The sequence below is a fragment of the Rhea pennata genome, chromosome Z, assembly GCF_028389875.1.
Source record: "Rhea pennata isolate bPtePen1 chromosome Z, bPtePen1.pri, whole genome shotgun sequence".
In the NCBI taxonomy this organism is placed as follows: domain Eukaryota; kingdom Metazoa; phylum Chordata; class Aves; order Rheiformes; family Rheidae; genus Rhea; species Rhea pennata.
Window position 1 is genome coordinate 10,562,307 of NC_084702.1, and position 71,518 is coordinate 10,633,824.

At 42.7% G+C, this 71,518-nt stretch overlaps 2 protein-coding genes across 4 annotated transcripts; one reads left to right on the forward strand and one right to left on the reverse strand.

The window, feature by feature from the left end:
* Nucleotides 1-6,431: 6,431 nt before the first annotated feature.
* Nucleotides 6,432-15,677, reverse strand: FNTA (farnesyltransferase, CAAX box, alpha). 3 transcript variants are annotated; one of them, XM_062599544.1, is made up of 9 exons: nt 15,439-15,666; nt 15,178-15,293; nt 13,900-14,014; nt 12,982-13,086; nt 12,094-12,220; nt 11,533-11,681; nt 9,515-9,577; nt 8,761-8,932; nt 6,432-7,121 (listed from the first exon to the last, which is right to left on the reverse strand). In XM_062599544.1, exons 1-9 carry the CDS (start codon nt 15,558-15,560, stop codon nt 6,993-6,995), a joined length of 1,098 nt encoding a protein of 365 aa, XP_062455528.1. In that variant the 5' UTR covers nt 15,561-15,666; the 3' UTR covers nt 6,432-6,992. The 3 variants fall into 3 exon arrangements, with proteins under 3 accessions (XP_062455528.1, XP_062455529.1, XP_062455530.1); XM_062599545.1 differs by having other exon boundaries at nt 15,178-15,263; nt 15,439-15,663; XM_062599546.1 differs by lacking the exon at nt 9,515-9,577 and having other exon boundaries at nt 15,439-15,677.
* Nucleotides 15,678-19,097: 3,420 nt separating this feature from the next.
* On the forward strand, nt 19,098-31,627 carry FUT10 (fucosyltransferase 10). The gene is made up of 5 exons (XM_062599677.1): nt 19,098-19,193; nt 21,145-21,439; nt 24,170-24,455; nt 29,221-30,056; nt 31,376-31,627. The coding sequence occupies exons 2-5, from the start codon at nt 21,359-21,361 to the stop codon at nt 31,598-31,600; spliced, it is 1,428 nt and encodes a 475-aa protein (XP_062455661.1). The 5' UTR covers nt 19,098-19,193; nt 21,145-21,358; the 3' UTR covers nt 31,601-31,627.
* The last annotated feature ends 39,891 nt before the right edge of the window (nt 31,628-71,518 follow it).

Sequence of the window (71,518 nt, forward strand, 5' to 3'; positions counted from 1 at the left end):
CATTGTAGACTCTAGCCAAGCTCAGGGTCTTTGTGGGCTAGACCTCACCAAATGGCAATATGATAGGCCCTGCTACTGAACTGATTGCAAAACGCTGGACAGTGCTGCAAAGAACTGTGTCCTTGGGAATCCTTTAAACCTACACAGCTGGGTTGCAAGTTGGTACCTTGAAATAGCCACTTTGACTCATTTTACAGCAGAGGAACTGCGTCAATGCAAGACAAGTCAGCAGAGCTAGTGAGTACTGCAAGCTATAATGTACAGAGACATTCTTTGACCATGAAAAGGAAAGAAGTATATCTATCTGTGAGCCTCTTATCCTGTAGCAGACTATGTCCAAAAGGGGAGAAAAGGGGTCACACAACAACAATGCAAACACACAGCCTCCTTTTCCTTTTCTTCTCCACCTTCCAAAGCTTCTTTGTAGCAGTCCAAGCACTTATTCAGCTGATCTTGGGTGTGTTGGAGGGGTGATTGGACAACACACTGGGTGCATTAGGAACCACTGAAGTGCTTAGCTGTTGTAATAAAATATACCTATAGGTAACTACTCAAAAGGATGAGAAGTCCGGGCACAGACAGTTCCCTTCACAATGGCAAGATAACTGCTCATGAACAGTACTGGTATGGTAGCTTTAAACCTGTCATTTTCACATCTGGGCAGAGGTACCAGAATTAGCTTAATAGCCTCTGGAGGGGGTAGCAGTTAAGAAGTCCTAGCACACACATGTGAAGCAGCTGCAACTTACCAGACCTGGGTGCTCCAATTGGCTTAGTTAAAGTCACCTCTGGCAGCTAGTCTTTTACTTAAGACCTGTGCTGTAGTGACAGCCCAGAAAGCTGGACAAGGAAGAGATATTTGTCTTTGCCTTTCTTCACCAGAGTCTTCAGTACTGTTTCCCAAAGAACAACACAACTGGCTTTGGACCTTCAGTGGAGCACTTGATTTCCTCTCCCAAGCCCAAGGCATCCCTTGACTTTGAAGAAGCACTAGATTCACTTGTCCTTCAGCCAGTATTCACAGAAACAGCTAAAATGCCCAGTGCTCCATTGCAGAGAGATCAAAAAGGTTACCACAGGAAGGCTGATTTATAGGGTTTCACAGCTTTACAACTTTTGAAGGACCATCAAGATAGGACTTTGACTGGAGGCACATCAGAAGGTGCAAGCTGGGCATAAAACCCACCATCTGAGAAGACGGAGTTGTCTTAATGTCGCTCAGTTATTTTAGAACACCAGGACTCAACAGAGTCCAAATCTGATACAAGGTTTCCAGTTTTAGAGGCAGCAGAAAGTTCCTGTACATCATTTCAATTAATTAAAAATTATCCTCCTATTAACACTACCGCTTTTCAGTTAAGATGACCATACAGACCCTGCCAGAATGCTTGCATCTGAGTTGCCTGCGGGGCTACATACTGATTTATCAAGCAGCTGCACTTTAATTCTTAGCAGGTGTGAAATAAGTTGCGCTGCACAGAGAAAGAGCTGTCCCACTAACACCTCTTCTTGGCTGCACGCTAGCATGGATGATCTCAGGGTGAATTTCAGCCTGCCATCTAGCGGTTAACATCCTCTTTCAGCATAGCACAAGTAAAGCGATAGGTCGAAGATTTTTTTTCCCCAAGATAAAATGTTACATATCCCACATCCTACAGCTTCTCAGTGACCAGTCGTGGGTGAAGTATCACGGAGCAGAATCATAGAACAGTTAAAAATTGAAGGAACCTCTGGTCAAGCGGGGTCACCTAGAGCATGTTGCGGAGGATTGTGTCTAGATGGCTTTTGAGTCTCTCCAAGGATGGAGACCCCACAACCTCTCTTGGCCAGTGCTGTCACCCTCACAGTAAAGTTTTTCCTCATGTTCAGATGGAGTGTCTTTTGTTTCAGCCTGAGCCTGCTGCCTTTTGGACTGTCACTGCGAACCACTGAAAAAAGTCTAGAAATTCTTTTTTATGTCCTCCTTTCAAATACTAAAATGCATCACATTGATAAGATCCCCTCCTCCATCCTCTCATCTCCAGGCTGCACTCTCCCAGCTCTGTCAGCCTTTACTCATATGAGAGATGTTCCAGTCCCTTCATCATCTTAGGAGCTCTCTGCTGGACTTGCAACAGTCTGTCCATGTCTCGCTAGTACTGGAGAGTCCACAACTGGACACAGTACTCCAGATGCAGCTTCACCAGGGCTGAGTAGAGGGGCAGGATCACCTCCCTCGATCTGCTGGCAATGCTCTTCCCCATGCAACCAACGACACCATTGGCCTTCCTGGCCAAAGGCCCACAAGGGCACACGACTCGCTCAGCGTCAGCTTGTCGTCCACCAGCACCCCTCCCCACCATCCTTCTCCACACAGCAGCTTTCCAGCAGGTCACCCCCCAGCCTGTGCTGATGCCTGAGGTTATTCCTCCCTGGGCACAGGACTCTGCACTTCCACTGCTTGAACTTCCTGAAGGTCCTCTTCACCCAACTCTCCAGCCCGTCCAGGTCTCTCCGAATGGCAGCACAGCTTTCGGGGGTATCAGCCACTCTGCCCAGTGTGGCAGCATTAGCAAACTTGCTCAGGAGGCACTCTGTCCCTTCATCTTGCTTGCTGAGGCCTAAGTTGGACAAGACTGGACCCAGTGTTGCCCCTCAGGGGATATCACTAGCTACAAGCCTCCAACTAGACTCCACGCTGCTGATCACAACAGCCCTTGGAGCTCTGCTTTCAGCCAGGTGTCAAGTCATCTCACTCTCTGCTCATCTATCTTGCACTTCCTGAGCTTGCCTGGCAGGATGTTATGGGAGATGGTGTCAAAAGCCTTGCTGAAGTCAAGGCAGACAACATCCACTGCTCTCCGCTCACCTACCTAGCTACTCATCCCACCGTTGAAGTCTACCAGATTGGTTAGGCATAATTTCCGCTTTGTGAATCCATGCTGACTACTCCTGATCACTTTCTTGTCCTTCTTGTGCTTGGAAATGGCATCAAGGCTGGGCTGCTCCATCACCTTTCTGTGAATGGAGGTGAGACTAACTGGCCTGTAGTTCTCTGGGTCCTCCTTCTTGCCCTTTTTGAAGACTGGAGTGACATGTACTTTCTTCCAGTCCTCCAACACCTCTCCTGATTCCCATGATCTTTTAAAGATGATTGGGAATGGCCTAGGAATGACATCATTGAAATATGTAGTGAAGCACAGAGAGTCTTAGCCTCAAAGAGCTTACAAAGGACAGCTCACAGACATCCTAAGGCTAAATCTGGTAAAGCTCATATTAGCTCTTCGTGTAAAGTACTTAACAGTCTTGAAATATTGTCCTGAGTGTTCACATGCAGCTACTTTTATGCCTTTTTATATACTATAATATTTTTTCCCCCAAATTTGGGACCTATCCTAGGAGCAGAAGGCAAGATATTTTTTTCTGAGTAGGCACAAGGAAGTCCTGAACTTGTAGAAATGATCTTCTCACAACAGTGTCAAGAGCATCACTTCTGGTGCAGAGTTAGGCTCCTAAGTTTCAAAATTTCTTGTGTCTGAAGAGTGTATACTCTTAAACCAATTGATGCAATAGGTAAGATAATTAAAAGGGGGGAAAAAGATGAATAGAAAACATCATGGTGTCACTTTTAAACTGTGATTTCCGCCAGGGACAGATCATTCCTATTTGACCACTTGAATAGATAATGAATTATGGAAACATACAGATTTCATTGTCTACTTTAGAGATTTAATCTGCTGTTCATCAGCACAGGGTATTCTAAAATGGCAATGCTAATCATATGACAGAGTTACAGAGATCACTCCAGACTGTTAAATATTCTGGAAAGGACCTGTTAAAGAACAAAAATCATGTAGCTGCTACATTCAAAAGCCAGTTTTACTCCATTGTTGTAGAAGTATAGTACCACACTTTAAAGGGAGAGAAAATTATTTCAGCTTGAAATATTTAAAAGAGATTGTTATTTATTTACAAGAAAAAACTAAAATTTTGCAGCATATTGGACACCTGTGGGACAGAAGTAAAGTGATGTACTGCCAGACTAAAGTTTTGCAAAAATAAGCCAAACATTGTCTTACTCAAGTTTTCCAAAGAAATCCACCTTAAACAGAAGCTATACTAGTGAAACATGCTGCCAATCCAAAAACCACAGGGGTAATCAGCAATAAAACCAGAGTCTTAGAATGGAAACTGCAAAGCACAGACCTTAACCCACAATGCCAACAATCTGCGGGGGGCACTGATGTTCAGAAAAGGGCTAGGACCAGGCTGAAGAACATTTTTCATGGTATTGGTATTGCAGCCAGCATGCTGTATCTTGGATAAGTCTGAGACATGTGGCTCAGGGCTTTAATAAAGTTACTGTCTCTCCAGTCACACACACAAGGCAGGGAAAACCACAGCTGCGGTGTCTCCACTGCCTATTTTGAACTTGCACATAGGCAAGTTCACCAGCATTCATGAAACTCTTGGGTGAGCCTTCAAGGGATGACTATCACAGGTTGTTCATTTATTCCTTTATTCAAAAAAAAAAAAAAAAAAAAAAAAAAAAGCTTCAAGGAGTTTTGCATTCTTGTTGGGGCACATCTCTCTGTGAGCCTATTATCACCACTGCACTGTAGAAATTGCCTGCTAGCACTTGGACAGAAGTGCTTCCCATGTCCAGAGTGATTAAAAACCTTACTGCTTCCCTGCTGGAGGATACTGCTCCCACACCAAAGATCCAGCAGAAGAGCATGCTCACCATCTGTCTCAGCACAGTCAGACAACCACTGATAGAAGCATTTTGTGTTAAGTGGTTTTGCACTGAATAGACGAGGAAGGAGTTGCACACCGTTTTGTCAGCTGAGTTGCAGAGACAGTAAGGTGGGAGTCAGAAAGAGCTTTGATAGACACAACTAAACAAAGAAAAAGACATCAGCCTCTAACGAAAGCAGGCATAAAAAATTATTTCGCATGCTTTAATAATTCTCCATACTCTGTTCAGGGTTGCAATTACAAAGGATACTTGTACAATAATTTCCAATAATATCATTTTCCATTTATTCTTCAGCATTTTTATTACAGATTTTGTTGTAATAAAATTGTACACAGCAGTCACATCATCACACAGTCAGCAATGATGAGCCCTTATGAAAACTCAGTTGTATATTTCAGCTGGTCATAGGTTTGTAGTGTCAGTAGCAATGCCTACAGGTTAAGATCATCCACCACTTCCTACTGTAAGATTCTGCTCTTTTTCACTCATACATTCTTTTCCAGAATATTAAGCTTTTGCTTCCATGAGATTCTGCCCCAGACCCATTTTTAAAATTAAAAGCTTGGTAGCTACAGTTGCAAGCTAGTGGGGCAGCCTGCCATTTTCACAGTTTTGACAACCTGGTATTTCTGAGCACAGTCAACTGAACTGAGGCACAGGTTTTCAAATTTAATGTACTTTCAATTATGAACAATTTAACTGTATAGAAACATAATTTTTTTGTTCTCTACTGGAACATCAAATACGGTAAATAAAATACAATGGATGACAACTTCTCTCCAAAAGTTTGAAGTTCTTGTCCATTTTAAATTTTCATGGGTCACCTTAAAAATGCTTCACTAATGCTAAGAAAGTAGCAAAAACATTTTAAAAATTGCATGGCTTTTATATATTAGTTCCACTACTCAAGAGCTGTAAAAATTTTAAAGAATGCATTGAATAAACACACTTTAAGCTTTTAAAAATAATCTGCAGTATGGTTTAACTATGATAGCATCTTCTAATGGTTGTTATTAAATGGTTCATTTATGGTATAAATACTATTACTCATTTGTTTCCTCCATGTTCATTTGCAAGAAAATGTCTTATCAGATAAGCGCTCTATGCTAAGTATATGGTTTGTAGTAACTGTTTACTGAAAACAAGTCAGATGCAGCAGCCTTCTTGTATAGGTGAACACTAGCTGAGCAGTTCTGCACTGTAGGTACACTAACATTCAAATGGTAGATAAAAATACTTCTTGGCTGAATGTATGCATGGGAAAGAAACGAAAGCCTAAAGGAACAATGACAGAAACATCTATTGCAGAAAGTCCTCATCAAAAACTCTCCTTCCTAGTTCAGTGAAGTCAAGGTAACATAACCATTTAGATATCCGTTCTGATTGATGATATCAGTTCTGTCTGCTTACAAACATATATATATAAAAGGTGAAGAAACTCCCCTCCAATTTTCAGTTAGTTGAACAAGATTCCAAAAACTGAGCAGATCTTCCAAGGTCTTCAAAGCATTCTTCCTGACTGTACAAGGCTAACTTCTACATCTAGTATATTTAAAGCATCTGGGGTCAGGCTACTCCAATGCAAAAGAAAGACTTTCTTGCATCAATGTAATACCCCTAAAAACATCTATCATTCAAGAACTATATACCACGTATATCCAAAAAACACATCCATAAAAAATACACTAAAACATTTCAGACAAATATTTAAAGTCATTTATTTTTATTGCAAAATGACAGTTGGTGTTAGTTGCATACAATAGCATGTGCTGTCAGTGTTGCAGAGGTGTTCTCACACATGGCAACAACTGCAGCCCCTGCTTGTAGTCACCAGAACTAGGTTACTTTATATCCACTAAACCCAAACTACTACAGTCATCACTGCAGAAAATCTCACATGACAGTTTCAGGAAGGGAGGAGGGAGCCCCAGAGCAAATAAGCCAGAGTGTGAGAAACTGGTTTAGTGCCTTATAAATATTAAGTACAGCTTTATGTACTTATTATTAAGAAGTAAGTCCTTTATTTGGTACATTTCAATAATTATTAAGCCTTAACAAGCTTCTTCACTGCATCAACAGCCATCACCAATAGCAGCAGTGATCCAAGAGACTATGCAGCACTCTTCACTTCACTTCTTCACAATACCTCATAATCAGGGAAAACTACAGAGCATTTTAGACTGGCAGATGCCCTCCTGCTTGGTACTCCTTCAAAACAGCTTGAAAGCTTAACACTGTTTTCTTCCATGTTCAGTTACTGCTGCTTATCTGTTGGTGTGCTCTGTTCAGTGCCTGAGCTGTGCTTGTTCTTAAGGGACCTTCCAATATATCTCCAGTATTCCTTTCGGATGGTGTCTTTTTCTTTAGCCAGAATTTCACACAACTGAGAAAGAATTGAGAATTAGAAGTGTTATACCAAAATTAAGCAATCCTTAATTATCTTTATAAAATACATATATTATATAGATCAGCCAGTCTTAGAAATTCCTTTTGTAGCAATAAAATATTTTACTCACAAGTTTTGCAATAGTTTTCAATGACTAGTAACAAATAACTAGTATCAACTCCAACTGGTAGTCATCCATCAATCTGGCAGTGTACAAAAATCTCTTTCTAGTCCTATTTCAGCTGCAACCGCTTCCTCTAACTCTTTTCCACTACTATCCTTCTTTTTTCCCCCAGCCTATTAACCAATAGTATATTGGAGAATAGAACTTGGATAAAACAACATAGGATTTGCCTGTGGCTACTAGATCTGTCTGTGACTAGAACAGCTGTGCACATGCCAGGACATGATACGCACCCAGAGAAAGCACAGTCTGAGATGCCACTAATACCAGTAATCCACAAGTAGATGCAATTATGGGGCAGATGGTCCTGGAAGGCATGTTGGTCATCTCCTGACAAACTTGCCTATCTCCTAGTGAACCAGTAGACTGTGCATCACTTGATCCAAGACAACAGGTCAGATATACTGTTCTTGCATCTTTCAGCACTCAACTGAATTGACTGGAGCTACTTCCTTATGGTCTCTCTCTTAGCAGGCTGTCCAAAAAGGATTTTCAATGCTTAAGTCTAGCTCTCACAACCTGCAGGAGCTGGTGCCACAAAGCTACTTCTGTATCCTCTGAGTTTTATTTTAATGTGGGTGAGCAGTGGGGTACAGAAGTCAACCCTGCTCACTGGACATGATGTACATAATTCATAGTGTATGAACGCTGCCCACAAATGTTCTAGTCAATTTTCATTTATTAAGTAGATGACACTGTCTTACTTAACAAGAGCTTGATAGCAGCAGCTTCAAAGCCTGAATATATGAAAAGGCCAAACTTAGTGGAACAGTATAAGGCATATGAAGCCAGGAAGTATTATTTCACTTTTAGACTCTGGTCCTGAAGCACAGGAAGGGGCAAATGTTGAGAGATACAGCTGTTGGAACACAGAGGCTCTGAGCAAGAACTGTGATGCTAATCACACTCATTCTGGTCTGGCCCAAAGAAAGCGGAATGAAGAGTGCTCCTGGAAACACTACACTGCAAGCCCCAGCAAGGAGTTCCCTGAATAGGAACCATAAGGAGCAACATTTCAGAAGCCATTTATTCTCTGTAGGGAAAGCTGCCCAACATCCCTTACTGATGTCCCCAGATTTTATGCTGGCTTTTAAGCTAATTGTCAGCTTTCTTAGGCAGCTAAGAAGTACAAAGGGTGCTTGAAAGTCTATGTAAGTATGCATATTTTGAGGACAAGTTCCACTAATGAAAAAAGTGAGTTTGTGGTACAAAGTTAGCACGGGAAACTCTTCACTTTTTTTTGAAGATTTCCCTTTTTTATGCAATATTAGAAGCTTTCCTTTACTACCAAGTGAAGAAAAGTTAGAGTCTTTCAAGTTCAACACTTCATACAGCAGTGATTAACAAATAACCTGTTCCCTTTATGAAAATTAAACCCATTCTGTCTAGCGATAAAATAAGAAAGAAATAGACAGCATGTCTGAGGAGAAAAATCAAGCTCTCCAAACCTACCTCTAATGCCTTGTTTAGTGTTTCTTCCTTGTTATCACACTGGTTTTCGAGCATATCTTCATAGATGTCCACAAGAAATGCAATCAAATAGGGTGAACTGTGGCTAGGCTGTAAATCCAACAGTTGCTCCAATAGGTTGGGGTATTTTGAAAGACCCCTATCCTGAAGAATCCTAGAACAAAGGTAAACAGGCTTGAAACATAATGCTAGTAAATTTGGTGCTATGAATTAAATTGTGGTTACGACTGGTATGTTTGGAGATCAGTTTTATAATAAGGGACGCAAATACAAGTGAAGCAGAAAGTAGGCAGCATAAATATGATGCGCCACCAACAAAAGTAAGCAGCATAAATATAATGCACCAACAACACAGCTTTAAGTTATAGGAAGCTAGCATAGTTACCAGAAATTATATTGAAAACATACTCATTAATTCCTGCTCTATTCTCTTAAAGCCAGTAAAATTACAGGGTCAAGTTTCTCAAAGCATGAGAAGCACATATAATCCTCCCACTAGGACTACAGGGCTAGATACCAAGTAGAAAGTTACACAGAGATTAAGTTAATATATCATCCCCCTGTAGAGCTTTCTGCCTGCCACTTAAGTACACAAGCCTTTAATGAGAAAACTGAAAAGCTACTGAGAACAGCAACAAGCTCCTAGTTAGCAACGATACATAGGATGTGAGGAGTCAAACAGTTTAAGGCCCTTTCCACAGATGCTCTCTTTGCCCCACAGATAAGCATGCCTCACCCTTTTAAATAGTTCCAAGCGCTCTCATTATGTGGTACTACTGTGATCATCTCAAGGGTGTATCTGTGAGAAAAAGATAATAGGATATGAATGCAAACACAAACATTTCTGTTAGAAATTACCTGAATGTGCCTGTCTCTCTCCCAAGCATGTCTGTCTAGCCTATATTTCAGTCATTTTGCTGATCATCTCAGTGAGGTCTTAGATCAAGTGTCTTTCAATGTAACTGCACATCTCAAACAGGCAGGTGTTGTGACAACTGTTTAAAATCTCAAAGTGTTTCCATTTGTTGCATTTTGTACAATAATGAACAACCCTGAAAATTAAGTGTTAACTTCTTCCCCTACTAAGAAATAACATGATATATTCTCATGGCATGCCAAAGGAATAGCTTGCGTCTCAATGCTCAGCGAGTCTGAACTTGAATAAGGAGGGATTGGAAAGGGCTAGTGTAGTAGCAGCACAGTGTCAACTTATGTTAGTATTACTGCAAGACACCTATTTGCTGAACTTTTGTTATGAAGTCAAACAGCTGCACCTGAGCAAACACACAGTAGGGCAGAGCCTGAGCTTCAGACTCGCACATCCTTCTGCAGCAGTTCCGTTAAAGGGAAGCAGCAGCGAGGAACCACCTCCAAACATAAAGGAACAATAGTTGCCTGTCATATTTCATTTCACGAAGCTGCATTTCAGCTTCACAAAACAGCTTTCACCTTCCATTTCTCCCACAGCATCTCCAGGCACGCAGCTGACTTTCAGAGAATCAATACTGCTGATCAGTTCTGTAAATAGTTCTGCAACAGAAAGAGTCTGAACCTTTTTAACCCTTCTACAGTCAAGATAGTGGGACCAAGTGGAACCAGGAACAAGTGGACCAACCACAGTTCTATAATGTCATCTGGGAAATAGTAACATTGGGCAGTCTAGTTCTTAAAAATGCATTCAACTGAGATTATCTTTAACATAGCATCATCATGTACAAGCAGATCAAGGGGAGAAGGCAGACCTTACTTCTGGAGAGAAAATATTTGGAAACATCCCAGCGTAAGTCAAGTAAATGATTCAGATTAATTAATTCTCAAAAAAAAGTTATGATCTGGAGAAAAGCATGATTTGTATCAGTATGCAAAGACATCCATCAAAAGTGGACAGTGAAGGATCTTTTATTTATTCATTCTTTAAAGTGAACCTGTCCAAAGTCTCAGTCTTTCTTCTTAAGCACAACTCTCAAAAACCTGTACTACCTTGTTTTCGTTACTTCTTCACTTCAGACAAATACTGTTTTGTAACTGGCAGCCCTGATCAAGGCCCTGAGATATGAAAGCTAAACAAGATTTCCCTTAACACTATCTGCAATAATACAAATAGCTAGAAGCCCAGCTTGTCTTCAATTACAAACATACTGCTCTGGAATGTGTTTCTTTAAAACCAGTCAACATTTAGACCAGTCATTTTTGTTTCTGAAAGTCTGTTTCTTTTTCTAGTAGTAAGAGATGCCTAATAAAAGGTGACGCCTCTTCCTACAAGCCATGTCCAAATTTTTATTACATCATCGCAGCTACAGTACAAATAAAACAGCACTTTAGCGCAGTTTCAGCATAGTTACGTTAGGATAGGACTAAGAGCACCTCTCCTTCCGAACTTTCTAGATCAGTCTTCTGGGTAGGATATAAGATATTAATGGTAAGTACACCTAATGTGACACTAGCACCACGATTTTTAGCAGGATGATCCACTTTTAAATAGCGGACTGCAAAATGCCGGCAGTTTCGTGTCCAAAGCAAAGAGCATGGCAAAAAGCCAAATAAGATTAACTTATTCAAGGTAAGCACAGCTTGCAGACAGGTCAGCGGTACTGAACATATCTACATGTGCAGAGGCACTTGGTTTACCACCCATGAGAGTGTGCCTAAATGCTGCTTTAAAAACAGAAGAGAACAAGCCCAAGAGATTCAACATCTGTGAAAGCATCCCTTTGCCTGCATGTAATGCAGAATGCTTGTAACAGCATTACTTACTGGACTTCTCTGTCTAGGACTGCTGGATCATCATAACCAGTGGTGTTGAAAATTACGAAGTGTCTTTGGTTCCAAACAGAGTTGTTTCTAACATCCTCCCTCAGAAGCTGGTCTACATATTCTAGTTCATTATCCCATAGTTTGAACTCCTAAAAAAGGGAAGGCAGAAAGAAAGACAAAATCAAAAATATCTTTCTACATTCTACTTGATTCTAAGTTCTTTGCACTTTAGATACCTAATTTTTTAAAGAAATCAGCTCAAAGTACTAAGAAAAATAAAGAAGGTGCACCAGGAACATGCTACAAACAATGCTAACAAACAATGCTAACAGCAAATTATTAAACTCACACACATAAAAGCAAGTAGCCAACAGCAGACCTTCATGACTTGCTAGGAGGTAAGTTTATAGCTAACTCCTGCCATTCACTGAAATGCAATTAATTTTTCCCTTCAACTTTAAGGATCAAAATGCTGAGTGCAATTCAGGTTGCATTTAAGAAGCAAAACTCGACAACCCAAGGAGGATATTTAGTAAAAAAGTAGTTCCATGGATAAAATACCTGAATAACCCATTGTCTATGCTGCCAGGCATGGTAATTCTTGGCATCTTGGTTAAGAATGTCAGCTATAAACTCAAGCTCTTGAGATGGATCCTGCAGCCATTCTACCAATACACGTCTGTGATGCCTAATGACAAGCAGAGGAAGCTATTTTTAGAATAGTCCAAAAACCTTTATTGGAATGTATGGCCTGTCTTAAAACAGCACTTAACAACTATACTACTTATATATATATATATATGTGTGTATATGCATAAAAAAAGTACTAGTTGAATACTTCTAGTGAAATATCCCAAAACATTTCACTTGGCTCTGAGAAACATATGATGGAAACATATTGCAATAAATTCTTATGTGCCACATATACATTGGTAAATCATCTCCTTTTAGATAAATTACATTTACCTGAGCTGATAAGTCCCCACTTTGAAACTTGTGGACAAAATCCTCATCAGAATAAAATTTTGTAATACTAGTTAAGTTCTCTAGTAATCAGAACACTGCTGTTTTCCCCTATTCCCATTCATTTGGGACAAACAACAGGTAAGCAAACTCCAAGTGCCAATAAAAGAAAATACATTCACTTGTATTTGTTATTTTTTTGTTAATTCATCAGGCATTTTTGTTCTATCAGATTTTGATAGTTTGAAAATTAAAGTTAAAAGAAAACAAGACCTTTTTGTCACATCATATTCATATGTTTAAAACAAACTGCAGTAGAGGACTTTGGCCGTGATACTCATGCAACTCCATTTAACTCCTGTCACTGCCATTGTGCTAGAAGGAAGGATGCTAACTTTTATGATCATTGGTCACAACTTATTGAAGATAAGGAAAAAAAATTCTCTGTAGAAACATAAAGAACTGAAAATAAAAGGTACTTTTTACCAGACTTGATAGTTCTTTGGCTGATCTTCAATAATAGCTGTAATATACTTAAGTTCCTCATGGAGATCTTTTCCCAAAGACTGCAAGAGGACTCTCCGGAAATGCCTGTACAAGAGTCAAGCATTCAAACACTGCGACAGGGCTTTTGTAAAATTTGCAAAGGAGAATATAAAGAAACCTTTGTTCTTGGTTCTTCTAACAGCTACAGAGTCAAAAAGAATGTAAGAAAATTATACCACATATCCAATTCTGCTAAAGGCCATTCAATTATTGAACAGTTAGCAGCAACTGGAATACAAGCAGTAACATATTGTGTTGTGCAGTCGTAACTTTCACATCACTAGCTAGATCATCACAGAAGCTATGGCCATATGCTTAAAATAACACCAACTTTCTGGTTTTATGCAAGTTAGCCAAAAAACCCCCAACATACTCTAGGTACATGTTAGTATTCAAGCGTTAAAAAGCCCTACCCTGGGTATCAGAAACTCATTGCTCTTGTTGTTATCTACCTGAAATTAAACTGATGGTTATTTTAAAATACACTACTTAGGAACTATGCAACTATTTGCATAGTTCCTAAAACCCAGCAAATAGTAGCTATCATGCTTTTGAATGTCTTGAAGTTAGTGGAATGTGCATTCAACATTCTGGTAAGGCTACACTATCAGATAATGATTTATGATTTAATTTCAAAAAAATCTTTTTTGTGTGGCTAATCCTAACTTGTTTGCTAACACCCTCAAAATAACACATGGAAAATACCGAACGTAGACTTTGTTTAAAAGCCTGCTGGAAGCTTCCAATATCTTTGATGTAAATATAACTTCCTACCCTGAATATACTAACAGAAATACTACATACATAAGAGGTTGTCAATCAAGTGATTATAGATATAATTGCAACATTATCATTTACCATACTGTGTAGTTTGCAGCATTTAACTCAATGGCATCTGCAGTTAGCTTGAAAGCTCTTTCACTTCTTTCATCCCGTTGCAGAACGGCCCGGAAGTAATCATATACATCTTGAACTAAACAGATAACAGCATGTTACCTAAGCCTACAAGAAAGCAGCTCGATTAAGGGCTAAAGTTAATTACCCTTTGAAGTTACTTCATACTTTGCATACTTCAAGTATACTTCCTGCAGACTATAGCCACATATTGCTCTGACAGCACTGTTTATTGAAACCTCTAATAATATGGTTAGTGAACTGAAAAGCTGCAGAAATGCATTAAAATACACCTTCTGAATAATATCCAAAACAGTCAGAAAGGTAGCTTCCTGCTTAGTCATGGTATTTCCCCACATCCATTAGTTCCACAGATCTCTCTTCTACTCACGGGCACGCAACTGCATTACTATGTGAACCTGTTGTCCCAAATCTGGGTTCTGTTACCCAGTGTGGAAGCAACCAATAAACACAGAGTGTTGAGATACTTGTTTATCTCATTTCTGCACAGAGATGGGTGCTAGGTGGTAAATCCACAAAGCTAGCACATCTTCTTCCCTACTCGTTCTTTATTTATACATGCTTTTCAGAGAGTACTTTATACAATTTTTTCTGTTGGTTACAATTCCATTACATCAGGTATTCACTCTGCATTTGCACTTTAATATTGCTGTTAATTAGCATAGGAAGTGGAGAAGAGGCAGTAACATCATTATCATGTCATTTCCATCTCATTATTCATTTAGGGGTGTGTAGTTTAATATGTTAATCAGCCTTAATGAACCTAAAGTCACTTCTGGGTTATTCTGCTGTTTTTGCCTGGCCTACCTCTTACATTCTTCAAAGAGCTGTGGTTTCATCACGGTTATTCGGTCAGAGCTGGTTACCCTTTGCAGTACTGTTTTTCCCTCTCCCTTGTCCTTGAGTCTTGTTAACTCTTTGTAGGGTTTTTCTCACAGCATCGCTCCAACAATACTACCTCCTATATTCACTTTCAAAGCTTATGACTTTAAAATAAAAGTTTAGCTAATAAAATTTCAGGTAAAGATTCAACTCTATTATAGATTCTGGACAAAAAGGTCACTGACAACTGTCCTAATTCATACTAACTTAATTTGCTCAGTGTTGCTCTGCACTAGAAATATATACACTAAACACCAGACTCTTCCCTTAGCAATATTAAGTACATCTACAAATTTACTCTTCTTAAGTGTTCAGTGCACAATACGTTTGAAAGCTTACATTTTTCACTGTAGATGATCTGAACTACAGGATTTGGTCCATCGTTCTGAGGTACAGGCTCAATATCTGCCCACTCTTTCCTGTCCCTGCAAACACACGTTTTTCTTGTCAGCTCTCTTCAAAGAAAAACAAAACATAAAAAGCCGCCAAAAACAACAGGCACACAATCCTCCTGCAGCAAACGCAGTCACCGCTGCTATCACAGAGCCGCGTTAGCGTCTTACGAGAGGCCGACCGGGCGCTCCCCCACCCCGCGCTCACCTGTACGGTACGTAGCCGCCGCCGCCCTCCTCTCCTTCTCCTTCTTCTTCCTCCTCCTCCTCCCGCCCCAGCAACAGGGGCGGCCGCCGCGGCGCCGCGTCCCCCTCCAGCCCCGCCGCCATGTCGCAGCGCTCCCTCGTACTACCCCGGGTACTTCCGGGCCCGCGCGCAGTCCGACGTGACGTGACGTGACGTGAGACGTGACGTGACGTAACGCGACGCAAACCGACGTAACGCCGCCGCCAACCGCCTTCGTGCCTGTAACGGACAGGTGGCGGCGAGCGCGGCCGCGGCTGCTCACGGGCTGCGCCGGTACCTGTACAGCACGTAGCTGCTGCCGCCATCGTCGCCCTCCTCCTCCTCCTCCTCCTCTTCCAGCAGCTGCCCGAAGCCGCCCTCCGGCTCGTCGCCGCCGCCCCCGGACTCCGGCGCCCCCGCCGCCGCCTTCCCCGCCGCCGCCGCCATGGCTCCGCCGCGCCCTTCCCTTCCCCGGAGCTTCCGGGGGAGGGGGAACCATCGAGACGGCCGGTGGCGGCGGGGGTAGAGCGGCCGCGCGGGGCGGCGGAGCATGCGCAGTGCCCCGAGGCTGTTGGCCTGCTGGGCGCGCTTCGCCGCCGCGGGGCCAGGGGCAGCCGCGAAAGTGGTCGTGGTGGTGGTGGTGATTTTCCCAGAATCACAGAAGGGTTGAGGTCGGGAGGGACCTCTGGAGATCAGCTAGTGCCCCCAGCGCCGCTGCTCGAGCGGGTTGCCCCGGGGCCGTGCTTTTTCCCCGGGCACAGGGTACTTTCATGGGGAACCTGCGTTGTGTGTTGGCGTTGTGTGGTGATCGGCTGTCAGATCTCTGGGTGCCTGTGTAGTTGGGTAGCATTTATCAACTGTTTAAGTAACTTACGTACTGTGTTTGGTATTATTCTTGTTTCTCTGTAGTGTGACAAAAAAGCTGCACTAATGTCAACGAAAACCTGCAAAACAAGCGAAGGAAAGGGAGATATTTTTCATGTTGGTGGTAGCTGCTTCCCATGAGAATCTGACATAGCACTAGTGTCGGGGCTTGCAGGTGCAGGACCATGAGACCAACAGTGCCAGGAACACAAGGGAACACTGCCACAGAGGCTTTGAGAAAACACTGGTATGGCGGCTGAGGTGAAAGGCTATAAAGCTGCAAATGGGAGGGCCTTTGTATTACTGATGGTAAGGCACCGCAGGCACTATGCATCGCTGTCGGCTGTATTTCTTCACCTAAGAAGGCTCACCAAAGCAAAGCCAGAGTTGAACATGCTGACCAGGTAGTGGTCAGTGCCATTGCTCATGCTGGTATCATTTTTACCAGCTATGTAACATGAATTACAGACAGACCAGATCCTGCAGTAGGAGCTGATTTCCTCAGAGTGGCATAGCAGAACAAGAAACAACAGTAGGCCTCTCTGTAGGCAGCTGGTCTAAGAAAGGACAGTAGATGTGGTAGTCATCCTGCTGCCATCAGGGCCAGCTTCTCTGTTTTCAGTTTGCCATTGTGGATTGCTAGTGATGGACTGCTTCTAAGGCTTTGATGGGGGTAGTTTAGAAAAGTAAACACATTGCCAGGAGGCTTAAACTCATTACAAAGAAATTGTACCTTTAGAAAAATAACTGAGGAGTCTGCAAACTGAGGAAGCTTAAAAGCCGCAAGGTTAACTGAGTTTTAAATACCATTCTAGATTTTTAGCTCTGACTTAAGGAAGTACAAGTGAAGGTTGTGTTGAAGTGAGAGACCAGACCAAAATCTAATGGAATCAAGGCAAATTCTTCCATAAGCTGCAACAGGCCTCTGATCAGTCCCCAGCTGCTCAGATTAATTTACTGGGCTGTGATCTGCTCCCAGCATGCTAGCTTCAGTCCTATCAACCTGAAGGACTCTAAAAATAATAGCAAGGTCTGAAAAGCTTGAGTCTGCCTTACGAGATAGTACTTGAAGGTTCTTCTTACCTACCTCCTGGCTCAGAGTCAGCAGAGTGCACTCTTGTTACAGTTCTAATATTTGTCTCCACACTTTACAACAAATAATAAAACCCTGTCTGAAGCTTCCGCTTAAAAATGTGATTCCAGCAGCTAGGACTTTTGGGAAGAAAAAACCACAAATAGGGCAAGAGATGTGACAAAACCTCTGAAGAGAGAGTGGAGAGTAAATTCTAGTCCATGTCTGAGCAGGGCATTGGGAATTACTGATGTTTGCATTAGGAAGAGCCTAGTAGCTTGCAGAGAAATCAGAGCTCTGTGGTGCAGTATATGCAGCAAGAGAGGGCCGTGCTCTGGAGGGCTGACACTGGCATAGCTGTGGGGAAGGGTGGAGGAGGAAAGAGGTGGAGAAAGAGGGCAGGGTACCCAGCAAGGCCAGATGCAAAACCCAAAGGATCTTGCTGTTGTCCCTCGGGGAGTGCCTATACATTCGTGTCAGCCTTGGCATAGCCCTTGCTGCCTCCTCACCCTCTGTGCCCTGGCCAGAACTGCTGCTGCCCCCTCCGTCCTGCCTCCAGACAGCTACTCCTGTGTCTCTCCTTTCTCACTCGCCGTGGGCCCTCAGTCCTGGGTGTGCTTCTTCCTGATTGCAGGCATCTGCAGACAGTCCCAGCACTTTCCGAAAAGGGAGGGACACAGGAGCACTGTGAGAAGAGATGATGTGGGGAGCTAGCCGCCTTCTCAGGCCTAGCTCATCAGTGGGGCTTTCACCCATTTTGCCCAGCAGGAAGGCTGCAGGTAAGGCCCACCTCAGAATAAGGAGATGAGCTGCGTGTAGAACATTTGTATACTTGATTTCACTAATGCATCTCACTGTGGTGCTTCGGGTTTGCTCCACATCACCCCCAGGGTTCTTCCAGTCCCCTGCACCTCCCATGCTCTGCAGATCTGGGCCATCCCCTCTCTTTACTGCCCACTCCCAGGAGTCCCTCCACCCCTCCGAACTGAACATCCTTTTTCAGAGGGGAGAGGCAGAGCTGTTATATGCTTGGTTTCTCATTCTTGTCTGTTTTTTTCCTGCAACATTTGAAGCATAAAATAGGGTGCTTTCCAGTGTCTGTGTATGAATACAATTATGTATGGACATGTCTGCATCTATCAGATAGGTATGTATGTGTAAATAGGCATAGACATGTGAAGGCATTAGATAGAGCATTTAAGCCACCATAAGCAGCCTTTTAGAGCAAATGTCTTTTAGTACAAAGAACAAATGCTAAAAACTGCAGAGGGGTGGCTGATGTCTTGAAACACAGACCTGCCAGGCAGGACTGTTCCTGATTGTTCTACAGAGTTTCACCAGGATATCTCTGTACGATAAAGATCCAGGGGCTGTCTCAGGCATGGTCATTTTTGTGCTCAGGATGCCTCAGCTCTGAGCCCGAGGGATACGGGTTGCCTGCTCTGGGAAGCACAGTGGGCTTGCCAGGCGCTCAGAGACTTCCCAACTTCTGAGACACATTTCTTTTTATGACAAGGCTCCGGCTGGAAACAGTGAATCTTAAGTCCTCTTGAAGACAGCACCAGCTAAAACAGCGCTGTTGTGAAATAAAATAACCCCCCTCCCCAAGCCCGATTATGCTGCCTGGCCAGCGCCACCCCTGCGGGGGCCCCGTGCTCCGCTCGCCAAACGCCGCCTCTCCCTCTCCGCACACGGAGGAGATGCACAAAGTGGAAGTTAAAAAAAAAAAAAAAAAAAAAAAAAGCACACACACAGCACAAGGACAGTGGCGAAAGAAAGGCGGGAGCAGAATTTTTGCAGGGTAAGTAGGAAAACAGCCCGGCTCGGTGGAGTGTGTGTGTGCGTGTGTGCGTGCGCAACGCTGCAGGATACTTGCCCCAGGGGCAGCCCCCAGCCACAGGCCACGAAACGGGGTGAGCACGAGGGAGGGGAATGGAGGAAAGGAGAGCCCCGTTGGGCTGCCGGGTCCAGGGGCATGCAGTGAGGCAGGGCAGAAAGGAAAGGCAGCAGGGTTATCTGATAGGAAGTTTGGGAGGATTTTCAGGGAGCTGATTTATCCGTCTGCCCTCTTAAATCGCTGGGGCCTCTGCTCAGCCTGGCGGTGGCAGGAAAGCTTTGCAAGCTGAGCTGGGCCAGGACAGAGCTTTGCACAGCTTTACCTACAAGAACCCACTGCTGGGTAAAAGTGCTGAACTGCAAATAGAAGAATGAAGCCATTACCTCAGGGAATTCCTACAGCACGCCCATGCTGTGGGCAGTTTCCTCCTTTAGAAAAATGCCTAAAAATGGCAAGATTACTACATTTGTATCTGGGGCGTTTTCAACATCTTTCAGCTTTTTCCATCTTCTTTTTGCCATGTATAGTGTGGTATTGTAGATACTGCTCCTGTGCTTGCCTAGGTAAATTTTGACCAACATAGTTGTGAGCAGAATTCAGCCCCTTCTCCTCTCAGTACTCACATTTTGGCTGTAATGCAGGAAGCATGGAGCATACAGGGACTAAGAGAAGTTACCTGATTTCAAAGTTGCTAAACAGCCAGCAGTGGACCTTGGTGCCCAAACAAAACCTTCAAAAGCTGTTGTCCTGTGCAGAGCAGACCCCCCACAGCATGGTTTCTTGTCATCTTTTTTCTGAGGAGGCTCCTCTGGTGGTTGATGGGAAGGGTCAATGCCAAAATTGCAATGGAGGTAAAAATAGGATCAGCCTTTTTTCTCAAGCTGACAGCTGTACACGGGTAGTATGTGATTAGTAGCTTTGAGACCCAACTCTCTTTTTTCAATTTTTGGAACTTTTTGAATGGGATTGGGATAGTGGGTGGGTGAGCTGCTAGGCATAGGCATATGGAGAAAAAAACAATTGCACACACCCTTTTTTTTCTCATAGGAAAAAAAAACCAATCTGTGTGACAGAGGCACAGCTCCAAAAGAGATGTATAAAATTATCAATGTATTAAAAAAATATGGTTTTTATTTCTACTTTCTGAGCTTTTGGAGTACTCATATTTTCAAACTTTTCTCCTCTGCCTTGAGTGCTAAAGTCTAACCTTTCTCCCATCCTTTTTTCTAAGCTGAAACTGGAACTTGTCCCTATTCTTACTGTCAAGAGCTGGGATTTTCGAGGAGTAGCATCCAGCATGCAGAAAAATTGTAGGGCTCTGTGAAGGCTAAAAGAAGAGTCAAGCAAGGGGAAGCATTATCTGAGGAGAGTTAGACCAATATAGAAGTAGATTACAGGGGAAGGGAAGCTTTTGAAATTTAAATGTGTTTGAGATTGGAGAATGTTTGTGTGTGCGCTGCATGTTACTTTCTCCATGTGAGAAAGTTCAGGAAGACTCTTTCAGCATTTCTGTGTAGAAATCCCAAGGCCAGATAAGTTGTGCTTCACTTCCAGAGCATTTTCAGGGCTAGCCCAAGGGATACTCCTTCATTGCTTGTTTGTTTTAGAGTCTGCTGAGGAGCAGCACACCTGAAACTTAGAAAAACGGCTGCTCTCCCCATGCAAGGCTGAGCCAGGCCATGAGCCCCCGTCCACGCTGTGTGCCATGCAAGAAGAGGATATGTAACCCTCACTAGCTTCCAAGTCCAGGTGGGGTGGAGGGGGAGTGGATAACTTCCTTGCAGTTTGCTATCTGAAATGTAATGAAAATGCCGTTTAGAGGGCTTTCCCACCTGCTTCCCCGTGCAAGTTAACTGCCTTTGGATCTCAATGCAGAGATGTTTAATATCTGCTCCTTGTCTTGTGTTTGGTTTAGCTAAAGGCAGACACCTGGCTCAAAAAATGCTTCTGGCACCTGCAGAAAGCTACCTGTAGATATAAAGTCAATCACTGAGCTTGAAGAATGGTCTTGATGCTGTTCCCTTTTCACCAACTGTCTCCATGAAGAGGACTGAAGATGGAGTTGGAAAGCATTGCAGCAAAGGCTGAAGATTTTAGACTAGTTGGCCTTCTTGACACCTAGATCTACCATGATTAGGATCAGGAGAAAGAAACTATGGGCATCTTGCTTCTGCTTTACAGCTGCCTTTTTCCTCTTGATGACACTCCAGGTACAGGGAAAAGGGGGGGAGAGGGCTGCATGTGATTGTACTCAAAATGTGATACAACTCTGGCAGACCAGAAAGATTGTTAAAGGCAAGAGATATCTTTTGTACTAGATAATGCTTTAGGAGTAATCTGCATAAATAAATGCTGTCAGAAACATTGTCCTAGTGGTAATAGCCAACTCCAGAAGTGACATTAGGGAGTTACTGAGAGCACCTTTGTTGCATGGCTCCTCTAATGCTGAAGGAATTTCTCAGAACTGGTGTGCTCTGCCCTGTTGCATTGTCTTCACCCAGCATTGCCTCAAGGCCATGTGTTTGAATTTCTGAAGTTGGAAAACAAGGCTGGACCTGTTTCATTTTGTTGTGGCTGACAGCCAAGGAAGATCTTTGACCACATTAGTAAGTGGTCACAGGAAGTCTGTCCCGCAGTCCTGATTCGGTGGCCATTCTTGGCATAGGGAAGCCCAGCAGCTTGTCAATAAAAAATATCCAAGAGAAGAATCAATGTGGAGGCATATTAATTATGGCTGGCGTGGGCCAGTCTTTAAGTAAAAGAGGGCAAGTTTTAGACAAACTGAGTCAGCCTTGGCCTGTAGTCATGGGACTTAGAGACTTTAGTCATCAGAAGACCAGCATCTACCCCAAAGAAGTCTTTGCATTTGGGCTGGGCCCTTAACTGAACTCATAGTTCAAACCAGTAACTCAGATAACTCCCAGGGGAGCCTTGAGAAGGAGCTTCAGAGACAGGAGTGCGTGCTCTTCAGCTCTCCTAGGGCAAGTACCTGCTCCAAACTGGAACCAATTCTTCAGGGTAGTTGTCACCTCAATGGCCTGTTTTTTTCTGCTCCTTGAAACAGAACATCCCATGGCAGTGTGGATACTCTAGCCTGGGAACAATGCTAGTAAGTAGGAGCTTTACTGGTGGGGTTTGTCACACCACTGCAGCTCCACAGCTCAGCAGTTTTGGTTAGAGCTGTCCTGTGTCTATCTGGGTTTATGTTTTGGAGTGTTCACTGCATAATGAATTGTCCAGGATCATCCTGATGCTTTTTACTAGGGAGGCCTCATACCCATGTACTAGACTCATCCCCATGAGCTGTGGATATAGTGGGGACCTCTTGATCCCCAGGAGTTCAGAGAAAGCTGCCAGAAATTCTGTACAAATACAGAGACTCCTTAAATTCAGCCAAGGCAAAATTTATGTGTAGAAAAGGAGTACATACCCGGAGAAACTGTGAAATGTGGTAATTCTAGACTTATTTGAATTATATTATTATAGAATCATAGAATCAGTAAGGTTGGAAGGGACCTCTGGAGACCATCTAGTCCAACCTCCCTGCTCAGCAGGGTCACCTAGAGCATGTTAGACAGCGTTGCATCCAGGCAGGCCCTGAATATCTCCAGAGAAGGAGACTCTGCCACCTCTCTGGGCAACCTGGTCCAGTGCTCTGTCACTATAGCTATACCTTGCTGAACTGTCAGACATGTGAATCATCGTCAGCCAGTATCCTGTCCACATGCCAGTATGGGAGTGTTTTCTACATTGTTCTGTACAGCTGCACTCTGCACAGTCTCCTGCGTGTGCAGTCCCAGTATACTGTGTTTCACAGAGACTATTTAGTCTAGTTACAATCACTGTATTTTACTGCACAGTGAGAGTGAATGACACAGCAAACAGCAAAATGAATGCAAGCAATAAAGCTATCAGGGAATATAAATGCTTTTAACCAACATAGTATAAACAACACTCTCCCACTTTCCAATACCCTCCTTCAGAGCCATCTGGAAAGTAAAAGTGCTGTGAGCCAAAGCTGTCTGGTGGGTAATAGTTCCCCCTGTCATTCTTGCAGCTGTTTGTTGGATGGTATTAGGTGCTATCCAGGAGGATGCACACACAAAAAACTTAACAGGAAGGTTTTAGCCCCACTAAAACCAGGAGCAATTGCTGTGTATCCTGCAGCAATACCTGCTTTCACCATTTCTGCTGCTTCACTTACCCTCTTTGAACAGATTTCTCTGCCCAAGAACACTTTTATTACTGGTACTATTTGCGAGGAAGAGTTGTGGTTTCACAGGCACCATAGCTACTGAGGACTGTTTTTTCATGTCTCATGGCTGATAGTGAGCAGTGTTACAAGCCTCTCCCATGGGTGGAGAGATTTTAAGGTTCTTCACTGGATTTCCGATCTACAAGATATGGCTCATGGTAGTTTTTTTTCCCCCCTTCTTTGCAGGTGTAGAGGGGATTTTTCTCCTCTGACTGGCCAAGAAGTTGTAGGAACATGACTGTCTTTAAGACCCATCAGCATTTGATATGGTTTAAATCATTAGAGGTGGGTTGGGCACAGATAGCCACACAGTGACATGAAGACCTCATGCTTTTTTACAGCCTATTCCAGAAGAAGCCTGGCTACTGAATGGCTGTGCACTATTTCATGATTTTCCAGGGAGAAAGTAAAAGTTATACTGTTAAGTCATATATGACTGGCTATACCTCTATACAGAAAAGTATTTCCCGTCTCCTTACAGGCTCAAATCAAAGCTTTCCCTTTTCTGCTGTAATGCCACCTGGACAGTGGCTGCAGTCAGTGAAATATATCCACTTTCTGGATTGACAGAAACTTCATGTGAGGGCTTATTTAGTGCTTGATATTCAAACTCTGATTTGACAAGAGAGTGTCCTGGCTAATGACAGTTACATTGTGTGATATATGCATGTACTTTTCCCTGAAGGTTATCACTGAACTGGGCAATTCAGAGAAGAAGGCTGCAGTAATCTCCAGTTTACAGAGTGGCCTATTAAAGCCTGAGGAGAGACAAGCTTTTCTGTTTAAGAAGCAGGAACTCCACAGAAACTTCAGGACAGAGTCTGATGCAAATCACTACCCCATCCTGCTCTGGTGGTCTCCCCTGACTGGAGAGACAGGGAGATTGGGACAATGTGGAGAGGATGTTTGTTTCTTTACTATCAACAGGACCTACCAGCACCATCAGATGACAAGAGCATTTCTGTTCTATGGTAAGGAGACGATTCTTTTGAAAAGTGTGACCTACCCTTCTGTCCCATCATTTCTCTTACATATGAAATACTCTAGGTGGAAATCACTGAGGAACAAAACTTACAAAGTTCAAGTTGTTAAACTTTGCCTGGTGCTGAACCATCCATAGCAATCTAGAGATGCATATTCAATACAGTGGTGTTCTGAAAAGTGACCGTGTGCATCTTGCCTTGTCTCATGCTGCTTTCTAATCACATGTGCTCCCTGTTTATGAGAGAAAAGATCATTTCCTTTAGCTGCCAAGTCCTGAAAAGACAGTCTAAGATCAAGCCAGCTTTTTCCAGTCCTCTGGCTTGTGACCACTTGCAGAGATTCTGCAAGGGCTTTGTTACACTTCTGCAAGTCTTTTGTTTTAAAATAATGCCCTCACTTGTAACTGTGCAACTGCCTGGCCTTCTCTGCCAAGAGGTTGCTAGCAGACTGCAAATGGAACTTAGTAAAAGGGATCTATTGATTCTTCACAGGGAATAGCAGCTAGTACAACTGTCTGAGCTGTGCTGGCTGTGCTGCGTAAGATTCCCCATTTTCAGAAACATTGTCCTGGTGGTAATAGCCAACTCTAGAAGTGACATTATGGAGTTACTGAGAGCACCTTTGTTGCGTGGCTTCTCTAACGCTGAAGGAGTTTCTCAGGACTGGTGTGCTCTGCCCTGTAAAGTGAGTCAGTACCCTACTGCAAAGTTAGTCTACAAAACTCACAAGAAACATCTTTTAGAAGTGGGTTTTAACTTCTTCCCTCCTCCCCCCCCGAGCTACTTTTCAGAAGAAAAATTGAATTTTAGGTGGAAAAACAAAGACAAATGTGTTTCTGTGACTGGTATATTTAGCTCCTTTGTCTAGAAAAAGAACAAAGCAAAACCAAAACCAAAAACCAAATCAAACCAACCAAAACAAAACAGTCTTGAATCCTCATTCACTAAGGCCAGATAAAAGTGAGTTGGAAACATAGGAAAGAAAGGCCTTTAGCACAGTTTGTTAGTGAACTGAAAACTTCTCATCACTTGCCTTCTCATAGCTCCAAGTAGGTCACTGTTGTCTCTTGATAGCACAGTCTGAAAGAGAAGGAAGAACCACAAAGGATCGAGAAGCTGACCCAGTTAAAAACAAGGAAAGCTAGGTTCAAATCACATGAAAACTGTAAAGTCTAATATTTTGGTGTCTGGCAGTAATTCTGTTTGTCTGCTCCACTATTAGCAGAACTTTGTTACTTTTCATTTTTAGCAACATTATGGACATGACTTACTTATGTTCTTTTAAGGAATTATTTATATTAGGCAAAAGACTCTCCTAGCATTTTTTTCTTTTCCTAGTCATGCTGATTTGTAATTAAACGTAAAGAAAATTACTAAAATATGCAAAAATATTCATTATTTTTAAACAACAGCAAGCAATCTCACAATGTTAAAAACCACAGACATAAGGATATTGAAAGCAAAAACAATGCTGCATTAAGATGAAAAAGCTTCACACACACACACAAGGTCAGGAAATGCAGAAGAGCAAAGCTTGCAACTGTACTAACCTCCTCCAGTAACATAGACGCACACTGTGCCCTTGATGTACTTTGCAGTAGGGCTGCAAAAAGGCACAGTTTTGTGTTCCAGAACTTCCCTCTCCAACAGTTTGATGAGTGAAAACCTGAACATTTGCATCCTCATGCTGAGGTTGGAGCAGGGCACAGTTTCACCTTCCAGAGAACGTGCATTCATTTTTATGTAATATTTTGTCAGTGAACTAGTCAGGAGATGAAAGGTCTAAATCTTGAAAAGAATATTAAGCCAAAAAAAAAAAAAAAAAAAAAAAAAAAAAAAAGGTTATACACGTTCTCCAGCAGATCTACTGTGCTAGAAACACCTCTTCCCAGCAGCTTTTCTCTATTTATTGTCCTCATCTGGGAAGCCCATAGGTGTGGGTGATGACTTTGTCAAGTGCCACTATCTCCAGTTTGCAAGTGATAGGTGGCACCTACTTTCTAGATTTTTCAGACCCTTTGGCAGACTTCCAAACTTTATCTTTTCAAAGTCACATACGTCACAGAATTTTGTCTGTACCATGAGCTACCAACCTTATTGCTTCTGAGAGGAACTGAGACATCAAGAGCTGGATCTGGGCCTCCTAGAGGGAGCTGGTGCCCTGTTGTCAGAGCTTCAAATCTTTTTTTCTAAGAATGGGGAGTATCCAACCTTTTTGTGCTGGGGAGTTGAGTACTCCAATTATGAATCATGAGAGAAAGACACCTCCAAAGATGCAGAACTGATCCTGACAGCATCTGTCATACTCTGCTGCACTTTGCCAATTATCCAAGATGTCTTAATAATAGTTTGGAAATTGAAATTGCTCATAATTATAATCTTTTTGTGCTGCTTTATCCCTTTATAAGCTTATTAATTTCTTCATTTTGCAGGGTAGGTAACATGCTGTTATTATCTTCCCTTTAATCCTTAAAAGCTTTTGTCTACTTGCTAGGCTGAGATTGATTAAGTGTTATATTAGAATCAGTCATTTTCATGTGCTTTTATCTATAATGCATTTTTCTCTAAGTTTCTCCTTGTCTAATTCTCTCCTTGGTTGGTAAGTTTTACATATTCCGCTTTTATCTTTGTCTCATCCCTTTCTTTGTCCCACTCTTCTTTTGTACATTTTCCTTCCCTGTCTCCTCCCCCCTCAATATTGCCTCGCGAAGGGAACAAACACACAAGAGACCTGCAGAACTATGGTTTCAATTCGAAGCATTTCATTAACAGCTGTGTGTACTGTTGCTTCTTTTCCTGGCATCACTTGGAACAAAGTGTTTTCAAAACTGAATAGGCCTTACAAGCTACTCCTCTGAAAATGCAATTCACTTTTAATTGCATTGTCTTCTCTTATCACGACCACACATCAAAAACAGAGGATGCAAATAATATTTTTCAGCAAGTGGCACAGTGCTTCATCCTTTCAGTGCTGAGACTCCAGCAGCCTTGGAATCAGGCTTTTGTGGAAAAAAGAATGTCAAATATTTAAGTGAATTTAGTGCCTTTGGTGCCTCCACCTGATGCTTGTGAAGGATCTTGCTTTACTGGAGGGTCTTATGTGCTGCATCCTAGTATCCTTCTGTACTTGCAGTAGTGAAGTCTTTTGTTTCTTTTGTAAGGTCCCCTTGGAGTCATCTTGACTCTGCAGAGACCATTTGGCATGTTTTTCCTTCTTTCTTTATTAGAATTTTTAACAAAATTCTGCGTGAGAATTTGTCATCTTCCTCCCCCCCCCCCCTTTTTTTTTCCAGTCAATGGGTTGAGGTCAGTGGTAGAAAAAGGCACCAAAGGTTACAAGTGTGACTGAGACAGTAGAGTGGTTTGTCCCAAGAGAATGGCTTTGTGATGTTTTCTAAAGATGGTCAAACTAGCTCTTCAGTGTTTGTTTTGGTTTGTGAACTTCCTTTGATTGACAATACTGACTAAAAGTTACATGTAATCATTGCTGACACTTCAGTCAAAACCACTTATTACGTTGGTGCTAAGACACTGAAGAATTGTCTTGATAGAAATTTGTTACCTTTATGTTTAATCTGCAGTCAGGCTAGTCAGATGAGAGTGGCATGGCCGTATGGAAGGGAAAGGATCAGATTTGCTATCAGTATTTCGAGTTTTGCACGGACCAGCTTTTCAGAAAGCCTTTTAGGTTTGACCTAACCAGTCCACCAAAATCTTTGCTCCTCTACTGTCCTACTGAGGTGCAAGCAGCGAGAGTGGTCTGTTCTTAGAGTTCAGGCATGGTTTTTCTACTTTCGGCTTTGATGAGCCATCTTTTACTAGAAACTATTTCCTGTATGTTCTGTTAGGCAGCTGTGATGCATCATCTCTTTATTCTCTCTTTGATGAACTAAAATATTGACTTCCAAAGACTCCATAATATAATGTCTTTTCAAGATTTCAAGTCATCCTTGTAATTTTTCTCCTTAAGCTTGTTCAATATTTTAGCATCCTTTCTGGTATTTTGTTACCGGAAGCAAATTCAGCTCTGAATTTTGCTGACATCATAGACAGAGGCAATAGCATCTGCTCCCTTATTAATATACCCAAATGACTGAGCATCTTATTATAATGCCTCCTTATCAGTGCATTAAGATATGAAATTGATAGTGAGCCTTTGACATAAGAGGCCTTAGAACTAGTATGACCTGAAAGTAAACCATTTCTAGTGTTAAGTACTGATCCACCTTCTCCAGATTTTTCTGCTGCCAGTTTTATCCATTATGCTAGTCCTCTGTTTACACATGAATTACCCTCTTTGTGTTATGTGTTTATAATGTCGTAAGTGACATCAAAAATGACTATGGGGCTGATATTAAACCAAAACTGTCTTTTTGATAGGTAGGATTGACCAGCTAAGTGCTGTTTTAAATAATCTACAACAGTTCATGATGACACCAAGTCCAGTAAAATACAAAATGGGTGTCTCTTCTTTTGGGTCATGCAAAGTCTAAACCACTATCCCACTATGGCTTTCAGTGGAAATATTAAGATTCCATCAGAATACTTTTATCTGAAGTGATTATAACCATATTACGTAAGCATTTTTTGTAAAGACAATGCGACAAGAGGCAAAAACTGCTTAATTATGAGTAGGAAGGCTGTGTTTCAGCCCAGTGAATTTTGCAGACCTCTTCAAAATGTTTTTGTGTCATTATACTTCAGCAGGACGTCTTAATATGGGGCAGAATAAACACTGTTTGTTTTTGTCTAGGTACTGACTTCAGTGTAGACAGCCTACCCCTCCCTCGTCAAGGCCATCATGATTGGGCTCTTTTCCATGAAGAGTCACCAAAAAACAACTACAAGCTCTTCCATGAACCAACCATCACCTTATTCAATCACACTGCAACATTTAGCCGTCATTCACACCTACCGCTGACCACCCAATACCTTGAGGGTGTAGAAGCTCTGAAGTCCTTGAGGTATATGATCCCCCTGCAGAAGAAGAACAGTTTGAGGAAGAGGCTTGCACCGCTTGTTTATGTGCAGTCTGATTGCAACCCTCCTTCTGATCGGGACAGCTATGTGCGTGAGCTGATGTGCCACATTGAAGTAGACTCTTACGGGGAATGTCTGCATAACAGAGACCTTCCTCAGCATCTCAGAAATCCATCAGCCATGGATGATGGGAACTTCTATAAAATACTGGCGCAGTACAAGTTCATTCTTGCTTTTGAAAATGCTATTTGTGAAGACTACATCACTGAAAAACTTTGGCGGCCACTGAAATTGGGAGTAGTACCAGTGTACTATGGCTCTCCCAGCGTTGTAGACTGGCTTCCTAGTAACAAGAGTGTGATCTTGGTATCTAGGTTTGCACATCCTCGGGAGCTGGCCCACTACATCAAGACACTGGATACAAATGACAGAGAATATGAGGCTTACCTTGAATGGAAGCTGAAAGGGGATATTTCCAACCCCAGACTACTTACAGCAATGAAGGAACGCAAGTGGGGAGTGCAAGATATCACCCAGGACAATTACATTGACACCTTTGAGTGCATGGTGTGTAACAGAGTATGGGAAAATATCAGGAGGAAAGAAAAGGTACTTGTAACTTTGTCCTTATGTCCTAAGAAGGTTTTAAAATTATGTTAGGTTCAGATTTACCCCATGAACTTTGATTATCAGAGTTTTGGGCAGCCTGCAGCTACTGGTATTGCAGTGTTGTTGGGTTGTGCATCCTCATACCAAAAGGTGATGGCAGAAGATCATGTTTGGCCAGGGCATGTGTTCCTGGTACAGCTATGTTACTGGAGCTCTTCCATACTGACTGTTGAGCTGGTGGTCATCTCAGAAAAAGGTTTGAATTATTTAGGGAGGAGGTGTTTATCAGGCTATATAAAAGGTAGCTGACTTAGTGACTAATTTCAGATGACTACCTGAGGGTGGTCAAGCACTGGAACAGGTTGCCCACAGAGGCTGTGGGAACTCCATCTTTGTAGATATTCAAAACCTGGCTGGATGCTGGATATGATCTTGAGTGACCAGATCTTATTAGATCTGCTTGGAGCAGGTGGTTGGACTAGATGATTTCTGGAAATCCTTCCCAGTCTAAATACTCCTTGACTCTCTGGTTCTATGCGTGTGTGGTTGCATGCAAACCTGTAGCAACAAAATATTGCCTGTGGCCACATTTTTTGGCTGAACATAAATGTTTAAGCCAGGCTGAGTATTTGTGAGAGGAGTTGGCCGTGTTTCTCCAGGTCTAAATCTTCTGGAAGTTATCCTGATAGAGAGACCACCTGGGACTGGCTCTCTTACAAGGGTGTGCAGCACCAAGGGCCCAGCAGTCTTGTGAGGGTCTAAATTATGACCCCAAAGGGCCATTTTGAAGGCTGTAAGAGCTGTTGACTGTCCAGAAGCTGCTAGCTGAGGTGGATTTTGCTGGTATAAACATAGCATTACTTGGAATTAGACTGAAGCGACTCACTCTATGTACACTTCTGATCTGGTGGCCACTCATTTTAATTACTGCATTCCTTTAAGTTTTCCAGGCTTAGGTACTAAGAACCAACAGCCATTTTTTAAAGCTCTTTATCAGTTCAGTTATCAGTGTGGATCAAAATAATTTTTGTATCCAGAACTGACCAATGGTTATAGTATCCTAGTGCTATCTTACACCATTGGGCCATATTTTTGCAGGAGGCAATCTGAGCAGTATGTTAAATGGTCAGTTGGCAGCTGAGAGAACAAGAAATCATTTGAAGTTATTAAGGTTTAGGAAGGGATGAGAAATCCACAAGGACATGGCTGGAGCCTGTGATGGGAAGATAAATGTCGCTGAGGTTGCTCCATGGTTTGCTAACATAGTCCCTTTTTGAGGGTTCCTAATAACCTTTTCCTTTTATTTCTCTCCATTGCAGGGATGGCTGCCCCAGAGCTGGAATGCTCAGGTTAATCACCTCAGCTGCCCCAAACCTGAAGCTTTCTGGTTCTCATCTTCAAACACAGGCTGGGCTTCCCTCCGAGAGATGTGGATACCGAGCTTTGAGCAGTCCAAGAAAGAAGCTTGGGCACTGAGACAGCTGGTGGAAAGAAACACAAATTTCACTGCTCAAGAATTTTGGATGCTTGTATTCAAAGAATAAACACAACAACCTGTAAAACAGAGTGAACTCCTCAGGGGAGTCTATGTAATTTTCTTTTGCAGGTGACCTTATTATATGTAGGATTGTTAACCATAGGAAGTAGACCATTTGTCCTGTAAGACTAAATTTAGCAGGTGTAATACTCAAAGAGTATTGCTAAGCAACAGAATTGCCCCACTGTGTTATATTTTTACATACATATATATATATATAGTTATATTAATTGTCATAGTTCAAATATTTGAGCATTAAGGCACTGTTTCATCAAGATTCTCAAGGTCTAGTTTTAAGCACAAATCTAGTCCCCATGAACCAAAGGGATCTTCTTCCATCTTTAGATACATACTTACATTCATTACCTCAGGACCCCATGTTCCCCAAACAAAGTTCCTTCATCCTTGAATTGGTATCCACTGACGAGAGTGGCTGACGTAGTTGCACTGGTGCAACTTCTCTGCTGCCTTAGAGATAGAGGGAATATTGGAATGGTGTCCCTGACTAGCTGTTTATTATCAATTTCCCCAGCATCATCAGATTTAGCAGAGACTTGGCGGGCTATGTGTCCTGACACCGAGTGCCAATGTAAAGTGCATTAGCACTTGGCACAAGGAAGCACCATCTGTTAGTGTCCAGGGACAGATTGAATGAAAAACGTGCTGGCTAAGATTTACCCACTGTCTTCTGCTAAAAATAAGGAGAGTACATGAGTATGTCCCCTCTCCGGAAATAGGCCTGGCTTCAATCTTACATATCTTCTGGCCTCTCTGATGATGAACTAGTATTTGTATCACATAAAAGCATGGAATAATGTGCTTGAAGGAGCAGGGATAAAACTAAGGGTCTGTTGGTGTTGAAGAGCCTTCACAAAGCATGAGGAGAGATAGGCAAGCAGCCTATACAGAAAACTGCAGAATTATTTTATCTGACAAAGAAAAAAAGCTTGATGAGCCTGAGTATTACTTGCCAAAGTCCTGCCATCTTTGTCTAGTATTCAGACTGCAGGAGTTTTCACCAGAGCTCTTACAGCTTCAGTCCATGGAGGAGTCCCAGTCTACAGGAGCTGCAGAATGGCATTGCCTGGGTGGAGGCATGCAGAGGCGGGGAAGAGTCAGTGGTATGATGAGACTGGCAAATGTGGCTGCTAATGTAAAGTTCCCAGCTCCTCTGGAAAGGCAGCTTTCCACCTGTCTGATAACTTCCATGTACTCGTTCCTAATACTAGGCTGTTTTTGATGGCAGTCAGGCACTTGACTGACTGATTTTATGAACAGGGAAAAGCGTGAATAACCTTTATCCATGAAATTTAGCAAAATTTGCTTACCTTGCACTCCAAATAGCTGGAAAATTCTTAATTACCTTTAAATCCAGCCAGAGAAAGAGCAGTTTTGTCACCATAAGCCATATAGTGTTGGCCTTTGTTTCTATGAGCATATACTCAGTTTCAAGCAGACAAAATAACCACATGGAAATCATTAATGTTTAGTGTTTTCATGTGTTTTGCTAGTGTGGAAGGCAGGATCCCTTAGCTGTCTCTTAACCCATTAAACTCTTTACTCATTGCTCTACCATGCAAATGATAGCTAAGCTCTACAAACAAAGAAGTCTTTCAGGAAAGTGGTATTAACAACAGGCTTAGAGGCTTTTATAAATCAAGAGCACTCCTGTATTGCAACCCATTGCCATAAATTTCCATTTTTTTTTCTCCTAGGCTGGCACAGAACATCTGCAGTAAGAGGAGCTAGCTCTTTTTTGTGATGTTCTTCTGTCTCATTTGCCAAAAAATCTCAAGCTAGTAAGCTTAAAGACCTTAGGCACTGCACAGTTGATTTTTTTGTGTGTGTTTTTGTGTTTCTCGTTGAAATTTGTCAGATCTTGAGCTTTTTGAGCAATCTTGTAGAAAGTTACTGTCCAAAGATGAGGGCCATATTTATCTCAAGGGGTTTATGATGCATTATAATCTCATTACTTCAGTGGAGTAGAAGAGAAAGGAAGAGAGAAGTAAAAACTGTTTTGCAGTTCAGAGTCTGAAATTTGAAGTGATCAGTAGCAAATGTTTCAGAAGTTACGTCTGCATCTACCATAATACGCAGAAGAAAGACATGTCCCCAGAGCAGCTGGCTGAAAGTACACTGGCATAAAGATAATTCTCACTCAGCCTCATAAGACCATCTCACAATGTATGTTTTTTAAAGGATAAGCATTAAGCTCTTGGAGCAACCTAAATTTGGCCTCTTGGTCCTAAGCCACCCTCTAGAGCCTTTATTGCTGTGCTCATGGGAGGGAAACCTTTGTGAACATCCTGGAGGTAAATGTTGTGGCAAGGATTTCTGAGGGCTAATAATATATACTGCAGACAATCCTTCATGAATTTTAAGTTGATGGCTTTTCTCCCCCTAGTGATCTTAGAAAGAATAAGCAGAAGCAGCTGACCAATCTCTGTTTTGTTAGCTGCTTTGCTAACATGCTGCTTTGCTAACATTCCTGCTGTATACAGATCTTTAATTCTAGCCAGCAGAGTAATCTTTTTTTTTTTTTTTTTTTTTTTTTCCTTTTTCCTTTTCCGGAAGGCTTATGCTTGTCCTGGATAGCACATAGCACAGCTCTTTCTTCTTCTGTTTCTTTTTGCCTTAAGAAAACAACAGAACAGCAAAACAGGTAAGACAACCCATGTATTTGCAACCCATACATTTCCAGCGGTTAAAGCTGATCCTGCACCAATGAATGCAGGCTTACCAACCTCTTGTAGTGACAAGTCATCACAATTTCTGCTGGTGCCCTTCCTCCTATACTCTCCTGGCATCTCTGTGTGTAGCCTCCACTTTTCGTCTGCTCCTTCAGACCTAGCTGTGGGAAGCTGGGGAGCCTCCCTCTTTCATAAAGTGCTGCTGGAGGCAAAGAGGATGCAGGACATGTAGTGAAGGACACTAAGAGAGAGAGGCTAAGAGCCATCACTGACACATCTGCCCTTCCTAACACAGGAATGGGCTCATGTAAGACAGCAAATCCTTCCCTTGAGTTGGAGAAAAGACCCCTCTCATGTGCTGTCCCTGCCTGTGACAGTTCTTGGCTGAGAGTGATGCTGCTGCTGGCATCATGGGGCCAAGCAGAGCCATGTTGAAGAGCTGGAGGAGCCCTGGCAGCAACATGCCGAGTAGTCTCACTTGCAGAAACATCCCTTCTGCTGCCTCTAACAAAGTGATGGTCGGGAACCAGGGCAGGGGCAGCGAGAACTGCACTGCCTGGGCTAGCAGGCACCGGCTGTATGAGGACTTCTCTTCAGACAGCCTGGCCCAGGTATGGCTTGTGCCCTTTGGGACTCAGCCCAGAAGTTGCATTGTACAAGCGTCCTTGTGCCTCCCATCCTCTGTGACGTCTTGCCATGCAGAGGAAGAAGACACAGGGAGGTTGGCTTATGTTTTCCCTGCAAAACTTTGTTTGTGTTTCTCCACTCATTTTTTTTTTTTTTTGTCTCAGAGCCCCAAGCCATCTTCTCCTGCCTGCTTTGGGATATGGCTATCTGTGCTTGGGGGCACCTCTGCACAGTGCAGCTGTAGCCAGGGATCAAGCTGCTGGGAAAATAGCTGAGGTGAATGGCAGAAGTCCCACTGGTGAGGCTGCGGAGGAGAAGGGGAGACAATCAGAGCCGCTCCTCTGCCAGACGTTCCCACACCTTTCTTGTGCTCCCTTGTGTGTCACTGCTTCTGGCTCTGCCTCCTGGCCAAGTCAGTAGGCAAGGCACTGGTCACCCAGCCCAAGCCCTTTCCTGAACCTGGGATGACTTAATAAGGATGCTCAGGGCTGTTGCAGTCAAGCAATCCCCTAGCTGGGGATTTGCAGTTCACAGACTTCAAATTCCAAATTTATTTCCTCTGACCACTTGACAATTTTCTTCCAGTTTGGTAAATCTTTGTTTGTTTGTTTTTTCAAAAAAGTCTCCTTAGCACTAACACTAGGCAATATACTTGTATTGCTTTATTTCCCTTAGAAGGGCTGGGAGTGGGGGTGTGAATGCAGGTGGGAGCAGATCATGTGAGATTGCTCTGCTAAGCATACATATATTAGAAGAACCTCAAAAAAACTAACAGTAGGCCCATGACTAAGAAAGTAATTAAAGAAATGAAATATAAGGAGGACTTTGACTGTGTTCATTTCAATGCCAGACAGGCCTTGATCCTATGCTGTGGGTGCACAACTGTGCATTGTGGACTTCAGAGGTCAAATCCTAGCTTTCCTCCCTCATACAGCATTTTACAGAGAAACAAAGCTAAACACTTCCTTGTGGCAGGCTTTAAAGAAAGCCAAGGATCTTGAAGCCAGTCATGCACATTTGCCAAGCATGTGATAGTGTTAGCTGAGCACTAAACGCACTGACGGCAGCTGTGTGCTTTTGCAGAAAAGCATGCAACTAGTGGGCAAATGTGCAATGTACGGTGCAGCATTTCCACAGAACCACCATGAAATTGCCACATACTGCATGACTCTCGGGCAAATAGTCAGAAAAATGATGGCGGTTAAAGCTAAGCTCTGTTTATGTAATTGAAAAAAAGACAGAGGTGATAGAGGTGGTCTGAACAACCTGTCAGAGGAGCCCTTTCTACAGCAATGAGAAAGAGGGAAGGCCAGCTGATGTGGGCTGGCACGAACATTTGCTGCAATGCCTTGATAGCAGACATTCCTGGTTAATTGTTTTTAAGCCATTGCTATTGAACTTCCACATGTAGACAGTGTTATCAGTGTGTCTTCTAGTCTCAGAGTTAATGAATTAATTATGAAAAACCTCTAGCCTTTTGATGAGTTAGCTCCCTTGTAGTGGGGAAAGATGGAGAGTAGGGAAAGATGCTTTGCATGTGATCAGCAGAATGTCCTGAAATTGATTTTGTTTAGCATATGTACATATGTGCTGATGGGAAGAATTCATATGATAATAAGGTTGCAGATTAAGATAGAACTAAAATTACCTTTATAACTGGTCTTTTTTACAACAGTTTCTTTGCCTTGAAATACTATGGGAATTTGGGGCACATTCAGGCTCACAAAACTTAATCCATACAGCATCTCCAGTCCCATCTGAAAACTGCATGCAAACTTGTACAAATTGGTTTTCTTCTTCTCTTCCTTCCTTTCACGTGCTGTCCATCCTGAGCCTGGAGTAGTGGAGAGGGCTGAAGATCAGCACCAACAGAAATGACTTGGCCACAAGTGGTATCCTCCTGCCACAGGGCAAAATCTAGCATCTCTAACCTATGGGGCATTTGGATTTGGCAGTCTGGAAGTGTTTTACATAAAAAAAAACCAAACAAACAAACAAAAAAAAAACCAAACGTTAAATGTCAGGTGGTGGCAGGTGATCTTCTTGTGGCTTGTTTCTTTTCCTTTCCTTTCTTTTCTTTTCTTTTCCTTTCTTCTCTTCTCTTCTCTTCTCTTCTCTTCTCTTCTCTTCTCTTCTCTTCTCTTCTCTTCTCTTCTCTTTTCTGTTTACTGGCAATCTTTCTGAATGTTTTGGTGCGCACACTTTGCATTTCCAGACATTTATTTAGCATGGGGGGGCCTCAAAGCTTCATTTTTCTCTGTATGGATAAGGACACACTCTCAGACTGCACCCCTGTTCCAGCTGTTGAAGCTCAAAGAGAGACATTTTACAAGCTGAACAGCAAGAACTGTGATCAAATCAAGAGACCTGGCAGCCAGGATATGGCTCCCCAGGAGTCAGAGGCCCTCTATAGGTTCCTTTATCCCAGGATCACGTGCGCCTTTTATAACTATGCCACAAAACACTCACTTTGAATAAATTAAACTTTCTGTGGAGTGTAAATTATTAATGCACTAAAATGTGCTGCTAACTGTTGTTTGCATTTAAAGCTATTACTCACTGTTCCTGACTGATGCATTTGGTTGCCTGTCATTCTCCCCGACTCAGCAAAAATACATCGTTTTTCTCCATGCTATGTGTTTTGTGCAAAGACCACAGAAACCTGAGAAGTTCCATTTCCCCTCCAGGGGAGGGAAGCAGTTTAGAGAAGAAACCAACTAATAACAGAACTGAATTCAAACTAGTTGGAGAAGGTCTTTTCACTGCCTAAAAGACATTTTAGGTAACACTTCGCCATACAATTAGTGACTGGCACATGCAAAAATGTATCTCTTGCATACTACACAAGGAGTCCAAGGATTACTAAAATAAGAAATACTATTAAATATGTCATCAAAACCCATGTTTAGAATGTGAAGAAAACAAACAGTACTCCTGAATGAGAATTTGACTTTTTTGGGGGGCTGCCCATCTCAGAGCTTACAGAAGGCAACAAACATGTCATTTGCTGTTGTTACCAGAGTTTGTTTGTGACTGGAAAAGGAATTGTCTTTTCCAATTGTCGCAGGAAGTATTGTCCGAACTTGCCAGGCCCGGTGGAAATTGCTGGCCCACTGTCCCACACTGAGCTTAAGGCTGGATGGGTAGTGTCCCCATCTCTGTACGTAGCTATGTTATTTTGCATAAATGTCAAACTTGCTTGTGCAGCTGTAACACAGAGCATGCCATCTGTGCTACAATTGCTAATCAAAGCTAAGTTGAACTACTCTCCAGCAGCAGAGGGAAATTCTTTCAGTAATCTGATGATGGAGAACAAAGCCTGAAGGACCCATGAATCACTGGGGCCTGAGTACTCCTTATGTGCTCTTATGGCACCACAAAGTGGCTCAATGTAAATGTAATTTAATTTATTCCCATTCAGAAGTTGTTTTACACCCCCAGAATAGCGTAAATGTCAATTCAGTGTAGGCTCCCTCAAAACACAAGGCCATAGTGTGGGACCTGGTGAGAACCCCAGGAAACAGGGGACCCTAAGTAACTCAAATGCTGGATAGCGTCATGGAAAGATGACAGTGCCACTGTAAAACCAACTTTGTCAGATGGTTCTATCTCCCCCAACACTGGAGCTTTCCTGATCCTGCAGTTGCAGCATGCGCTCTCGTAGCTGTCCAAAATACATGCCTGCCACCTTACACCATGGCTCTGCTCTGGAGTGAAAAGTAGTTTCCCAAGCAGGATATCAGTCTGGGGAGTACTGAGGAGGGCATTGGAGAGACATCCAAGCTCCTTCTGTGCAGGACCATCTTCAGTGTCAATAAGACTTCTTAGGTGGAATCCCAGAAATGTCAGATTTTGGGAAATGCTTTTGAGAGTGTGTTGGCCATTGCAGCATTGTGCTGCTTTATCTCAGCTAATAAACATGTTACTAACTCAGTGAGCCCTAGCTGCATCCATGGCATGGAGAACACCATCACAGATAGTGAGAAGCTGATTGTAGGGCCATGACTCTCTGTCTCTGTGAGACACACCCAAAGGTCACTGCTAGACAACATGACAAGAGCACTAGGATAGTGTCACGAGCCCTTTATGAATTTAGGGCCCAGTGCAGTCCAGGGTCACTTGAATATTAAGGTCAATTTTTATTCTGTAGACTTTGCCTTTGCAGGGTCCTGGGAACAGCTTTTGGGTGGCTGTGGAAAGCTGCAGGGCTATATGAATTTCAGCATTTCTGGAGAAGACAGATACAGCTGCTGAAGTCAAGTGTGAGCATGACTCTTTGTCTCTTCATTCTTGCAGGCTGTATCTTTAGGCCTTTCTAAATGCTCACATTTGAAGTCCATCCTAGCATTAGAGGAGAGCAGCCAGAGGCTGTATTTCACCCACCCTGTTCCTCTTCTTGAGCTGCTACTTAAAGTTAGCAGGCCTGTACTCACAGGAAAAGTCTCTGGAAAAATGTCTTACATTTGCCTGGTAGTGCCCTGCCTTCTGAGGTCATTTTGCTTGTTCCTGCACAAATTTGCTTCTGAGGTGCCAGGGGAACTCATCATCAGCGGCACTTCTTTTCAGGCTCTTTGCAGACTCAGGGATATCCCTGGGTTAGGGACATCTTCTTTAGAAAAGGAGCCAAACAATTCAACAGCAGGAAGGGAAACAAATGCTCAGCTGCTTTGAAAGTCCAGTTCTGATTTTTGATGTCTTGAACCCTTCTTTAAGGGGACCAAACAGTATATTGCTTGTATTTGTTTTGTTCTGTTTCTCGTTTGGCACAAATATATCCCATGCCTTGAAAGTCTGGAGCTGTTATGGTATTTCCCCAGAGTGAGCTGCTGGCAGTGTGGGTAGAAGTCTCTGTGACGATGACTTCCTTATCTCTGTCACATCTGGCTCTCTGCAGACAGTGACTCAGGCTGCCACTGCACAGCATAGGCTTTTGCAGCATTTCCCTGTGGGAAAATAACTGTCAGGTCCGCTAAGGGTAAGAGCAGAGAAAGCAGCAGCAAGCACCAGGCTCCTAATGGAGCAGAAATGAGAGTGAGGAATATACCTTCACACAAATGCACTGAATGCTGAGCTGCAGTTTCCCAGGCAGCGGTCCCCCTCTTCTCAACATCATTTGCTGCTGGAGATCTGGGAGACCCAACTCAGCTAGCTCCTACATCAGATCTGTCTAGTCAGGGAGGCATCTTGTGAAATTACAGCCCCCTTGGCCTCCTTCTTGGTCCAAATGGTGAAAGCTTTGTTTTGCTGCTGGGTGCTAGAGAGCCTGGGGCACTGTGCTACGTCCAGTGCTGATGCGGGGCAGCAGGACCATACACCCCAAGCTGGCTTCCTCTCCAGCTGCCAGGGAACATCGCAACTGGAGAAAAACAAAGTGTCCCCCAGTGTGTGATGAACTTGGCACTATCCCTATCCCGAAGGTCTTGAGATCTGCCCTGATGACGGCTGGACGACAGCTGTAGAGCATAAGTGTCTTCAGGGAGTGGATGTGTGGGGACCCTCTAGTTTTGGGAGATACGGGAGTCTATCCTTTGGTCTACCACAGGCAGCATGGATGACCTTGGGTACCCGTAATACTTTGCTGTGCCTCAGCCTCCCCCACACCCGAAACAGCAGTGAGGCTGGCTTCAAAGTTTGCAAGATACTGGTTGGCAGATAGGGCGACATAACCTTGAGGGATGATAGGACTGACTCAGCCCTGCGGATGCTTTTCACGGTCAATACATCCTGTGTCGATTAGCCTGAATTCACATCCATGATGCCCCAGCCAACCACATCCTCAGAACTGGTATTGATATTTAACCCCTCCCAGAACAACAGCAACAAAAAATGCCAGCAAAGCCTTCAAGTGAATCTGCTAGTTCTGTTTTTTGAGAGGACACTGAGCAGGTGCGTTGTCAAGTGCCACACAGTAGATGTAATGTCCAGAAAGGCCACGAGATGCCACTGCAATGCAGGGCACTGCTACCAAGATTTTTTTTGGCCTTTTCCCTGTGGTTTTCATTGTTTCTGTGACTTGCAATCTCCCCACACAAGGTGAACCTTTTCTTTAAGCAGAATCTGAATTTTGCATCTCACTCATCTCTAAACATAGAGGAATCAGCCCTCATTTGGGCAGCATCTCAGCAGAGCATTTGTAAAATTAAAATATGTGGTCCTTCCTGCGGGAAACAGCTAATGACAAGGCCACTCAAGCCTCCTACCCTGCCAGCCCAGGTAATCCTTTAGCAAATCCTCTGTACGAAGTATCAGTACACTACGATGTGCTTTGAAGGAAGCACTTGAAGCTCTGGTTCAATTCCCATGGCAAGGAGTTATGGGAATGATGTGTCCAAATACTTATGAAGGTAAGAATCTTAATTAAGTGTTCAGACTCTGAAAGTGCTCAGCTCTACCAGCTCTTATCCACCCCTTGAAATGGATAGCTCTGTCAGTGAGACGGCATCTGCCTTGGGTGAATACGCAGCTGCCTCTTATCGATTTGAAGGAGCTGAAATTCAGGACTGCCTGAAAGCGTTATGTCTCTTGGATCCAGGATGATCATGGTTCCCTGTGGAGCAGCAGTGATCTACAGTTTATTGATTAATTTAATAGTACTACATCAGTAATACTACTTCATTAATACAGTAGTATGCAATTAATATGAATCAGATTATTAATACTATGGTTTATTTACACAAATGAAGAAAATAGGTAAGCATAGTTTTGCAAGCATTTGATGCCACATGACATTTCTCTTTTTATAAGAAAAATCTGCAGTTTAACAGTTAACAGTTGTTAATGTGAATGATATTCATACTGATATCCCACTCAGGATCTAACTGAGATGTGACTGATGCTGGTTTTGCATCACACTCCGATCTCCACAGTGAGGGACAGCAGCCTTTCTACACAGTGTCCTAGCTCTTGACATGATCCATAGTTTATATGAGCAGGAACTGCAGCAGGGAGGAGGGCACCTCCGGGACACCCTGGGACCATGGTGGAGCAGAGAGCCTGCATCACCCTCCTCTGGAGCTTGCTGCCTTCCTGCCATCGTTTCCAGTCACTGGGTGCAGACATTGCTTGTCTATCATGGCCATCGGTACTTTCCCTTTGAATATGCCCCCCCTCTTGGCGTGCCTACCCTCTACGCACTTGACAAAGATGCCTGGAATGTAATAGGATTTCTTCATTTGATTTTCTTATTTGTAATTTAAAAGTAACAAAAATCAGCTAAAATACAGCTTATCAGAAATCTACCTCGGGAAAAAAATCTGAGCTATTGGAAAGGATCAAGTCTCGTTTCCCTATGACGACGTAGAGTGTTATAATTCTAACTCCTCATAACCTTGGCTGAATCCAGCTCCATAAAGTGATTCATAAATATTTGGGAGCCTCATCTGAAAAAAACCCTAGAAGTTGCATGACAAAATGTAACTTGCAAACAGACGATAAAGGGTTAATAAAAGAATAGGTGTCCTAACAGCAAGTTACAGAGTTTACGTGCTCAACAAGTTGCTAACAGCCATGTATAAGGTATTGCAGAAGAAATACTGAAGGTGACTGAAGCACGCTTAAAAGCGTTTAAAAGCTCAGAAGAACATTATATTAGAAGTAACAAAGGGTATGGGAAGAGATGAACTTTTTCTAATTCTCCCCTCATGAATCGTGACAATATAGCTCCAGCTTAACAATTTCTGGTGATTCTGCAAGCCACCTAGAGAGACTGACAGCGTTTCAGAGAGGGACTGCCTTTGAGCAGGGCACATGCTAAAATAAAGATACAGATACACAGAGACGACTGGTCTCTGTGGCAAAGTATCATCTGCTTTTTGTTAATATACATCTTTGCCACATCCTTTAGGTAATGTCTATTCTGTTTACTATGATTTTAACTGCAGGTGACATGTTCCTCATGATAAAGAAGCTGTTTTTTCCATATCTGTGGTAACAAGAGAATCAATAGATGAAAATTGAATTAAATTAAAAAGGGAGGATGAGGAAGCAGGATTAGACATTTTTTCCCCTTCCTCCAGGAGCCGTAGGTTGACTAATAGCTCAGCAATTCTGATTGGGAATTTAGATTTGTCAGTTTAATAAGGAGAGACCTGACAAAAGGGAAAATTCATTTATCATCATGATTTAAAACATCAAGTTTAATCATGACTTAAATCAAAAAGCTGGGAACTTCCATATAAATCATTGCTCCATTTTGCTGTGTGTGGGGTTTCAGAGTTTTTTCCTCCTTAAAGAAAGTATGATTCTCATTTGCTGACACAGTCTCATATATCTTTCAGCTGAACAGGGGATGTACTCAGGAGTCACAGCTGTTAGGTACTTAGTTACATGTTTAACAAGTTTATTTATTTTAAGAAATTTTACTTTCTTTATCTTGCTAAAGGATGGTGAAGACTTATTTGCTTTTCCCTGTTAATGATTGTTTGTTTTCTTCTGATCTGGAAGAGAATTGGGATTCAGTTAACCCCAAAAGAGCATTTCAGTGCGGGTTTTGTATGTGTAGGGAGAGGTATCTCATTTCTTCTTTTTCTTGGTAATTACATAGAAGTGCTGTGCACATATTGCAAAAGAGTAGGTTTATCAAAACATGTTCAGCACTAACTGATTCATTTTTTAAAAAAGTAATATTATTCTTTGCCAGGCATTTGGATTTAGCTTCTGGTCATCATGTCCTTCAAGATCTTGAAAGTAATAAATCTTATTGTTTTGCATCTTGTGTATATGTGCAGATTAGAAGTGAGTTAAACTTTTCTGCTCTCCTTTTCACCTCCCAGTTTCTCAGCTCTGCAAAAACGGATGACTAGCCCAAAAGGAAGAAAACGTTCTCCCTGCACCTTTGGAAGTGACTGCTGTCACAAGTGACTTCAGCTATTCAAAATACCCTCTTATCCAGGGCTTGGATGGGGATTTTCACTGGTTCAGAGGTGACATTTTCCTTCAAACCAAACTAGGAGCTATAGTTTAAACTACATTCATCTCTGTTTTTAGGCAACTTACTATATGTTTAGTTTTAAAATAAATACGCCTGATATTTTTGTATAAATAGTAAAAACAAACATACAAGCAATAAATAATGAACAATAAATAAAAATAATAAAAGGTATATATAATCAGCATATTTAATGCCTGCTGTTAAAAGGAATGAGAGAGAGCTATTCCCGCTGGCTCCATTTTGGCAAAAAGGTAAATATATTTCTCCTCCCAGCCCTTCACGGGCTTGCTCTACAGAGCCAGCTGGAACCCAGGGGCAGGCCAGGCTTCGAGCCAGCCCGGCTGGGAGGAGCGTCTCCCCCACCACACACCGCGCTGCTGTGCTCTGCCGCAGCCCTGGGACTGGTGTGGTGATGCTTTGAGTGCAGCCAGACCCATAAATAGATAAGATAGAAATCTGCTCCAAGGGCAGGTTGCAAGCAACCAAAATCTTATTCTAGCCTGGCACTGCCACGAGGTGCAAGTCAGTACTCCAGCTCCTGGAGTCAAGCGATTATGAGAGGATCCTAGATTTTCTCTTTATTTTTTTTTAAGGAAATGCTTGGTTCTAGTTGCAATCAAGTTGCAGAGAAAACCTGAGCTCCCCTGTGGTATGGCTTGCCCTCTTCCCAGGCAAGGAGAGCACACACATATTCTAAGTTTTGAAAAATGCAGGGGACGTTTTCAGCGTGTGAGGTTGAAAATAATTTCTCCACTCCCTTTAACAGAAACACATTGCTTTACATCAGCTGAAAGTCTCGTAAACAGCATATGGCACCCTTCTGCCAGGGTTTGACTGTAGCAGCAATGGCTAGGCTTAACTTTTAAAGCTCATTAATAAAACTGTACAAGTCTGAACCCTACAAAAGGGTGAAATCTGGTGCTCAGTGATGTAATTTTTTCCTTTCGCAGACATGGATTAACAAAAAGGAGTTTATTGAAGGGAGAAAAGAGGAAGACAGCAGGGAGAAAAGGAAGGTATCACAGATGACTCAGTCACTCCCTTTCCAGGGTGCACGGATATGTATATTTATAGGGTACCCAATAAATCAGCAGATTCCTTCCATTCAATAACACTTTAGGACTTACTTACCATCTTGTTGTCCCTGCTAGCTGCTCCCACTCTGCTCTTCCTCTCCAATGGCTTTTGGCTGATTGCTGCAGCTTTAGTGACAGCTTTGTGTCACCTTGTACTTTCTGCAAGAGCACACAGAGCTACACACAGTCCTCCTGCACGCGAGGGATCCTCCAGCTGCTTATCAGGAAAAACTAGTTTTGGTTTAATGAAAATCTGGTTTTGGTTTAACAAAAGAAAAGACTTAATTAAGCCCCTTAACAATAAACTGGAAACAATAAAACAGACCAGAAATAAGAAACAGTTTTAGATTATATGAAGCATTGAAATCTGTACTCCTTACCTGTGTCAGTATTTGTAGCAGGATGGGAGAGAAAGTTAATTGATAAGTTAATTCTACTGCTGCAGTTTCCCTTCTGCTCTGGATGCAGTCCTTGTCCCTGGTTCTCTGGGACTGCCTCTTCTCCTTTCCCTGGAAGCTGTCTTGCATCTCCATTTTGTTACATTCCTGGAAGAGCTTGTTGTCTGTAACACCAGGTGTTCCTCACGTACACTGTGCAACATGGAGGTCTCTCAGACAATTTCCTGGAGATACATTTCCCTCTTGTAGTTTGCTGTGAGAGTTTTCACAGGCATCAAAGAAAGTGACAGGCTTAGTGTTTTTTTTTTTTTTTTTTTTTTTTTTTTTTTTTAAGACTACCTACACTATCTGGGTCCATGTAGATCTCAACTCCTTTCTGCAGGTTTACAAGCAATCCCATAAAAGTTTTCCCACGATGTTTTGAGGTATGAAGTTAAAGAGGCCAGAAATGGTTTTGAGAGCCTGTACTGCACAGCATTTCTCAAAAAATGAGATGACTTGAAGCAGGCAATCAAATTTACTGGGAAATGCAAAGTACTAAATGGAGAGTGTATCTGTGAGGCCACACTTCAGTCAGTGGGGTCGGATCAAGAGTAGCAAGGAGGTCTCCTAGGTTCTGAAGAACCACTCATGCCCCCCTGGTGCGAGACAGATTCTTCTGCAACATTGCAATGGGCTTCATCTGTTAACCTCTCTGTTTCTTTAAGATCTTTCATTTTGGCCACTCTCCAGTCAGGAGATGAATCTTACTGTCTCAATGTCAAAATGTGAGACTGGAGGCTGTGATCTCCATGGCAGCCATGTCTGAAATACTGCCAGTTTCACATGTGAGGCGGGAGAGTCAGGGAGAAACCTGGGGTCTTCATGCAAGGATGGGGTGCCAGTGTGGAGAGGTAGGATAAGGAACTGGGAAACATTTCAGGAGAGAGGACATGTGCAGGAAGGACTGGCTGCCCCTTTCCACGGTGGAGAGAGATCACAGAGGAATACTTAAACTTGAAGCTGGGAAAAAAATACTGACAGTGTGAAAAAGCACCTTGTTTGGATTGGCATGGCCTACAAGGTGGATATGAGTAACCTTCAGTACATCTCTGAAGAGTCATAAGCAACATAACTGCAAGATATAGAAAAGACAAATTAGACCACTTGCAAGTCCAGCTGACTGGCACATGGAATTGTAAAAGAGAATGAGAGCAAAATTTGCAAGTGCTTCTACGCTAATTCCAGAAGCTCGAAAACTGAGCAGAGGAAAGCAAAATGTTTGACATTGCATGACAACCCCAAGTTAACAGGCATCTCAGGTCAGGTGAAAGGAAGATAATCAACGGGATGTGGTGTTTACAGGCTACCAACTTTACAGGAATAGTACAGTAGGATGTGCAGATGGGCAACGGCTCTATATGCGAAGGATTTTAAAAAGTTTAATAGCATAAAAATATTACTGTAAAGAAAAGCATGGTGGAAACCTTGCTGTTGGAAATCATAGATAACAGGATAACAGGGAGGTAATAATATAATTATACTGGTGACTTCTGGTCGGATCCAGGAAATGCTGAGTAGGGTTACAGATGCTGCAAATTCAGGAAAATAGTGGGAGTAATAATGGGAGATTTGAGATACCCACTATGAGTAGGTCAATGCCTCAACAGGATGAGATGCGGAGACACTTTTATCAGACTCAGTAAATGCCTGCTCATGGGAACAATAATCCTGGAAACGTGCAAAAGGAGGTGCATGGCTAGTTTACCTTTGAGTAGTGCACAGAGCAGAGATCAATGGGTGCTAGCAAAAGAAGACAGGCTGTAATAGCAACCATGTTAGAATTAGCCTTAAGACTGTAGTGGGAGGAAACTAACACATGCATGGGCAATTTCAGGAAAGGGTATCTATGTGAAAATGAGGCAAATTATTGGAAAAAGCTTAAAAGAAGCAAGAAGAAAAAAGCAGGAGCCTATGAACAACTTGGAGGCTGCTATAATCACTGTGCTCAAAGCCCAGGTGAAAAAGCATGCCATAATTAAAAAATCTCCAAAGTGCTCCCACCCTACCTTGTCATCCCACATGGTTCAATGGGCAAACTGAGGAGATCACAAGGAAAAGGCCAGCATGTAAGATACAGAAAGCTGGCCCACATGAGAATAGAAAGCATTCAAAACATGGCACATCAAATGCAAACAGGAAATCAGAACTGCCCAAAAAATTTAAAGAATTCGCTGTAAAAGGCATTCAAACTGATAGCAAAACAGTTTTGTAAATACAGCAAAAGCAGGAAGCTGTTTTGGATCATGATGGGTAAGACCTGAAAGGAGTATTTGGTGACAAAGCTACAGCAAAGACAGTCTACGGATACTTTACTTGCCTTTTTCTGCTGGGATGTTGGGGAGATTCCCAAAACTGAAAGGGAGGAGGAAAGAAAACAGAGGAGGAAAGAAAGTGCCGGTGTCAAATACTGGAGATTACAAATTCAGCATTAGCTTCCTTTGGTCCCCAAACTAAGTCTGCTCTAATGCTATTTGCAGATATAGATTGCTGTCTTTTTCATTACTATTATCAAATGATGCATTTGTGGTGAAGCTCCAGAGCCCTCTCTGGCCTAGTAAGTGGATTATGCAGCCTGGTGCCAGCACTACTTGAGTTATACTTTTAATGCTAAAAATAAAAAAGAAATAATAAAAAATATCCCCATCTTCCAGATTTTTTTTCCTTCTCTCTTCTTCAAAGATCTAATTAAGTTATTTATATTACAACTGGCAGAAGCAGCCTGACCCCTGCTTTGTTAGCAAAATGTGACAAAAAGCACTTTGCTAATCATTTTCAATCAACCCTAGTGCCAGCTAAACTTCTGGGAAATGGTGTCTCTGGTCCTTCCCACTGCTCAAAGCTGAGCCAAGACCAATAAGATGAACATCCCCTCTGCAAGCCAGCTGGCTGGCTCATGTCACCACTGCATTTTGTGCCTCCCTCCCCCACTGCATACATGGTATTGCTCCTCAGGTCTCCCCGGAGACCTGAGACCGTGAAGTAGAAAATTTGGATTTCTCTTCCCTCTCTCAGGCACACACTGTCAGGATGGTTTTAGTAGAAGAATCAGCTATGGCCGAACTACCATCAGGAAGGTTTGTTCAGGTCTTCAGGTGGCCCTGGAAAAGTTCCCAAAACTCAATGAGTTATCTTTGCAACAGTTAAGCAGACCATGAGATTTCCTCCCCTGGAGAGTGGTTCCAGGGATGAGGATAACATTTCTCTCAGAGCCAGGCTGAGCACTTCAGAAACGTGGATTAAAGCAGACCTACCCCACAGAGTGTCTCTGACTGCAGACCCACCAGCACTTGCCGAGTGACACTCTCAGAGGGTGGTGGCACTGCAGGCACTGCTGGAGGGCACTCCCTGGGCCATACCTGCAGATACTACTTGACATTTTCCATCTGGGCTTGCCCGGCCCATCTAGCTGGCAGCTGTGCTATTCAAAGGTGTCCCTGGGAGGGCTGCATTACTTTTAGCACCCCCAGAGCTGGGTGATGCATTTTGCTTGGTATGAGCCTTTGGGCTACATATGAGCTGGCTTTGGTAAACTTAAAAAGGCCCTTTAAAAGAACATTTCTCTCACTGTGAGGTTAACCTCACTAAATGCTATCTCTCCACAGAGAGGAGACATGGGCAGGGGCCCAGGTGCTCCTAGTCCTGATGAAAGACAGAGATCTTTCTCAACAGCAGAAGTGTCAGAGGGACAGTAAGCACTCAGGAGGCCCTTTGTCACAGCTGGGTTAGTCATTAATATACCGACCATGGGACAGGCACTCCCTCTGCTTCTCTTCTTGCTCTTTGCCTTTCAAACACTAAGGTCTTAGACAGAAGCTGTTTCACTCTGAACTTACAAAGTATCATGTAGTATAATAGAGCATTTTGGCCATGACCTCAATGCAGTGACAGTACAAACATAACAAAGTAGAACAAAGGGCCTTTTCTTCTTCTTCTTCACTGCCTTCTTTCCTAGAGAAAAATTTTCAGGGTGGTTACTGGCTTTATATATGGCTATTATATCATCCTACCCCTGACCTGTAGCTTTGTATGCCTTTTGCTACTATCTCACGCAGGCTTTGCCTTTCTCTTCCCATCTCCCTGCAGACACTTCTGCAGTCACCTGCCATGTTTCTGAAGTTCACCTTCCCACAGAACCTACCAATCACAGCAGTTAAAGTTCCCCGCCTAATCCCTTGCTGCTTCATAGCAGGGACCCAGATGGCACAGCAAGGACGTTACCTACCACAGTCTGGTTGTTGCACTAATACTAGAAGACAAGATGCTAGCTCGAAGGTGATGCAGAGGCTATATGGCTCCTTGGTTTAAGAGGAACATGTAAGTGAGCATAAGCTTGTTCACATGTTAACTCTGTCCCTGGAGAGGAGTGGGGGCACTGTAAAAAGCTGCGCACAAGGAGAGACTGGGAACTCCTGCCTCCTCAGGATGGTGAGGGCTACGGGGGGGCCTTGATCATGCCAGATTTCCACTTCCAACTTGCACCTCTTATAAAATGTCTCAGGACAAGAGCTCACCCTGGACATGCTGCGATGGGCCATGTTTGCAGGGCAAGTCTCGGATCTTTTCCTGTCCATTCATTCATCCCCACTGTCCCTTGAGATCATCTTCAATCAAAGGGCAGCACCAGGGTGAAAAGCAGCAATGGCACAGGAGAGATGCAGACATGCTGCTGGGATGCCTTGGCTACCGATGGCGTCTTGTCACCTCTGTGACAGGAGTTTGCAACCAGCATGATGCTGCATCTTGCCATGCTTCTGGTCACCAGAGCAGCTCTGCTCTACTAGATTCAGAGGTGTCTGCCCAGACCAGGCTGTATGCAGCCATGATCAGAGAGATGAGATTCTTCTTACTCTCCAGACTTCCCTTTCATGTTGGCAGAGGATCCACATTGCTTTGTCCCTCAAGTTTTTCTCCATCCACTGCATTAACTGGCTTTGCAATTGAAGTTACCAAGTTCAGAAAGGGCTGTGGTCCTCCATTTTTTGCACCTCTAAATGTATTCCTTGTCAGTGAGAAGGTGGGAAATGAGCTCTGGGTCTTTCTGTGACTTAAGGACCAAGGGAATGCAGAAAACAAGCACGGCACTCTCTGGGTCCCAAATAACTCAGAAGAATAATACTCAGAAGGTACCTGTCCAGCCTGTTCAGTCAGAACCAGCAAAGGTGATCCTCATATACAAGAACAACAGGAGCAGCAGGAAAAAATGGTCCTAATCCACCTGCAGTTCTGTAAACCTCATGGCTTTATGCTCTAGTTTTACTTGTGTCTCCTTGCTTCTCACAGAACCACAGAATGGTTGAGGTTGGAAGAGACCATTGGAGGTCATGTAGTCCACCTACCCCCGCTCAAGCAGGTCACCTAGAGCATGTTAGGCCATAATTTCTCCATAAGTTTGACCAGTTTCTTGCTCTTGCAGTCATACACTGACTTCAAATCCTGACCTCTACAATGTACCATGGCCTCTCCACCCTCACTTTCTCCACTCTGCTCTTTTCACATGGTCAGCATGAACCTAAGACTACCCTAACAGCACATATTCCAAAACCTCAGTTAAAACATTGCTAAACAACAGTGCAATAATGGAAAGTTTTCCTGAGATCAAGAGTAGTATATAAAAATAGCACCAGAAAAACAGGCACTGTAATGTGGTCTTCAAGTAACAGTAGTATTAACCTCAGGGAGTGAAATAAAGGGCAGAAATATGAGCTACAATCAATTCACTTCTTCTGATATTAGACAGGGAAAGAGAGAAAAAAAAGATGAGTATGATGGCTGCTGAGTCAGCTTGATAGCACTGAGCATGTCAGATTCATCTTGATGAGGTACAGAGCGGGAGCAGCTGGCAGGGTTTGTGGTCACAGAATAAAGAACTGCAGAAGTCAAAGTACTTTGTGGAGTTCATCAAGATGGTTACGAAGTTTGTTCTTAACAGTGGAAAACTTAAGAGGGTTTTGAATTAGTCCCCATCACTACACCCAAGGAACTGATCCACTGTGCTTACTAAACGTTAAGGGGGAAATCTGCAAAATAGATAAGGGATTTTGCGGTCTTGCTCCCATGAAAACTAGTGTGGGTTCATCATCCGGAATCCTCCAGCAGGCTGGGAAATTTCAGCCTTCCTGATCCCCAGGAGTCTCTCAGAGGAAGACAGAGAGAAAAAGACGCAGGACCACATTTTTAGTAGGTGGAAAACTGAGTCACTTTGAAGTCACTGGAGCCACACCCAATCAGCTTTGGTCTGTACAGCCTACAGAGACATCAAAATCAATAACTGACCTGAAGGACCTCCAGAACATTACTGCCACTTCAAAGAGCCTTCAGGTCAGAGAAGGCAGAGCACAAAAAGTATGTGTCATTTTAACAAGCCTGAGTTGCTGCTGGGCGGTATCACCTCCAGCTTTCTGTTATTTGACACATCGATTAGGTGGTCAGGATGAATGCAGAAACATAAAATCAAATGCAACACATTAAAAATAAATCAGGAATAACAATGAGCACAAACATGCAACCTGAGAAGACAGTGGGGTCTAGCCCAGTGGAAGATAAAAAAAGATTGCCTTTGATTGTCTCTGTTTATTTGGAGGGGAAAAATGACATAATTATCTAGCTATGTTGATGTGAAAGGTTTTTCTCACCTCTTTATAGCAAAAGCATGGAGTCTGTCACCTATCATCTTCTCACAGCAATTTGAAAGGCATGGTGTCAATTTATCTTTCCTTAACCAGGGGATCAAGCACACGTAGGAGAATACAAGTTTAAACTCCCCATACAGCTGAAGTATAGGTTGTCTGGTAGGGCCCAGGGTTATCTGTGCTTCTCTTTGGAAGAGCATATGACAGAAGGGACGCATCCAGCTGAAGAGTCTAAATTTCATTAATGTGTTTGTTAGGCAACAATTGCTCCAAGGGATCCTGAGATATTTGCACTGTAGGGCATGATAGCCTGCTCTTCCAGGTTTCTTCTGTGCTTAAAGACACTGGCAATCCTTGGTTGCATCACTATTTGGTGGGGCTTGCTAGCATCACTGCCTAAACTTGCCATTTCTGCCTTTGCTGATTGCAGTGTCCCTGGGGGAACTGCCTCTTGATTTTGCTTCTATTCTTGTTTGCAAGGGCCTAAGGAGGGACTTCAGCTCCATGCTGTGGCAGAAATTAGATTTAGCTGGAACTGAGGCCCAAAGGTGAGTTTTTAACTTTTTTTTAAAGATTTGCATACAAAAAGAAAATAAATAAAAGGAAGTGTGTGAGCATGGAGGGTCATGAAATGAGAAGCTTATAATGTTACAATCCTTAGCTAGGCAGCAAGCTTAGAGTGCATTTGTAAGAAGGCTTGCTTCTTTTCGACTTTCTTCAGCAAGTAATTCCAAAGCAGCTGATAACTCTCATAGAATCATAGAATCGGTAAGGTTGGAAGGGACCTCTGGAGATCATCTAGTCCAACCTCCCTGCTCAGCAGGGTCACCTAGAGCATGTTAGACAGGGTTGCATCCAGACGAGCCTTGAAGATCTCCAGAAAAGGAGACTCCACAGCCTCTTTGGCCAGTGCTCCGTCACTCTCACAGGGAAGAAATTCCCCCTCACATTTAGGTAGAACTTCCTGTGCTTCAGTTTCTGCCCATTGCATCTTGTCCTGTCACATGGGACAACTGAAAAGAGTTTGTCCCCGTCCCCTTGACACCCTCCCTTCACCCTCCCCTTGTACACATTGATAAGATCCCCCCTCAGTCTTCTCTTCCCCAGGCTGAAGAGGCCCAGCTCTCGCAGCCGTTCCTCATAGGACAGGTGCTCCAGCCCTCTGATCATCTTTGTAGCCCTATGCTGGACTCTCTCTAGTAGCTCCATGTCTCTCTTGTCCTGGGGAGCCCAGAACTGGTGCAGTACTCCAGACGAGGCCTCACCAGGGCTGAGGAGAGGGGCAGGATCACCTCCCTCCACCTGCTGGCAACACTCTTCCCAATGCACCCCAGGACACCACTGGCCTTCCTGGCCACAAGGGCACATTGCTGGCTCATGGTCAACCTGTCATCCACCAGCACTCCCAGGTCCTTCTCTGCAGAGCTGCTCTCCAGAAGGTCAGCCCCCAGCTTGTACTGATGCCTAGGGTTATTTTTCTCTAGGTGCAGGACTCTCCTGTGATGGTAGCTGATATCTCAGTGGTGGTAATTCTTATGCAGGATATTCACTGGGCCAATTGCTTGATCAGAGCAGACAGCACAGCTCCACTAAAGTCACTGTAGTATCTCTGATTTATAGCAGCTGAGAATCATCTTTACTAGCTGCAATAAATAATGACCCTGACAGCCTGGCTTGGATCCAAACTGCACTGCAAAATTTTATGCAAGTTGTTGGAAGCAAATTATTCTGCGGGCTCCAGGCACTCCTCTGGGACAGAAAAATTAATGAGCAGCACTTAAGTTTATCAGAATTTAAAAGAAAAATGTCCTCCAACAGCCCGCAGTAATGCCTTCTTGTTGTATTAATCTTCAGAGATGGGTGCAGATTTCAAATATGAAGACAAAATTTAGATGAGAAAGAAAATAATCAGAGGTTTGCCAGAAAATAACTACCGATTCCTGATGCAAGTGCAAGAGGACACCAAAAAATACATTTTTAGCTATGTAATACAATGTTTATATATATATATGTATACATACACACATATATATATAACAGAGAAATAAAGCTATTATGTATAATGTTGCTTATAACACTGTAAGATATCTTTCTATGCAAATACGCATATACTGGGAGAATGTTTAAAACAGATACACAGCAGCACTTTTTCAAGTACATGTGATACAAGTGGAAAATCCACTAGCTGCAAAGGTTCCTTAGGGCTGATGATCTGGTAAGACTCAAGACCTGACGGAGCAAAAGAATAGCTATTAAAATAGTTAGATCAAAGCTGTAGGAAGGAAAAGAAAATAGGTGGAACTGATGTTACCTTCAAGTGTCCCATTGGCCAAGCCAAGTCCTACACAGAAGGAGAGGTAGGTAACTAATTGTGACACCCAGCACACTCATGTATAGAGGGCTGATACCAGCTGGTAGGAGGTGATGTGAAGTCTGAAAGTGCACAATACTCCAGAGGAGCCATGAATGCTGTCCTTGTGTTAAGCCTTTAAACTCACCGTAAAGGCAAGTTCTTTCTCTCAAAAAGAAAAGGTATGGCTGGTGGAAGGAGAACACAGAGTGGTAGGAATGAAGGGGGACCACACATGGCATGACTTTTCCCATCCACTGATCCATGGGTTAGGACACTGCCTTCTACTTCTTTGCCACTCACTATTGAAGTCTACTGCATGAAAATGAGTGGCCAACACAGGGAGAGTTGTGGGAATGCTTCAAGAAAATGGTAAAAAAAGTGAACTCTTCGAGCAAAGGGAGATGTACATTCACGTTTCTCCAGGAAAAGAGGACACAGTTCCACAGCTCCTCGTGTACTATGCTAACTAAAGAGCACCTTGACTGGTATGAACTTGGACAAATCCAGAGCCAAAAAGATTTTCTGCAGATGAGACAGCCTTGGGCATGCTTTGGGATGCTTAGATGACTGTGCTCCCTTAGAAACAGAGTGTTTTACAAAGTCCAAATGCAGAAATTTAGGCACATCCAGGATTTTAGCTGGTACTATCTTGTAGTCTTGACTAGCTGTTACCAGGAGCTGGAATAGTGAGGAAGGGAAAAGGACATTCTTGAAAATACAGCCTTAATCTTCAGTTCCCACCAGCAGCTCTGTTGCCTCACAGGAAGCAGCTATGGGAGAACCTTGTTCGGAGCATAAGGCTGGGGCACGGCAAGGTTTCAAAGCATGTTCAGTTTTTTATACTTCAGAAGCAGCTGTGGTTTGAGCTCTGCTCTTGGAAAAAGCCATCCTTGCAATTTTGCTGCACTAGGAAAAGGCTGAAAGAAAGACCAAATGGAGAAACTAAGTTTAATACAACTTGAAGCTCAGCGGGCTTGACTAAGAATAATACCAGGTTAGTGTGTTTTGTGAGAGGAATAATCATTCGTGATTGTTTTTCTTTGCAGATATGCATCTAAAATAATTACTGTTCTTGGGTTGATGCCCCTGCCTGTAAACCTGGCAGAAACCCATTTCAGCTCAAATTTCTGAGCTGTCAGTTCAAGCAAAGGGCACCTTTCCACCCTGCTATTTATTGTCCTCCTTCTCCCCCTAGACATTCCTAGTGCTGTGACTGACAGTGACTTTTATGGTGGGAAGAAAATCTTTGCATGGAATCACAAATTAGAGGAGGGAAATCTGATACCACTTGAGAAGCCATGGAGATGAGGAAGGAATAGGGAAATGATTGTCTGAAAGACTCATGTCTTTCTAATAGGACAGTTAGATATAACAAATGATCTCTGTGATGAATCATCTTTTTCTCCCCTGATACAACTTCAAACAATTACTCTCTTTGGGCCCAGGAAGACTGAAGTTGCCTATTCACTTCATACTGTTTATTGTCAGGAATAGGAAGAGCTAGACTTTCCAAACACATTAGCTGGTCATAGCAAAGCTTAGTTGGGATACTTCACCTCTCTCAAGGGTGTGTAGACCTCTGTGTTACCTCTTCTCAAATGTGTAGGGGAATAGCCAAAATTTAGTCCTTTGATTAATCAACTCTGTGTTTTTTAATAACACTTCTGTAACATGAATTGATAGCCCACAGTCTGTGTGAAATGTCTCAGCCTTCTCTATCTTTAAACTTTTAAACTCCATGGCTGCCAGACTGACACATATGGAGACTCCTCCTGGTATTGTCCTCCAGTGACCTCCACCCATCCACTGTAGGAGCCCTGTGAATCTACAGGCCACATACGGGTTGCTCAGGCTGAAGAGCCATGCAGGGTCTGGCTGTCAGAGCAAGGTAATGGTGCTAAGCTGCGAATATGAGTGACAGAGGCATTCCTGCAGGAGAACCTGAACTGGGAGCTGGTTGGGCAAAGCTCTGGTTTGCTTTTGTATAAGGTGCCTGGTGTATTCTAGACGCTGTTGCAACCAGTGCCTATTCATTAGAATATTTATTTTTTCCTTTAAATTAACAAGCTTGAAATTGCAATGCAAGCAAAACAAACAGTGTCAACTGTCAGTGCAAGACCCAGCCCTCTTTTGAGCTGTGCTCACTAATACAGCTGCTGGCCTAGATAGTGTTTTTGACAGCCAGCAGGAAAATGACAATTTTCTACACTCAATTCATGGCATGCTGCTCTCTCTGCTGCAGAGGACATTGTGACATGTTCCACCAGGCAATAGTCTCTTACACTAATATGTGCCAACCCTCCTTCCATTTCATTTTTGGAGAGGGGATGTAGTACTAGCATTCTCTGCCTTTCAACTAGAGACACAAATTGCAGACATTTTGCAAGACGAATGATGAATGTGGAATTGCTGGATGATTAATGAGAATTTTATAAGAAGCTTTTAAGATAATTAAGCATAATGCCTTTGCTGGCTTTATCTTCTCTTTTTCCTAGTTCTACTTCAGAGCTGCCAAATTTCCACAAGGTGCTGGAATGAAACCTGCACTGGGAGCAGACATAAAAGGAGCTCTTCAGTTGTTCACCCCTCATATGGCTCAGATGCTCTGTGAAGTGTGTGTGTTTTGTGCACCTTCACATCTGTGCTGCTAGTCCTTGCAGTGGAGTATAGTACAGCTGTAGACACAGCTGCAAGCCAGAGCTCTTCTGGGCACAAAAACAAAACAAAAAAGAAAAAAAAAAAGGGAAAAAAAAAGGAAAAAAGAAAAAAGACTCAAAGACCAAGCATAGCAGGGTTGTAACACTTTTCTCTGTGAGTCCTTTCCTTCTGGACATTTTGGCTGGTGGAAACATGTCCTACAGAAAAGATAACTTCACTGAAACATTCCCAAGTAGTAGAAACTTCTCTGTATCCCACAGAAATGGCTAGTTAACCTCCCTTCTGTGTGTGATGCCACTTAGTCCATTTTCATTCTTTCACAGCAGTTTCCAGCTGGTCCTGGTCCTCCCTGTGCTGATACTCACTGGAGTAATACAACCTGATCTCATTTATCTTCTCTCTTCTACTATGAACAGAGATTGCCTCTTAACTTCCTTTCAACCAGCTAAATAGTTTGAACTCCTTTGGTACCTTGTGCCCCCTGTGGATCTCCACACCGTTTTTGGCCCCTTTCTCCTCTAATGGAGTTGCTCCTCTTCAGCTGCCTCCTGCACCCCAGTTCCACTGAGGTGACTATAGACAATGGAGAGCTGATAATTTATCTTGTTTATTGTTGAAACAAACACAGGATTTAAATCCTTTAATTATCTGGATCTAGTTATTGCACCTACAGGTGTTGCACATCGTTCAACTTTTCTTGATTGCAACACCCGCTTGTGTCTTTTCTTAAAGAAAGCCATGGACCCTTTGCTTGCTTCTTCCTTGCTATTTGGATAAAGTGATCCCAAACCTGCAGGGGAAATAACAGACAAAGAGAAAGAGAGTCTATTTGGTCAGAAATAGGAAAAAACTCCTGTTCACTTTCCAAAGTACAACTTTTCTGTGCCTGAGCTAAGGACACCATGCCCAAAGAAAGAATGTATTTTTTTAAAAGGAATCAGCTGAGAGGGAGCATCCCCTGCCAGACCACAAGTAAAGAAGCTCTTTGAGTTTAAAACTACTTCTGCCAACTTGCTGTATGTGGGACGCATCTCCATCTTTCAGACCACATAAACAAGATGGTTGCACCTTAGCTTTCAGTGCAGAGTTATGTAGGACAGGTTTTCTTGTAGGAGTGATGTATGGCCTACAACTGTCGCAGAGTAGCATGCATCGAAAAGTTACTAAGACCTTCCCTGTGCAAAGCACCAAACTAGCTGTTTAGCAATGGAACAGACTGCCTGAGAAAGGGGTCTGCTGATAACAGGAGTTATGCCATGCATCTAGGGTAAAAATAACCCCACTGTGTTATTCTGAATAGTCCTATGTGACCTTAGAGGGGTTTAATGTCCACACACGTAAATATGCCAGCCCATGGTATTAGGCGCAGCACTGGGTTAGCATGCAGGAAGGGTGGAAGTTGTAGGTCTGGTGTCAAATCCTTATGACCTTTGCAAGCTTGGGGACTTTGGTCTTGCTGGGCCACCACGGCACACGGTGACTGAAGAAAAATGATCCAAATTAAACCAAAGGTGAACATTTCCTTTGTAGTAATTAAATTGCAGAAGGCATTGTGTGGATGGAGTTGAAAGGGCCATAATTCTGCTGAATTTAATTGATTTAGGACAAGAATAGAGTTAAACAAATTAAGGCCCAATTAAACTAAACTGAGGTCACAGGGCTTTAGTGCAATTTAACAAATCTCTTTTCAAAGTTATTCTGAATTAATTTTCTCAAATGTTCATGTGTCGACAAAGACCAAATGTTTGTCTGCAAAGGGACATTAATTTGGTTAATGTTATGGGATTAACCTAAAGCAAAAGAGTGATTTGTGGTTCACTCTCTATGTATGAGCCATTCTCATGCTGGCATAAGTATGCTAATTTAATGTAATCTGCTCCGGAGCAAGAGTCATCCTGGAGTAGGCAATCAGGAATAGTTTTTCCAGAATAACTCCTGATGTAGAAAAGTGCTGAATGCTGCAGAAAAATCCACCCCAAACTGCTAGTCCAAATTTAATTTCTTAATGTGCTGAATGGCAGTCCTTTCCTACTTTTGCAATTTTATAGCATAGAAAACAGATGTGTGCTTCTTCTGGCCACTTTGACACCATTACCTCGTCTCTGTTTTTAAAAAGAAAGTGCTTGGATTTTAAGCAGATAAGAAAAAAATGAGACAATGATTTAAATTCCAAAGCAGTATTAGGAATGCATTTCCTGCTAACTGTGATATATATAATTGAAGATCTATAAATACATCAGGCTGACACTGGATAAATCAAAGCCAGGTTTATTTCTGTTACTAGTAATATTTAGAGCGGTTTTGTTCTTTCTTTTTTATTCTCCCTGCCCCCCCAACCCTTGTGAGAGAAAATTGCACATTCCTTTTAATGCAATTACAGCAACAGATACCACGAGTATAATTTTAGTAATGCTAATTTTGCAAATTAAATCCAGAACAGTACACTAAACAAACTGAATGAGAAATTACGCAGCCAGACATGCTCATGGAGGTGAAAAGGAGGACGGAGAGTCAGACCCATTCCGATACGTTAGGAAGCCAACACAGAGAGACAGACGTTTTCAGCTTAATTTTCTCAGAAATGAAGGTTATACAATCATGGTATGTGTGTCCCAGCAGTCCCAACATGTTTTGAATCTGTTGGCCAATTCCAACCCAATTTGACAGAGGAGGAGAGATGTTAAAGTTAATTACATTCCCACATCCGAGAGGGTGGCGGAGAATTCTCCGTTCAGTCTCCTGCTGAGAAGGGAGGCTGCATTAGGCGTAAGTGAACCTACACAGGAGACACACTGGAAAATGCACTGTATTATTTCCATTGCTCAGGCAATGGTTTGGTTTTCAATGACCAGACAACCAGACACACTGAGATTTGTCCAGATTGTGGGGGAATAGAGCGGTATTATATGTCAGTGACAGTTTCCAGTCAACCTCTGCTTCCCCTTGACCAGGGAGGACACCATCCCTCTCCCTGGCATGGTTTGTTTCGTCTTCCACCTCAGCATGACTGTGCTGGCCAAGAACAAGGAACCAAAGCATCTTGGCAGCTGCAGAAAAGCTGCATTTTACAGTCCCCAAAAGGACAAAATTCTCTTTTTTGTTCCCTGCCCTCAAAATGCAGTACAATGAAGTGGGCATAGGGTGGAGGTGTAGGAGATCTGTGACAGTGTGCTAAGGAAAAAGGATGCAGTGGAGAGCTGGCAGGGTTATGGAAGCCACATCAACATTTAACAACCAATATCCTCTGACAAGGAGGTCTGCAGGTTGCCTCCTCCTGACTGAGTCATGTTCTTAGCCTCAGACACCAACCTTCCCCTCTGCTCCCCCAATACATTCCCCAGGCAAGCTGCTGAGGGTACTGCACACCCTTCAGCCTCAGTGCAAAGCACAGGCTACCTTCAGAAATAGAGAGGTATGAGCATGAGAGTTTGCATGTAAGTGCTGTTTAATTCTGGAGCTTTTCTGTCCTTTTTTGGCTTTTGTGCAACTGATGAATTATTTAGTAAACAACTGGCTGTCTTAAGAAAACTGCTTTGACTGCATGTGTCCACCAAGATGCTCTGGTGACATTCAAGAACAAAAGCAATTTAGAGAGGGAGAAATACCAGAATAGGCTCTTAGTAAGTCCAGGAATATTCTCAGTGCAGGCCTTGCATTGAAATCAGAACATTGCACAATGAGTAAATTGTGGCTGACATTTGATCAGTGACTCACAACCCAAGTATTTGGAGAGGAAATATTGATCCTAGTGTGCTGGAAAACCCCAAAAGCTTTGATAAAAAATGCCCATTTTAATGTAGCCTTTGGAAAGAAAATAAAGAAAGAGAAAACACTTAAGATCTTTTTGTTGCAGCTGCTGGTGGCTTCTTGACATTATGGGCTCTCATTCCAGACTTGCAAATATTTTCCCCCTTTCTTGCTTTCTCTTTCTTTTCCTTAGTGAATGCAAATCTGTCAGATTGCAGAGATATTCCCTTTATTGGCTGACAGTGGCACTATTGCTTGAATTTACTTGTGTTCAGTAGACAGATTTGGAGTAGGTGACAGTAGGTGGCCTGACATAAGAATCATAATGTGGTGAGAAACCACAGAAATTATAGTAAAGTAGCTTATTATAAAAAAAGTATTGAACTATTATCTTTATGTGAAACTAGTGCTGACTAAAAATGCAAAGTATCTTTGGAATTAAAAGGTAGGCTCAGAGACTGCCAAATGATTTTATTTATAGTGTTCCAAACAGCTAGATGCTGTTCTAAATGCACCACAGCGCTGATAAATCAATCATGACAGTGACATTGTGAGTAATAGCCATGTTCCTATCCATGAAGTAGGTCATGTTTCTTTCTCTGTCTCCCAGACTATGACAGTAAAAAACAATCAGGTCCATCAGGGAGATGTGGAAAGTAGTGAACTTTAGTTTGAATTTTGGGGAATTTATATTTTCTCCTTTGATCATCCCCTCACTGTCATCAGGGAGGAGAAAGTCCATCTTCATGCTATGTGCACTATAAGGGAACCAAGCTGAGGCTCCTCTGTTTCCTGTGTCTCTGTGTTGAAGGGACAGGAGACGAGTTGCATTGGATGTCACTGGCAGAGCTTCACAAGTTCTGCAGAGAGTGTGTTCTTTGCAGTCATGGTCTGACTGATCCAATATTCAGCCTCTAGTAGCGTGCAGTCCTGGACTAGGAGGTAAGAAGCCATGAGAAGACAACTGTGGTAACAGCATAATCACTGGGGAGGCTTCACGCTAACTCCTTGGCCAGCAGTGGGCTGTGGCTCTGCACTAGCCAGTGCTGTATCCCATATTTCATGAAAGGTATTAACTCATGTTACTGCAGATTTTCTTCATGAACTATATAAATAGCCATTACTTAACTATCTCAGTTAAGTCCATCATTATACACTACAACAGTGAGCTCCAGCAACTTGGGGTTCTTCCACTTTTCAGTCTTTGACTTTTGCTTTTCAGTAGAAAGTCCTCATATTCTGTACAAGGAGCAAGAGGTCCCACTTGGTCTTTGTACAGCAGCCCTGTTTTTGTTTCCCTCTCCTCTATAGCCCTTTTTGCTCATCTCATTCCTAAGAAAAGGCTTTTGAAGACCATCCCTCAGTAGCTGACTTCTGATAATAACCTGTTCTATTTCTATGACTATAGAAGAAAACCATGAAGTCAGAAAGTCATTAGACAACCTTGTAGCTCTGGGAATAGTCCAGTGATAGTTATACAGAGCTAGTATTGAACTCATGGTCAAGACAAGTGACATGCCTTTCCTTCCTTCAGCTAACGAGTTCGAAACTTCCCTGTGCCGTAGAAAACTGCCCCTAGTCTTTGATTCTGAAATGATCTCTGTCTGTACTATGCCACCTGTTAGCTCCATGAAGGGATGTTACAATATTTTGGAGCCTTACAAGGTGGATTTTCAGTGTAAACCATCCAGAGCACTATTGCCCATCTCCCATCCAAGCAGCACTATGAAAAGCTCTATGTTTTCTGCAATTCAGAGCAGAAACAGCACAAAGATTTCATTGTTTCACTATGCATGGATTAACATTATAAATCATCAATTGAATTACTCAAACCAGGCTTTAAACCAACATAAACTGTTCCAGAGAATATGGTTCTGCACAAGTCACAGGTGGTTTGTCTGACCAATAAGTTTTTTTCCACTTGCCATTTTCATATTTGCAATTAGTTTAAAACCACTTCTCAGCTGGCAGATCCTTTCTGTTATCCGGCAAGCAAGAAAAATCTTGGCATTTCAGAAAGAGAGTTAGGGAATGTGGATAGATTGGAATTACAAAACAGTGCTATCTGCCAAAAAGAGACATGGCATTCAATCAACGTAGAAGTAGTATGTGTCTTTCTGGAAAATTTAATGTAAGAAATTAAATGTGTTTTTCCTCTTTTAAAAGAAGGAAAGAAAGAAAGAAAGAAAAATGTTTAGCCTAAAAAGTGAGGCTTCTTTATGTACATCTTGGCCAGAAATGACGAATAAGATACTCTACAAGATCAAATTCTATGATGAAGCAGCAGATTGCTCCCATTCAGGATATTTCCTCATGTTTCCTTAACTGTGCACTGTAGGCTGTCCCAGGCAGGGAATAGCAGTACTCTCCCAGGGTTGCAGCATCTCTGAGATCATATAGCTCTGTGCAGAGAGAAAGATGGCTTTTCACTGCTACAGCGAATCACAGCACCATGACCGCTAAGTCCAGATGGGAGTGAGTGTCTGTGCACAAGTCAGCAGGAAGGTGACGGGAAGATTCAGGCACTTGGCACCAGATCTCCAGGCTCTGCTTTGGTGGCTGGCAGGTTTCTAGTCTTGTTGGCTCAGGCACTGCCTGCTTGATACCGCTGTAGCAAGACTGCTCTGTTCTTCCTTGATTTCTGCTCCCAAAATGAGTTTAAGGTGTACCTACAGACAAAGGCTGATAGCGCCAACTGATTGTCACTGCATTGATAGCCCCAACTGATTGTCACTGGGTGACTGTGCCACTGGGACACCATGACTACCACGGGCAGAGCAGCAACTCAGCATATGAGAACCAACCGCACTCTTTTCCCACCTCCTGACCTCTCCAAAGGGGAGACAGCAGCCTTTGCGCCAACTATTTTGCCAGCTGTGAGGAGTCTTTGCCTGTGCCAAGGCGAAGGCAGAGCACAAAGATGCTTCAGTGCGCAGGAGACGCAGGCTGCGAGGGCGCAGGATCCCAAGTCCCCTTGCCCAAGCCGTGTGGGAAGGCCAGGCATGGATATCTGGCTGTGTAGGGAGGTCTGGCTTTTTGCCCAGCAACCATCTCTCTCTTCAAGGAGGTGGTCCATCTGCACGGCTGAAATGCTGAGGCTGGAGCTCACACAGCCCCAAGGAAAGGAAGTGCTTTTGCACGTGGGCAGTGAATTTTCACAAGCCAACATCATTAAGATAAAGGCTTTGTGTGCGAGTGCATTATCCAGCCCCCTTCTAGCAAGACAAAAGCTGGCATTTTAAAGCACAACGATTTTTCCTTGGCTCCTCTTCAATGCTGTGTTCAGACGGAGAACATCATTTAGCAAGTCTGGAGTATTTCTGGAGCAGTTAAAAAAGCCCTACTGAGAACGAAGATGCCTTGTTTCTCTCCTCACTGTTGCTGCTTACCTGCTTCGTGAGCTCAGGGGACCACTTCACCTCTTTGCACCTTTCTGCCCCGTCCTTTTAGGCCACTTGTATTTTTGGGAAAGGAATAGACCTGACCGTTTCCAGTGTCTGTGCTGCAATGGGATCCAGCTACCAGCAGAGACTTCTTGGTGTTATTGCAGTGCAATGAATGAACAAGTCACACAGGACTAACCTCACCGAGGCAGGGACTTCTTCTGCTGCATGTTAACCACTGAAACACTGATAACCCTGTCAAAGTACTGTCTTCAAAGTCCCTAGTGTTGAGGAGAGAGAAGTACCCCAGCAGGGTCCACCCATCTTGGTCACCTGTCTTTCAGACATATTGCATTTGGACATGCTCTGCCCAATATAGAGGGTCAGGGATGTCTTGGCTATACTAGGCACGAGGTTCACCAGAAAGTCAGGCACAGTGAGTCTTGTCCAAAGGAACAGCCCAGTCCCACGTTCAGAGAGAAAGAACATAGACAGGGATATGACAAAATACAGCTTTAACTGGAAAGAAACATTAATTCATTGCATGAAATTCTTTGGAGGTTGGACTAGATGATCTCCAGAGGTCCCTTCCAACCTTACTAATTCTGTGATTCTGTGATTCTGTGGCCAGAGTTATGTTATTTGCTACTAATAGTGCATATCCATGCGGTAAGAGAACTTTTGCGTTGTTCTTAATGAAATGGAGGCAAACGTTTTAAACCCTTTCATTGGCTTAGTCTTACTAGGTGAAGAAACACCGGATACCAGAATGTATTCCTTTGTGCCTGGGCATCTTTCCTGGGAAACTTAATGTGATAAATGAGCTTGCTGGATAAAGGGTAATTGCTACCCACAGAGTACTAAGATATTATATTGATGAAAATACATAAGGGAGCAAATCTAGAGCAAGAACAGTGTACCAGAGCTGAACATTTTACACTGCTATTCTGTATGGCTTTTTTGCTTGCTTTTAATTTAAGAAGACATTTTAGAAAAGTAAATGATACAATACAGTTCTCCTCTAGTTAACCAGTCTGTGGTACAGGGCTTTTCCTAGACAAAAATGAATTTATCACAGTGAAAAAATGTTGGAATAATATCTCGATATACCGCTGTCTTTGCAAACAGGTCCAAGCAAACCACCTGTTCTAGTTTCACTGTGAGTCAATGGTTCCACACATGGGCGAAGGGGCATCTTGATCTTCTACATCACTGCTGCATAGCAGGCATCGTGGAGGCATTTCCATGAATATGCTTTGCTCCTGAATTTCAGTTTCATTTCATTTCCACTATACATGTGTCATATCCACTAGACCTTGCTCTGACTTACTGCTGCAAGCATTTTCAAAGCAGCAATGGCTATTTCAGATGACTTTTCTGCATTTGCTGGTTGCTCAGGCTGTGGAGAGTGGTGGAAAATAGCTCGCTGCAGATGCAGAAATCACATCCCATCTCAGTAAGGGAGTCCTTTGAAACACCTGGCTCTGTTAAGGGGCTTCTAAGTGATTTGATAAATTTTGATACAGGAATGCTTCCAGAAAAGATGTTTCTGAGTGACTCAAGATGAGCAGCTCCAATTTCTCACAATCAAAAATAATATGCCTTTTTTCCTTTTTGGATATCACAACTTTTGATGTGAGGGCTGCCAACATGGTGTTGTTCATCAAGCAGACAGCTGTAGTGAGGCTGGGAAACCTTTTTCCGAGTCAGGATCATATAAGATGTAGATGATGGAGGAAAAGCTTGTAAGTGGAGAACACCCAGGAAAGAGGAGTCTTCTGTGACTCACTGAGGATTAGACGTCAGGTAAGGCACAGCTGTTGCTCAGGGAAGGTGCAGAGCAATACTCGAAGGCAACCAGGCTGCAATCAAAAATATCTTGGGGAAGAGAAGGGTACCCATCAACTCTGGTCTAACATTCCTCAGCCTGGGAAAGAAGTGTCCTGGAAGCAAGAGGAGAAAATATTTCCTGCATGTGCTATGTGTCAGACAGACCCACCCTTCATATTTATTTCAGACAGCTTTTAACCCTGGGTAACAGGTCTGAGTAGTCACAGGGATGCTGGCAGACAGGTAATATTCACTACCACAGCAAGTCTACCCCTCAAGTTACCGTGGCTTTGCCCGTTGCATAGTAGCAATACTGTGCTAAAAAGAGGCAGGAAATGAACAGAGAATTGCCAGCACTCTCTCAGACCCTGTGGAAATGCTCTGATTGCAGGTGGTGCATCAGAGCATAGACAGGGTAGCCTTTATGCACAAGGCAGTGATGTGTCATCCTCCCAGCAACATCAGGGCCAGTACCCATCATGGCTTGGTTTGTCTGGATTTCTCCTCTGGAGATACACAAAACTGGACTCAGTTTTGCGCAACAAGGTGAGAGAAGCACAGGAAAATCCTACCTAGTATTTCTCCCTCTGCATAATGCATGTCACAGAGCCAACACAGAAATAAATCACTTTGCTGCATGAGGAAAGCGCTCAAATGAATTTTCAGCTATCTGCTGTGTATTTCATTGGTTTCATTTCACAGATTCACACTAGCATTTCAATTTTTCCCAGTGCTGCTGTCAAATGCATGAAGATCAGCATTTAACCATTGCTATGTTCTCCCCACCATTCCTCTTGAAGGGAAAGCTGTTTGCCATCCTGTTGGATGCCTGATCTTGCGTTTAAAAGGTGTAATCCTAGTTCAGGTGAATTAGTGCTTCCTGCAACTCCAATTAAGGACCATTTGAACTTCACAATGTACTAGCTGGTGGCATGCTGAAGTTGATTTTAGCATATCCTCAAGTCCATGCAGTTTTCTTTGTATGACATTTTAAAATATGTTAATTGGCTTAAACAAGTTAAAACTGCATGTCCTAATCCAAGGCTAGATGTGGCTTCAGCCTTAAGTCACTCAGAAAGAGCTTGATCACAGCTGGTGGATGTGGGCAGAACAATAATAATACCCAGCTTTATGGTAGCGAGGGACAATATATAGCCCCTTTGTTCAAAACACACCACTGAGCTGGTCCAAAGGCAATTTAACTGGAGTCATACTGACAGCATGGTACTGAAAGCCAAAGTTAATAACGTCTAAGAGTTTAATAAATGAAATTGTCTGTTCAAGTGAATTCTTCTAAAAGGTTCAGAAAAAATGTCCATTTGTGCGCCTGTCTGTGCTACAGGCCATTATCCTGCATGCACATACTTACTCCTATCTCAGTGAACAGCCCCAAAATGGGAATAAAGATAATTGGAGCATTATGTACTTGCAGGATCAGGGTCCTTAGATCATACTCATGCTAGAACAACAAGATATAAAAGATAATAGAGAGTTAGGACTGCTAAGCCCATGGCGGTCCCAAATTCCCCATTTCAACCTTTATGTTGCTGGTTTATATGACTGTGTGTAAGGAAACCGTGTGATTTCTAGTGTTAGTAAGTCTGTGATTTTCTAAACCCTGGTCCCACCGATGACATGAGTGATTCTAACATAAATTATGTTCCACGAGCAAAATTAAAAATAAAAGGAGAAAGTGAGTGTGTAACATAGGGAGTCAAATCAGGTAGTGTGCTCTATGGCAGCCTTTGGAAGCTTCCGTCCCTTTCTGCACATCTCTAATCTTGCGCCTCTTCAGAATACTGCAAATCTGGATGTTGGTTTCGAAGACAGCTCACTGCAAGTGAGAGGAAACATTTCCCCCCACCCCTGTTCTTGAAATCACTTTTATGATTGTCTATCTGAAATACAGTCATTGCAGCTCTCTCCCTGCCACCCTGGGCCCCCAGCCATACTTATGCCTTGGGTCTTGCTGCAGAGGGAGGGATAAAGGGCTGCCCACACCAGGTCTAGTTTTGACACCATTTGTTTTTTGTCTCTGACTGAGGCTGAAAAGAATCAAAGATGGGAAGTGCTCTGTGACAGATGTGTCTGTGCTGGGAAGAGCAGGGAAGAACTGGCCTGAAAGATGTCGAAGAAAAGTTTTTGACTCCCTCCCAAAAGGTAAAAGCCTTGTTTAACGAGGAAAAAACGGACATGAACCTAAGTCTTTGTTAGCAGGATGTGCTTGCTCTTGGGCTATGGGCAGGCCGTGACAGGTGAAAACAAATTATAGAGATGGCATCTCACCTGTCTGAATGTGCTGGCAGTAATTTCCTACACTGCTCCATATTTCAGCCGAGACAGGTCCTTAATTATCTCAATTATTTTGTCATTTCATACCGAGTCAGAGATAGTTATGATTAAGTGGCTAAACCCAATGAGTTCTGCAAGGAGTTTTTGGGTTCCACATTATAGATCCAGTCCTGCAACATAGTTCCCTAATACAGCATAAACAGGTGGGTATTCCACTTAGCCATATCTGAGATATACATAGCTGACCATGCACTGGAATGGCAATATGGCTTGGAATATATATATATAAAAAGTTTATATGTATACGTGTATGTTTATCACTTATGCAAGTATGACGACTGCAATCCTAGACAAACTTAAGGCAGGAGATCACTCTGACTAAAGGCTTCTGCACGCTAATCTGCCTTTTCTGCTTCTTTTTCAGTGCACTCAAGCTGCTAGAAAGTGCTTCCTTTGGGATGTCTGACAGTCTCTTGCTTCTAGCAATAGTTATGCTCAGCAATCGCCAGCAGGAATGCGTTGGAGGACGATAAAGTGTAATACAAAGTGGAAGTGAAGGAGCAACTCCTTAGAAAATCTCTTTTCTAGTTAAGCGTTGCTGCCAATAAGGGCAAGAGCTCAGGCATTTCGAAAATCTCTTCCTCTCATCAGAAGGTGAGGACCAAATCTCTGTCCTCCATCCTCCTCCAGGCTCCCCAGGCAAACCCAATCCCTTTTACTGCTTCTCTAGAAAAACACACTCACAAATCCAAGGTGAAAGATGATGGAAGTTATTAATGTGTGAGAGAATTAAGTTGGTTTACAGAAGTTAATGTGCAGTGGACTTCTCCAAGGGGCAGAGACATAAAACCTTTATCGATCAGTTCTGAAAACCTGACAGGACAGCTCACAATCCCAACCTAAAAGGCACCGCTTTGTTAGTGCAGACCAAATTAAAAAAAAAAAAAAAATTTGCTAAAAAATCCCCAAACTCGCTGAGGGATGAAGTGAAGCACCACACAGAGAGCTCATCTTTCCACACGTTTGCACTGATTCAGTAAATTTTCGGAAGCTAGGGCTACCATATTATATTGATATGATATGATATTGACATGATTACGATACCTGCCTACCTTTTATACAGAAGGAATTTGTCACTAGGAGAGCTCAGGGTATTTTCAAAAGGGGTAGTTATTTTTCCAGTGTTACAGGTGAGGGAACAGAGACATGGAGAGTTCGGCCAAATTGCCCAAAGTCAATCAGAAATTTAGTGGTAGAGATGCTGAGTCGGACACTGGTCCTTTTCAGCATCAGGTTAATCATACATCTATGAAGCCATATTATTTCCTAATCCAACCGTGTCCACGCTAGAGGGTGCTGCACTGCTTTTTCTAAAGGTATTTGCCACATTCCATTTATTTAAACAAGTGCTAAACCTAAGAAAGACTTGTCTGTACTTGACAGTGTGAGTCTAAAGTGCAAGAGCTGTTTTTGGATAACTGCACGTGGGCATGCACTTTTATTTTGGAGAATTAAGCTCATCAGGAAATCAAGAAAATCATTCCAGAGTAGTGCAAATGCATTTCCCCAAGAGCAACTATATACATACATAACTATACATGTAGATAAGGTCTTCTTTTTGTGAAACCAAAAAATAAGATTAAGAAGAAAACTACAGAATTTGAATAGAAATGATGAGAATGAGTTTTTAGTTTTTAAATAATTTTCATTAAAATGTTGACAATCAAAATTTTACAATCAAGTTTTTTGAATATGATAGTTTTATCAAACTCAGAATTTACAAGAAACAGTCTGACTTTTAAATATTGTCCAAAAACGTATGTACAGATTTTTCAAGCAATCCCATTCTGCAGCAAATTTAAGAAAACTAAATTCGATTAAAATAAAAAGAGAACTCTTAATATGGAAATGATACAGGATAAATTTGTGTAGCTGAGGGATTCTAAACACAGGCTAGTTATGATGTCAGGAATAATGACATTTCCAATCAGTTATGGGACTGGATGAAATTTTGCTCCCCCTGACAAGGGAAAATCCAAAGAAACTTCACTGCGGTTTACAGTGGGTATGCGGCACCAAGATTGAAATCATTGGCATTGTGATAACAGAGGCACAAGCTTTTGTCTGTAATATAGAAGCAGACGTTCACAGATGTGCTTATATACACATATAGAAAGCGTGAACATCAGCACGTCTCAGCTACATTCTTTGGAATGACTTTTTTTGGCCTGAGAATGGGAAATCAGTTTTACTGCTGGGAATATAGGAGCCCAGAATAGACATTATAGTAGGAGGTAAAGGATAGTTTTCCCAATGGGCAACTCAACAGGTCCTAAATCAAACACCAGTGAGAGAATCTGTACCACGTGGAACTGAAATGGACATAAATTATGTGTTACTCTTTTTCCTATATTCTCTTCTGTACTGGAATTACCTTACATTCGTTTTGGCTAAATTAACCTATGCCTTCCATCTTTTTAGGTAGCATGTACTTGTGAGAACAAAGACATTACCTGTGTACAGATCTGAGAAATGTACAATTCTGAGCTGCTCTCTTCTAGCTATGTCTTCTAATCATGGATCTTAGGTCCATAACCTACTTAGGCATGTTCTTTAAAAATCTATGGTGAGGAAAGTGAGCTGCTTTACATTTTTCATGAAGATTACTGGAATACTAGATGACTCTGGTGAGAAATTTGTGATCTAGATGACAAGGAAGAAGGCCAGTAATTCAATTAGGCAGTTACTAGTCACTTTTCAGTATAATCCCCTGTAGTTACTGTGGTATGTCCTTTGAAAATGATTGCATGCCCTGGAATTCGTTACACATGAACCTGGCCTTGCACTGAAATGACAAGGCTAGAAAAGTATGATATGCAATGATTAATGTTGAAAGAAATGATTACACAGTTTCTACCAGGAAGACTACTGCTAGAATGTGGAGAAGATACTTGCAAATATAAAAGCTTTCTCCATAGTAGCCAGCAGTGCTGCAGTTTGCTGCAACCTTTTGGGGCCTTTCACCAATTGTTCCCAAATTCTGTATTGATTTCCCATCTTCCTATACGTCAGACCCTCATGGTACCTCTGATTCTCTCATTCCCCGGCTTTCAGGAGGAATTCTACTTTGCCTGCTCCACGCCACATTTTGCTAAGGCAAAATTAGGCTCCACCCTAGCTTGCCACATATGGCCTTTTATAGCTGCCATAAAAACCACTGGTTCCATGACTGGGTCGAAGCAGTGTGCAGAGCTGCTGGCTTTATCACAAA

Excerpts from the sequence above, each read along its gene's own strand:
- FNTA (XM_062599544.1), bottom strand. The coding sequence starts at position 15,560 with ATGGCGGCGGGGCTGGAGGGGGACGCGGCGCCGCGGCGGCCGCCCCTG. Across the intron at positions 11,682-12,093 it reads ATAGACAATGGGTTATTCAG|GAGTTCAAACTATGGGATAA; the intron begins GTATTTTATCCA and ends TCCCTTTTTTAG. Across the intron at positions 7,122-8,760 it reads CACTAAACAAGGCATTAGAG|TTGTGTGAAATTCTGGCTAA; the intron begins GTAGGTTTGGAG and ends ATTCTTTCTCAG.
- FUT10 (XM_062599677.1), top strand. The coding sequence starts at position 21,359 with ATGATTAGGATCAGGAGAAAGAAACTATGGGCATCTTGCTTCTGCTTT. Across the intron at positions 24,456-29,220 it reads AAGAGCATTTCTGTTCTATG|GTACTGACTTCAGTGTAGAC; the intron begins GTAAGGAGACGA and ends GTTTTTGTCTAG. Across the intron at positions 30,057-31,375 it reads ATATCAGGAGGAAAGAAAAG|GGATGGCTGCCCCAGAGCTG; the intron begins GTACTTGTAACT and ends TCTCCATTGCAG.